Genomic DNA, 58,196 nt, shown 5'->3' on the forward strand with positions numbered 1-58,196 from the left:
CTATGCCTATCATTGTTGCTCCCACTAACCCTTCTTGTAGTACTTCCACTTCTACCTTGTCTAGTAGTGATGGTCTCACTTGTGATACCTCACTAGTGGTTGAGAATGATAACCTCAAGAAGGAGGTCACTAAGCTCACTCACACCTTAGCTAAGGCTTATGGTGGTGAGAACCGCTTGCTTATGTGTTTGGGTAGCCAAAGAGCTTCTCTCTACAAAGAGGGATTAGGCTATACCCCCAAGAAAAGTAAGGCGGCCTTTGCTCCTCACAAGACTAGTTTTATGAAGAACAATGATCGATTTTGTACTAGTTGTAAGCAAGTGGGTCACAAAGAGCAAGAATGCAAAAACAAGAGTAAAAATGCTAATGTATCTTCCATTAAGCTTGATTCATGCTATATGCTTACTAATGGTACAAATGGTGTGAAGGCTAAGTTCATTGGTAAATCATGGATGGGCTCAAAGAAGAAAGCCATTTGGGTTCCAAAGAGCTTAGTAACTAACCATCAAGGACCCAAGCAAGTTTGGAAAGCCATTTGGGTTCCAAAGAGCTTAGTAACTAACCGTCAAGGACCCAAGCAAGTTTGGGTACCTAAAAAGAATTTATCTTCTTTTGTAGGTCAATTACAAAGTCAGAGGAAGGCATTGGGTTCTTGATAGTGGGTGCACTCAACACATGACTGGTGATGCAAGAATGTTCAACTCAATCAACATCAATGGCAATGATGGTTATGATAGTATCACATTTGGTGACAATGGCAAAGGCAAGGTCAAAGGGCTTAGTAAGATTACAATATCCAATGACATGAGCATATCCAATATGTTGCTAGTAGAGAGCTTGAACTTCAATTTGCTATCCGTGGCTCAATTATGTGATCTTGGATTCAAATGCATATTTGGGGTAGATGATGTAGAGATCATAAGTGTAGATGGCTCTAATTTAATCTTCAAAGGTTTTAGATATGAGAATCTATACTTGGTTGATTTCAATGCTAGTGAAGCTAGATTATCTACATGCTTGTTCACTAAGTCTAGCATGGGTTGGTTATGGCATAGAAGGCTTGGTCATGTTGGAATGAAACAATTGAATAGATTGATTAAGCATGACTTAGTTAAAGGCTTGAAAGATGTGTTTGAAAAGGATAAGCTTTGTAGCTCTTGTCAAGCCAACAAACAAGTTGGAAACACCAATCCTAAGAAAAGCATGATGAGCACTAGTAAAGCATTTGAGTTATTGCACATGGATTTATTTGAGCCAACATAATACACTAGCATCGGTGGTAATAAATATGGCTTTGTGATAGTGGATGACTACACTAGATACACATGGGTATTCTTTCTAGTGGACAAAAGTGATGTGTTTGCAACATTCAAACCATTTGTCAAGGGCATTCACAATGAGTTTGAAACAACCATTAAGAAAGTTAGAAGTGACAATGGTAGTAAGTTCAAGAATACTAGAATTGATGAGTTATGTGATGAATTTGGAATTAGACATCAATTCTTGGCCAAGTACACTCCACAATCAAATGGCCTTGTTGAGAGAAAGAATAGAACACTCATTGATATGGCAAGGTCTATGCTTAGTGAGTACAATGTGAGTCAATTCTTTTGGGCCGAAGCTATCAACACGGCTTGCTATTGTAGCAACCGCCTCTATTGTCACCGATTAAAAGAAAAGACACCATATGAGCTCTTAAATAGTAGAAAGCCCAATATTGCATATTTTCGGATCTTTGGTTGCAAATGCTATATCTTGAAGAAAGGCACTAGATTGGGCAAATTTGACAAGAAATGTGATGAAGAATTCCTACTTGGTTACTCCACTACAAGCAAAGCATATAGAGTATGGAATTTGGATAGTGGTACTCTTGAGGAAGTTCATGATGTTGAATTTGATGAAACCAAGGGTTCACAAGTAGAGAATGAAAACTTGGAAGATGTTAGAGGCATTCAACTTTCAAATGCCATAAAGAACATGGATGTTGGTGAATTGAGGTCTAGGCAAGTGAGTGATGATGAAGATGATCAAGTGCAAGTGCTCTCCAACTCAAATGTGCAAGATGATATAAATCAAGTTAGTGCAAGTGGCTCTCATGACAATGAACAAGATCAAGTGGCTAGTACATCATCTCAACCAAATGATCAAGCAAGTGCAAGCAATCAAGTTCCAATCCTCCAACCAACCAATGTTGTAAGGGATTATCCATTGGACACTATCATTGGTGATATTTCAAGAGGTGTGCAAACTAGATCAAGATTGGTATCATTTTGTGAACACTTCTTATTTATGTCATCTATTGAATCAAAGAAGATAGATGAAGCATTGAAGGATGTTGATTGGGTGAATGCTATGCATGAAGAATTGAATAACTTCACAAGAAATCAAGTATGGGAATTAGTAGAAAGACCAAAGGGACACAATGTGACTGGAACCAAATGGGTCTTTAGAAACAAGCAAGATCAAGATGGGATAGTAGTAAGGAATAAAGCAAGATTGGTAGCACAAGGATATACACAAGTTGAAGGTCTTGACTTTAGAGAAACATATGCCCCAGTTGCTAGATTGGAAGCAATTAGAATCTTGCTAGCCTATGCTTGTGCCCACAACATCAAGCTCTATCAAATGGATGTCAAGAGTGCATTTCTCATTGGTTACATCAATGAAGAAGTATATGTTGAGCAACCTCCCGGTTTTGAAGATGCTAAGAAACCCAACCATGTATACAAAATGAAGAAGGCATTGTATGGCTTGAAGCAAGAACCTAGAGTATGGTATAAGAGATTGAGGGATTTCCTACTCTCTAAAGGGTTCACAATGGGCAAGGTTGACACCACTCTTTTCATCAAGAAGATTGGAAAAGATCTATTTGTATTGCAAATCTATATAGATGACATCATATTTGGATCAACAAATCAAGAATTTTGTGATGAGTTTGGAAAGATGATGGCTAATGAGTTTGAGATGTCCATGATTGGAGAATTGAGTTACTTCCTTGGTCTTCAAATCAAGCAATTAAAGAATGGTACATTTGTGAGTCAAGGTATGTACATCAAGGACATGATCAAGAAGTTTGGCATGATTGATAGCAAAGTCATTAGCACACCAATGGGAACAAATGGCAACTTGGATAGTGATGCCAGTGGAAACATGGTGGATTAAAAGTTGTATCAGTCTATGATTGGAAGCCTACTCTATGTGACCGCATCAAGGCCGGATGTCATGTTCAGTGTATGCATGTGTGCAAGATTTCAAGCCTCACCAAGAGAAAGTCATTTGAAGGCTACAAAGATGATATTAAGGTATTTGAAGCATACACCAAATGTTGGTTTGTGGTATCCCAAAGGAGCAAAGTTTGAGCTAGTTGGTTACTCCGACTCGGATTATGCGGGATGCAAGGTTGAAAGAAAGAGCACATCAGACACATGTCAATTATTGGGAAGATCACTTGTTTCATGGTCATTAAAGAAGCAAAATAGTGTTGTATTATCAACCGCTGAAGCCAAATACATATCTACCGGTAGTTGTTGTGCACAAATACTTTGGATGAAGGCCACTTTGTGTGACTTTGGAATCAAGTTCAAGAAAGTGCCATTGCTATGTGACAATGAGAGTGCAATCAAGCTAACCAATAATCTGGTTCAACATGCAAGAACAAAGCACATTGATGTCCGCCATCATTTCATAAGAGATCACCAACAAAAAGGGGACATTTGCATTGAGAGTGTAGGCATCAAAGATCAACTTGCCGATATATTCACCAAACCATTGGATGAGAAAAGGTTTTGCAAGTTAAGGAATGAGTTGAACATATTGGATTTCTCAAATATGTGTTGATGCACGCCCACTCATATGACATGCCTCTCCTTCGAGTAATCCAAGGTAAAAGTTGATTGGCATGACATACATCTTTGCTAAGGACATGATTAGTGCATCTAGTCACATTTTCAATTTTATTAGGATCTTTCAAGTGGTTCTATTTTATTAGGCTCATTCATGAAAATTAAATGAATTTGATGTTTATATGGTATCACTATTGCTTCTATGCTTGACATGATCTAGTGATAGCATATGACATGTTTGTGGGCTTGTAAACCTAGTGTTTAATCTAGAAAATGAACTATAAGTGTTTAACTCAACATGGTACAAGATAACCCTCATTTGGAGATGTGAAGAAGCTTGTCCTTGGATCAAACCGAGTTAAATATCTTTGGCATATATTCTAGTTTGAACCAAATTCAGAACCTTGATCCTCACCCCATTGATTGACATTGATAATCTCGACCCTACAAGTAATACTATCTATATTTTGAACCTTTGTGGTCATCAATGACAAAGGGGGAGAGAAACAAAGATATAGTGAAAAAGGGGGAGAAATATCATAAAGGGAGAGAAACATAAAGATATACTTGATATATGACATAGGGGGAGAGAAGTGAAAAAGGAAAGGGATAAATTAAAATTTTGAGCACACAAGTAGGGGGAGCAAGCTCATGAACTTGTATGGTGCATTTGAATGTGTATTTCATATGTTTGCTTGCATGGCACAAGTTTTAAAATTCAATATCCATGCTTGTGTGGTGTATGCTAGTTGTCGGTTTGAATGATGAAATGAAAACTAGCATGCATAGGATATCTAGTGCTTTCACTTCCAAATATTTCTAAAGTGGTATTAAGCTAACCATGGTGCTAAGGATGGTATATTGGTGCACTCCTATTGGTATCACGCTTCAAAGGTCCATCTTTTATACCTTAGCATCATGTGGTAGACATTGACTCCTACATTTCCTATCTAAGCATATGTGCAAGCTATAATCCAAACTCTTAGCACATATGTAAGGGGAGCAATTGCTACCATTTAGGGTTCATGAGACTTGTCCATATCCTTTTACACATAGTAAATATGCTTGGGCAAGCAACATGGATTCAATTGAATTTTAATTCATATCTTTGTATAAGGGTTGTCATCAATTACCAAAAAGAGGGAGATTGAAAGCTCTAGTTTGATTTTGGTGAATTGATGAAACCCTAAGTGCTAACCTAGTTTATCAAATGATCATGAGATAGGTAGCATACTCCAAGTTGTGAAGCAAACAAAGATCATAGCATGATGATGATGACACCATGATGATGATCAAGTGCTTGGACTTGGAAAGAAGAAAGAGAAAAACAAAAAGCTCAAGGCAAAGGTATAAACCATAGGAGCTATTTTGTTTTGGTGATCAAGACACTTAAAGAGTGTGATCACATTTAGGTTTGATAGTTGTACTATTAAGAGGGGTGAAATTCGTATCGGAATGTGGTTATCAAAGTGCCACTAGATGCTCTAACTCATTGCATATGCATTTAGGATCTAGTGGAGTGCTAACACCCTTGAAAATGTTTGTGAAAAATATGCTAACATATGTGCACAAGGTGATACACTTGGTGGTTGGCACATTTGAGCAAGGGTGAAGAAGATAGAGTCGAAGAGGAGCTAGTCACACTGGTTACAGAGTGACCGGACATGTCCGGTATGGTGACCGGACACGTCCGGTATTTTGGCGACAGACTCAGCGACCGGACGCGTCTAGTCGCCACACCGGACGCGTCTGGTGTGAATCAGAAACAGCAGTATATGGAGGACAGCCGATCGGACGCTGGCAGCGTCCGGTCTGGTATCACCGGACGCGTCCGGTCGAGTAAGGATGCTTACTGTACTCCACCGGACGCTGCGGCTCAGCGTCCGGTGTGAGCGTCCGGTCATCAGCAGAAGGGGCAGCAACGGCTAAGTTCGTTTGAACTAGACACGTGCCAGTCTGGGGGCTACCGAACACGTCCGGTATACCGACCAGACGCGTCCGGTATTCACGACCGGAGCGATCGGTGCTGCGTCCGGTCAGTTGGACTGCAGCGTCCGGTCAGCCCGTGTTATGCCCAGTGAAGGGGTATAACGGCTCTATTTCGTGGGAGCTTCTATTTAAGCCCCATGGCCAGCTGTAGCTCACAACCTTTGGCCATTTTCATTGACATAGCAACCTTGTGAGCTTAGCCAAAGCCCTCCCACTCATCTCCATCATTGATTCATCATCATAGTGAGATTGGGAGTGAATCCAAGTACATTGCTTAAGTGTTTGCATCTAGAGGCACTTGGTATTCGTGTTTCGCTGTGGATTTTGCTTGTTACTCTTGGTGGTTGCCGCCACCTAGACGGCTTGGAGCAGCGAGGATCGTTGAGCGGAGGGTGGTGATTGTCTCCGGCTCCGATCGTGGTAATTATGAGGGGTTCTTGACCTTTCCTCGGCGGAGAGCCAAAAGGTACTCTAGTGGATTGCTCGTGGCTTGTGTGATCCTCATCTTGTGTTGGTTGTGCGGCACCCTATTGAGGGTTTGGCGTGTGAAGCCAATTAGCGCGTGAACCTCCAAGTGAGTGAATCGCCACAATGAGGACTAGCTTGCCGGTAAGCAAGTGAACCTCGGTAAAAAATCATTGTGTTCATCATTGATTCCGAGGTGATTGGTCTTCCTTGTTATTTATCCTTGTGATTGATTGGTTCCTTCATCTACACGGCGGTATAACCTTCTTGATCACTCTCTTTACTTTACCGCAAACTAGTTGACAAGCTCTTTAGTGTAGCTAGTTGTGAGAGCTTGCTTGCTTGGTTGGTGTGGCTCTTTAGTTAGCCTTTGAGAGCACACTAACATAGGGTAGTGTCATAGCTCTTGTGTGATTCGACACTACCTAAACTAGAATTGTGGTAGGTGGCTTGTATTTTGAGTAGGCTAGCGCAACACTTGCTTCGTCTTATAATTGTCTAACTATTTTGTTAAGTGTTGTTGTAGAAATTTTATTAGGCTATTCACCCCCCTCTAGCCATTAGGACCTTTCACGTAGCCAGGACCCGGCGTTGGGCGCGGGTGCAGGGCGAGCACCCACTCCCCCGGCGCGTCGTCGCAGCGGCGCGGATGGATGTCACTCTGGTGAATCCCCGTCCTTGGGCGGGTCCGTCTGCTGGGTGGCCGGATCTGTCGCCTGGTTGGCCAGATCCGTCGCCTTCTGGGCCCGTCCGTCCGCCTCGGTCGTGGACAGCGACACGCGTGGGAGTGCTAGGGTTACCGCTTCCACGCCATCTCCGGTACCCACCGCCGGTGTTTCCAGTCTCTTTGTTCCATTCTGTTTCTACATTGATTCTGAAATGCTATATAAATTCTAATGATTTATTTATACATTGATGCTACATAAATCAACAACCTAGAAAAATATAATAGGCGTTACTGGCGAATTGTGCGTTAGTGATTAGTTAATTGTGTTGATGCACACTGCATTCCATTTCTTTGTTGAAAATCAGCTTTGTTACATTCTCAGAGCATAAGCTTTGTTTGGAACTTTGGATTCAACTCGATACACGAGGATTTCATGAAATGGCAGCGATGGACTTCCCTATTTTCCTGGTTTGTTTACCCTCCAGCATGAATGCTACGCATCACCTCTTATCTATTTTCCTTTTCTTTATCCTTACAGGTTCAGCAGTTATGGATATTGGCTCTTCATTTACATTGGTGTTACCCTTTTCAGCGAAAAAAAAGAATTGTTTGATGCACCTTTTATGCAACTCGCATAGCCCTCCAAAAGGTTACCCATACATAATTCCAATGAATTATTCTCAGATTAGTTAAATTCATGTTGCGTGATATTATGTGTGTGCATAGAATACCGCCGTTCCAGGATCCTCAACTCCACACTGCGCTATTGATTGGCAAACCACATCAACCCTTGCTTACAAGAAAAATAGAGCTGGCCTGTGCACTGCTGCACCCATCAGCGAATCTTCATCGGGTAACATTTCTTGGTTCCAAATATGCACGTTACAGCTCTAAATTAATTCTACGTATCCATTGACATGAAAATCATCTCAAACGCCGACTATGTTACCTATTATTATATGGATATTTCCTTCCTCATCTATCAAAATAATTGATGAACTGTGCGTTCTTTCCTTCTTCACCCCTTCTTTTTTCTTAATATTCAAACAGGAATCTAGGTCAGATTGTGGTGACTTAACTGTGATCCTTAGTGTTTGATATAGTAAATTGTCCTCTGACATTTTTCTGTCAATGTGTTTTCCAATCTAAACAGAGCAACTTTTTCTGTAACTTAGATACATGTATAGCGCCATGGAGCCAACATAGCTTATTGTTGTCTTCCTACATGCAGATTCCCAATTTCGGCTTACACTGACTATTTTCAGTGCAAGATAAAAATGAAAGGTATCTTCCTACTGCTCCGGCCTTCTGAAGGTAGGCTCAATGATGTTATGCAAGAGTTTTTTTTTTTCAGTTTACCTTTTCCCCTCCATATGTCTCATGTGTTACGGTTGCCAAATTCGAAAGCTTTTATTTGTGCATGACATATTTATATTAAACTCCTAATATTGTTTCCATGCAAAGATTAAATATATTTTTTTATATACGCCTTAACCAGATGATTTGCCGGCACGCGCGAGGACGAGCCTAATGGACTAATATCATATTCATTCGGTTGGCGCCGCTGCAAGGGTATCGTCTTCATGCGAAACGGTCCACTGCCAGTGGGAAAAAATAGCAGGCAATTGATCCATAGAATTAGCATGATCAGTTGAGCCGAGAAACCAAACTTGAAGGGAGATCATCACAATTTTCTTATGCAAACTAAGGGCATGCTATACAATAAAAAACATGCTAGAAACTCAGAAACTAAAACATTTCCGAGTATGGAAACAGAAACGACTCATGCTTTGAGGATTCTAGGGTTCTCCTACTAAGTTCAGTTGATTGTGTGGAGTACACAGCCACAAAATGGTGTGGCGCTGACAACGGTCTGAAAGCTACAGCACAAGAGCTGATTACATCTCCCTTTGCTCAGGGAGGTCACAAGCACCAAAAACGTCCAAAAAATGGCAACGATATATAATAGTAGCCGAAAGGGACGGAGAAAAAAAAATTTCATACACACGTCCTTTAAAGCCAAGGCATTTCAGCACTCGAAAGACAGGAGTAAAACTCCATAGGAAATAAGCTTGTGTGGCTTCTGAACATAAAACACCATGGCGCCCAGATATGGCCTCAATCAAATGTTGGTGATAAGCACTCTTCAACCATGTCCAGCAGGTTTGGGTTTTCCAATGCAGCCGCAACTCGTTCTTTGTCGTTCAGTTGCTTATTCACTGCAACAAAGAAATAATTTCTATGATGAGATATTCAGCCAAGCAATTGATGTGGTAACAACTATTGCAGAAGTTGTAGAACATATACCGGCAGCTTCAGTTGCGTGTGATCCAGGGGCAACCCTTATGTCCACCTATAAGATTCAGATGGCTATCTAAATTTTCTCACGGTATAACAAACGATAGAGAGAACGCACACACACAACAGATGAAGAAACATATCCCTAACATGTTGATGATTACAAAAAAAGGGGGGGAGGGAAGCTTCCAGATCTGTCTTATTAGATTGCAATTCCTGCCAGTAAAATCAAATATTTTCTTATGAAATGTAAAGCAGCTTACCAATTTTCTAACCATTTCAGTGACTAGGTTTTATGCGCAACAAAGGTGTAATCATTTTATAATTCAATCTAAAAGAGAAATTCCAGGCCCATGTACCACCTCTGAAAAAGTAGTTGGCAACAAAACTATCCCTTATGACAGCAGTATGCTAACATAAAAGAGGCTTTTACATGTGTGCCAATAAAAAGTTTGTAATTACACACAGGCCATTAAAAAAGTTGACCGCACACATATGCCACCGTTCTGAACTTCTTTGCTCTCCGAGCCATTCCATCCGCATTCCGTTCGTTTTTCACCGTTTGGGAGTCCTGACAAGTGGGTCAGGTCGGTCAAAACGTCCATAATACCCCTCTCATCCCTATCCTCTCTCTCTCTCTCTCTCAAACTCGACCTCATCTCTCTTCTCCGCGGCTGGCCGGGGCGGAGCTCGCCCGCGCCCGCGGCTGGCCGGGGCAGAGCTCCACCGCGCCTGCGCCCGCGGCGGCTGGCCGGGGCGGAACTCGCCCGCGCGCGCCCGCGGCGGCCGGAGCTCACCTCCTCGCGGCACCTCCAAGCGCGCTGCGGCAGATCCACGGCGAGGACCGGCTGCCGCAGCTCCACGCGGGCCGCCTCCTGGCTCTCGCCGCCGCCGTTGGGGACGAGGCCGCCTCCCTGCACACCGGGGCCCTCGCCGTCGCCGTCGGGGCTCGTGTCGGTGTGCGTGGGGGAGCTCCGCCCTCGGCTGCTGCAGCTCCCCTTTGCTCACCCTGTCCATCCCCGCCATCTCCTTCTTCTTGGCCGTGGCGGCGCGGGAGGCGCGCCTGCACCTCGCCTGAGCACAGAACGGAGGCGCAAGAGAAAGAGAGAGAAAAAAAGAGTTTGGGTGGCTGACAAACGGACCCCACCCTAGGGTAAAATGGTCATTTCACCTGTCTGTTTGACACCGTTAAGTAGAAAAGCAGACGGAATGGCTTAGAGAGCAAAGAAGTTCAGAACGGTGGCATATGTGTGCGGTCAACTTTTTTAATGGCCTGTGTGTAATTTCAAACTTTTTTATTGGGACACATGTAAAAGCCTCAACATAAAAACCATGCTTATCATGCTATCACAGATTTCTTGAACTTGCTAAAATGGGCATGATGGTAACATATCAAACCCTGATTGCTGTGGCAAAATAATATTGATAGTGTAAATCGTAACATAAGTACTTTGTCTCAAGCTCTACAATGACAACAAACCTTGTAACGAGGAGGGAGACTCCGTACAAGTTTCACACGTATGCAAAGGCCAATAATAGTTGCCATACTGCAGTGCTCCACTGTTGGGGTGAAAGTAACCCTGATGCAAAGCAAATATGAATCTCAAGAGATAGCTTCAGTAACAATCCTGAATTGTACATCCAAACCAAGGAACCTAGATATATGAGAACTTACCTGACATGATTACTTTCATCATTGAGTTCAACTGAATCTTCAGTTACCACATTCAGCTGTTCCAGTGAGTATGGGTGCTCTGGATCCTTTATATCTCTAATGTGATGTAAGAACATTAAGGACCACAACCAAATAGCTAGGATAGAGAGCTCACAGATAAATGGAAAAACAAGCTTCACTACATTTATATAAGGGAAATCATTAATAAGGATATCAAATATTTCCAGCTGGTCTATGGGCTCTGCCGCATTTTCATCTGTGGTCTCTGGTGCCGGTCGGACGCGCCTTTCTTTTTTCTCATGGATTATAGGATTAGCATTAATCAACCCCATAGCCATTTCTATGAAATGCAATGCAGCAGCTTTAGATGAGGAAGACAAATTCCTGAAAATCGAAACAAATGAAAATTTGTTGGCAACAGTGTTTTGTTCAAATTGCACAACTAAATTATACCATAAAATGCTTTTCAAAGAATATTTATTTTGCGGGCTGCACTATGAACTCAACCATTTGTGGCAGTTATGCAAACCAATCGCTTGCTTGCTAAGACGCTGGAGTGCAAACTAGGTCCTTGGAGGTTATTTACAATCAAATGTCCCCTTGCTTATTGAAAAAAAGAAAATTCATGTTGAGTCGACCAAACATAAAAAAGCCTAAAAAAGAAGAACAACAGAATTCATCCTAAATTTCAGTTGAATCCCAGCACCACCAAGCGCACAAGTCAATAACTTGGGAAAACACCACCCAACATCCGCAAATGGAACAAGGGGCTTGAAAACATTCACAATATTCCACAGTTGCTTTGCTTCACCCCATCCACTTCTGATTATCCTCATTCAAACAACTCAATAAATGCCAATTCCCAAGACAAAGTACCCTAAGTGGACAGTGGTGTCACCCAACGAAATTGCAGGTAGAAGAGCAACCAAAGAACCATCCCTCAAACTTGTGGAGCCAGGCAAAAGGGTCCAGCTGAGATAGAAGCTATTGTTTCTGCTCTGTACATCAAGAAAATCTCAATTCATGACATGCTACTCCAAGAAAATTCAGAAGATGCTAGAAGGTACTCATACTTGTTTCCAGTGGCAGACCTAGCCAGAAAATATAGGTAGGGCGAACAAGGCACATATGTCATATAACTATTATAGTCTAAAACAGTAAATGGACGGTATAGACAAAGATTCATTCAAGTGTTGTCTCTCACATGAAAAGCACACAGGAATTTTGTTCTATCATCCATATAACTCACCTTACATTGAATGATCAAAACACCAGAAGATAGACAACCTGTATTTATTAGTCAGAGAAATAAATCTTCGTTTGAAGGTGTTCATTTCACGAAATATTTTATTCCCTAAGTAGATAATTAGGGCCCTGTTTGGCAGGATTTCTTGAGGGGCTTCAAGTGTGGCTTCTCTAACTTCTTGGGTTAAGTTCTTCAAACACTAACTTAAGAAACAGCTTCACTAGAGGAACTCCAGAAGGGAGAAGGTTCTTTTTTTTTCTTACAAGGTTGAAGCCACATAAGCGTGGCTTCTCTGGCTTCTTGATGAGTCTGGATAAAGAAACCTTACCAAATAGGACCTAAGTGAATACTCCCTCCGTTCCAAATTGTAAGTCGCATTGACTTTTTTGGTACATCCACATAGCAAAATGGATGTACCAAAAAAGTCAAAGCGACTTATAATTTGGAATGGAGGGAGTATGTAACAAAAAATATTTGAACATGGGGCTTAACAAGAGAATATTCCCCTTCCACTTCTCCCTCAAAAACAACAGCATCAGCATTAAACTTTGTTAGGTACTTGGGTCCGAGCAACTCTACGAATTGGTACTAAAGATGCTCTTTAAATCTATAAAATTATGCAACTGGCTGATGAGCAATCTAATTTTGTACCCACTTTTTCCAAGAACCCAACATAATTTGAGTATTCAACAAATTGAAGTTCCAACTAGCAAGTAGCAACTACGGAATGTAGGGATCAGACGTGTTTTCTATACTGTTTCTTTGTAAAGCATGAGACAGCCATACGTGCTGTTGTGCCAGCTCTAGCTGTCGCTGATGCTGGCACCTCTCGGTCCTCACCTCCTAGGCCATGCTCATGCCCGGCTCCAGTACGCCCACGCAGCCCGCGCCTGGTGCATGCCCTCAATGAGCCAGCTCAACACCCTCTATGCTTTCCCTTTCCCACCCCCAATGGCTGAAGCCGGCGGCCAGAATTCATGTTCACCAATCGCTGTGGTGGCACTTGAACGGTAAGAAGTGATCGGTGGGAGGTGCTCACACTGGATAACACAAACCGAAAGGGCTGAAGAGAACCGATCTCTCTCCAGCTTGGGCTATTTCGCAGTTCGGCCATTGCCATCAGCCAAGTCAAGTTAAATTGGGCTGACTTAATACAGCAATACACCTAGTTTGGCCTCGCGTGTTCATCTTCCCACAGCGCTCACGCCAGGATTCGGGAGAAAAATTGAAGGGAAATCTGTAGCTGTTTCTACTCTGGAGAATTGTACATCAACTAGCCATCTGTTCCTACAGCTACTGAGGGGACTGGAGACAGGAGACAGAGAGGACACTCACGGCCACGGCTCACCTATGCGGTTCGGCGGACGGCGATTGGCGGGGCGGCTCGGCCTGGAGCTGAAGCCTTGGATGGAGGAGCACACCGGCGAAGGTCTGGCCGGCCCGTGCGCGTGCGGGGTCGCCGTCCCGGCGTCGCCCAGTCGGTGGAGAACGGGTGAGGGCTGGCCGCCGACTCGATTTCACGCCCTCCTAGCGCCCCGATGACCTGGCTCCAAACCTAAGACGGCAGCGAGCGAGCGGAGAAGGCGGACGCGTCGGGGAAGACGACTTGGCTGTGTCTCTCTCTCTGGAGGCTTTTACAGGTATGCCATTAAAAGAATGTGTAATTGCATATAAGTCATTCAAAAAATTAACCGCACACGAGTGTCCTCATTCTAAACTTTTTTTTTTACTTTCCGAGCCATTCCGTCGGTGTTCTGTTCGTTTTTCACCGTTTGAGAGTCCTGACAAGTGGGTTCGGTCAGTCAAAACGTCCATAATACCCCTCTCATCCCTATCCTCTCTCTCAGACTCGACCTCATCTCTCTTCTCCGCGTGTGCCCCCGGCAGAGCTCGCCCGCGCCCGCGCCCGCGGCGGGGCGACGGCGGGGCATCGTTTTGTGGGAGGGGCAGGGACGCGTGTCCTCGTTCCTCACATCCGTGGCGGCGGCAGCGAGTGGGAGGGTGAGGGAGCAGGCGAGGAGGAGAGGCGGGCACCGGAGCGTCCTCGCTCCTCACGTCCGCGGCGGCGGTGAGGGCGAACGGGATGACGAGGGGGCAGGCGAGGAGACGGAGGGGCACTAGCGCGTCCGTGGCTTTGGGGCGAGGGCTAGGTCGTACCTCGTGCGTCCTCGATGGCATTTGGCATGGAGTCGGCATCTTCGAATTTCCCCCGTCGTTCGCGTACCAGCAAAGGAGAGAGAGAGAGAGAGAGAGAGAGCGCAGAGGGCGTTGGGGAGCAACAGCGAGACGGCGGGTGGCGGTGGCACGTGGCAGCCTCGGCGCCGGCGGGGAGCTGACCGAGCTGCAGGGCGGAGCAGAGCAGGATGCGCCATTCGGGGATGGAAAGAGCGAGAGCGCGTGGAACTGGGCGGCTTCGGCGACTCAAGTGTTCTAATGCGGATGCGGGCGGCTGGCCAGAGGCGGTTGTCCGGGGCGGAGCTCGCCCGCGGCGGCCGGGGCGGAGCTCACCCGCACCCGTGGCGGCTGTCCGAGGCCGAGCTCGCCCGCGCGCGCCCGAGGACCGGCTGTCCGAGGCCGAGATGGCCGGAGCGGACCTCCTCGCGTCACCTCCACGCGCGCTGCGTCAGATCCACGATGAGGACCGGCTGCGGCAGCTCCACGCGCGTCGCCTCGTGGCTCTCGCCGCCGCCGTTGGGGACGAGGCCGCCTCCCTGCACGCTGGGGCCCTCGACGTCGTTGTTGGGGCTCGTGCCGCTGCTACAGCTCCCCGCCATCTCCTTCTTCTTGGTCGCGGCGGCGCGGGAGGCGTGCCTGCACCTCGCCCGAGCGCGTGGCTGACAAACGGAGCCCGCAGTAGGGTAAAACGGCCATTTCACCTGTCTGTTTGACACCGTTAAGTAGAAAAGCGGACGAAATGGCTTGGAGAGCAAAGAAGTTCAGAACGATGACACTCGTGTACGGTCAATTTTTTTAATAACTTATGTGCATTTATAAATTTTTTTAATGGCATACGTGTAAAAGCCTCCCCTTTCTAGTGCTACTAGTGATCCATTCCAACTTCGCTACAGCCTCTTGCGGGCCTTATGGGCCATGTTGGGCCTCCTCACATACAAGTATATGTATACAGGCTCGGTGACGAGCTGCGAGCCCGACCGCGACCGAGCAGATCGATCCATCGTTCTTCGGTTCTTCCAGCTCCTGCAGTGCTCGTCTCTTCTTGGCCGGGAAGAAAGAAAAGGGGGGCTTCGCTGGCGATGGCTGCGGCGATGGAGTTCCTGGAGGCGCAGGGCGCGACCCGGCCCGAGCTCGCGGAGTGGTACGCGGCGCTCGCCGACCTGTACCAGCGAAAGCTATGGCACCAGCTCACCCTCAAGCTGGATCAGTTCCTCGCGGTGGCCGTCGTCCAGGTCCGCATGATTCCATCATTAATGATGTCTCGTTTTGTTTACCTACCCTAGTCGGTTGTCTTCTGGCGTGCAGCGTGCGGCTTGATCTGTTTAGGGTTAAACTTTAAAGGGGGCGCATTTTTACTTGTGGCCGTTAGCTTTTAAGTTCAATGCTGTGCGCTGCAGCGCGCGGAGTAGATGGTAATCTCACATGGGTGAGGTGTTTGTGTGGGTTAATTATGTTAAGAGAACACCATCATGCAATAGTGTCTATCAGTATAGGTTCGAGTTTGATCATAGGAGCGTGCATACCTAAGTTTGGATTCTGTGTAACTAGAAAGCGACGCGAGGCCTTGCCGCGCGGTCCCGTGGGATGCTTGCATCATAGAGCTAGTTGTATAGAACTGGCAGTCAAAGAGTTATATTGCAGTAGTACAAGATAATTAATATAAAAAAACAAATACGAACAGTGCTACTAATGTTTTTGCCTGAATATGCTGATTTTGTTTTTGAATGGACCTGAATTCACCGCTTGGGCTCTTAGGTACTTTATACAAGATGAGATAACGTTTTTAAGGCGCTAATGGAAAGCATTTCTGCAAATCAATAGAAGTGCACGCAATTCCGGAAAATGTAGGAGTTGAGAAGGATATGATGAAGCATGTCGAAATAAATCCATTTATTATTTAGTACTAAGTTGTTTTGTGCAGTGCCACTATAGTTGCAAAATTTGAATAAGGTAGATATATAACACGGCTGCTTACCTCCAAAGTTGAATAGGTAGTTACCTAATAATATATATAATGTATTAGTATGCGTTTTTTTTCCTTTGCATATCTCTCAAACTTTCTTGCCATTATTGGAAAATGTCTTGAGTACTGATGTCTATCCTTTCTAAATGTCCCTACAAGAAATACATGTTTTTTTTAGAATTAGTTTATGGAAGAATAGCGAGGATACATTCATAATATAATATATCATACTTGAACCAATACATAATATATCATTATACATTTTGTTTGATGGCAAAAAAAAAAACTATTTTGTGAGTTGAAAACCGGAATGCAAATCCATGGTCAGACTTGAACCAATACATAATATATCATTATACATTTTGTTTCATGGCATAAATTTTTTTTGTTAGTTGAAAACTGGAATGCAAATCCATGGTTAAACAAACTTCTTCGAATAAATTGACTAATATAGTAAGGAAACCTGTTGTATCGGTTTCCTCTTGATTTGCCCTTGTAGATGCGGGAAGCCCCTGTGAGCTACTTGGGCTAGCAACTGATGTTTGAGTACCTAGTCTTGCTGATTCCATATGTTTCTGAAACTCGATTTCCTCTATCGATAGTGAGTGAGCATTGATATCTATTATAAACATCTTTGCTGAAATGAGGTTTGTCTGATAATATTCGACTTCCCAAATTTGTTAGTCGCTGAATTCTCACTCTTGGAAGTAGCAGAATTCTTACTCTCATCGAGAGAGGATGACACTAGGAATTGGGACAATTTTCTGGTTTATTTCTCAATGCCATACCAACCCGAGGGGTTGGGGATACATATTTATAGGCTGCTAGCCAGCCAAGCATATGCCAAGATGCGAGTCTAAGATGTTGTCCTAGATGCTAAGATGCTGTCCTCTAGATGCTAGCTAAGATGTTGTCCTAGATGTTGTCCTCTAGTCTAAGATGTTGTCCTAAAAAACATAAAGACCACAGTAGCCCAACAAAGACCACAACAACCCCACAAAGACCACAGCAGCCAGACTTATCCATCGTTCTCTCCCTAAGTCTTGTGCGTCGTCTTGTGGGAAAGTTGAACCATCCCGGTCCTGGAGCAGAGCTCAAGGAACTTGATCCTCCCAAGGGGCTTGGTGAGCAGGTCCGCAAGCTGGTCCTTGGTGTTTATGTAGCTCGCCTTGATGCTCCCTTCCTCAAGATAGCCTCGGATGAAGTGGTACCTCACCCGAATGTGCTTGCTGCGTTCATGGAAGACGGGGTTCTTTGCCAGGGCCAGAGCGGACTTGCTGTCCACCCTGAGCTCCACCGCTCTAGTGTCTCTGCCGAGGAGATCACCAAGCAGTCGAGCGAGCCAGAGCGCCTGAGTCGAAGCGGTGGAGGCCGCTATGTACTCGGCTTCGCAGCTGGACAGGGCCACCACCTGCTGCTTGACCGACTGCCAGCTAACGAGGCACTTGCCGAGGAAGAAGAGGATCCTGCTCGTGCTCTTGCTGGTGTCGATATCGTCGGCGTGGTCGCTGTCGCTGTACCCGACGAAGTGTGCCGCCCCAGGGCACCTAGGGTAGTAGAGGCCGTGGTCGAGAGTCCCCGCAACGTAGCGGACGATCCTCTTCATAGCCTGCTGGTGCTCCATTGTCGGTCGCTGCATGAACCGACTAAAATAGCCGACGGAGAATGCTAGGTCCGTCCGTGTGTGGGCGAGGTAGCGAAGGCTCTCCACAAGACGTCGGTACTGCGTAGCGTCCACCTCCTCCGTCGTGCTGTCGCGGCTCAGCTTCAGCCTCTCCTCCATCGGAGTGAGCTGGGTTGCAGTCGGTGAGCCCAGCTAGCTCAACGACGCGCTTGGCGTAGGCGGTCTGTCGAAGCGTGATCCCGGAGTCATCCTGGTGCACCTCGATTCCCAGGTAGAAGGAGAGAGGCCCCGTCACTCATCTGGAAGGTGGCCTTCATCTCTTCCTTGAATGCCGCCACCTCCGCATCCTTGGTGCCGGTGATCACCAAGTCGTCGACGTAGACACCCACCAGTAGAGCATTACCTCCACTGCCCCGTCGATAGATGGCCGCCTCGTGCAGGCTTTGCTCGAAGCCCATCCCCTTTAGCGTGGAGTCCAACTTAGCATTCCACGCCCTCGGTGCCTGCCGCAAGCCATAGAGGGCCTTGCGCAGGCGGAGCACCTTGCCCTCCTTGCCGGGGATCGCAAATCCCGGCGGCTGGTGCACGTAGACCTCCTTCTTCAAGTCGCCGTTAAGGAACGCCAACTTGACGTCCATGTGATGAACACGCCAGCCCTCCTGGGCAGGTAGCGCAAGGAGGAGTCGCACGGACTCCATCCATGCCACGGGAGCAAAGGCGTCGTCGAAGTCGACCCCCTCCTGCTACACGAAACCTCGTGCCACCAAGCGAGCCTTGTGCTTGACGATGGCACCGGTTTCATCCCTCTTCAGCTTGTACACCCACTTAAGGGTGATCGCGCAGTGACCACGAGGAAGGTCAGCAAGCTCCCAGGTGCGGTTCTTCTCAACCGCATCCATCTCCAACTGCATCGTGGCGCGCCATGCCGCGTGTCTCTCGGCCTCTGCAAACGACCGAGGCTCGCCGTCGTCACACGCAAGGTGCAACTGCGCCTCTAGGTCGTGAGGCACCGGTCCTGGCACCGGCTGGTCGCCGAGAAGGTTCTCCATCGTACGGTACCGCAACGGCTCGCCGTCGTGGTACGCGTCGTGAGAGAGCGGAGTAGCGAGCTCAACCGGACTGTGCTCGACACGAGCTGGTGGTGGAGTAGACGTGCCCGGAGTGGTGCCTGTCGATGCTGGAGTGCGTGGCGTTGCCGGCTGTGGTGGAGCCGGCGAAGAACTCATCGTAGCCGAGGTCCTGGCTGGAGAGCGTGGTGCTGTCGGAGTAGCAGGCGCCGGGGTCGGTGGAGGCAAGGGGACTGGGGTAGACGCGCTCGCCGAAGAAGACCCGCCTACTCCCCAGCTCCCTCGAAGTGGACGTACTCGACAGTGAAGTCGTCGTACGTCGGAGCCGAGCCGTCGTCCACCGCCTTGTCCCACGCCCATCATCGCCCTTCGTTGAAAACAACGTCGCGCGCCGTGCGCACACGCTGTGTCTTCAGGTCGAGGATGCGGTAGGCCTTCGAGCCCTCCGCGTAGCCGATGAATACTCCCGGAGTGCTCCTGTCGTCGAGCTTGCTGGTGTGACCAAGCTCCTTGGCGAACGCGAGGCAACCGAAGACCCACAAGTGGGAGACCGCCGGCTTGCGCCCATGCCAAGCCTCGTACGGCGTCCTGCCGTCGAGCGCCTTGGTAGGCGAGCGGTTGAGGATGTAGACGGCCGTCACCACCGCCTCTCCCCAGAAGACAGCCGGCATCCCCCTCTGCTTGAGGAGGGCCCGAGCCATCCCCACAACCGTCTGGTTGCGCCGCTTGACGACGCCGTTCTGCTGTGGGCTGTACGGCGCGGAGTAGTGGCGCTGAATGCCCTCGTCAGCGCAGTACGACGCGAATTCAGCCGCCGTGAATTCGCCGCCGTTGTCGGTGCGCAGCACGCGCAGCTTGTGGCCGCACTCCGCCTCCGCAGCAGCCTGCGCGCGCCTGATGGCGTCCGCAGCCTCTCCCTTGCTGCCGAGGACCATCACCCACATGTAGCGGGAGAGGTCATCAGCGAGCAACAGGAAGTAGCGTCGTCCTCCCGGTGTGGCCGGTGTCACCGGGCCACACAAGTCCCCGTGCACAAGCTCGAGCCTCTCCTTGGCTCGAAAGCTAGCCCGCTGTGGAAAGGGGAGTCGCCTCTGCTTCGTCAACACGCAGACGTCGCAGAGCTGCTCCACATGGTTGAGGCACGGCAGGCCTCGCACCATCTCCGTGGCACTGAGCCGCTTCAGGGCCTCAAAGTGAAGGTGCCCGAAACGCTCGTGCCACTGCCACGCCTCGTCGTCCCAACGAGTAGCGAGACAGAGTGGTTGTGCCACCTACACGTTAAGGACGTAGAGTCGATTTGCGCTTCTGGATACCTTGGCAAGAAGGCGACGACGACGATCCCAAATCCTCATGACTCCGTCCTCAACCACCACGCGCGAACCGTTCTCATCCAGCTGTCCCAAGCTGATGATGGAGTTCCTCAACGCGGGGATGTAGTAGACTCCGGTGAGCAGCCTGTGCTCACCAGACACGGTGGTGAAGATGACGGAGCCGACGCCCTTGATCTCCACGCCGGAGGCATCCCCAAACTTGACGGAGCCTCGGACGCTAGTGTCAAGCTCGGTGAAGAACTCCCGTCGACCGGTCATGTGATGGGTGGCGCCGGTGTCGAGGCACCACCCGTCAGTCTTGTCGTTGCCGGAGCTGTCGCCGAGGAGGGCGTGTGCTTTTGGCTCGTCGAGGTGGAGGAGAACCGCTGCGGCCGGTGCCGCTGGAGGTAGCTCAATGCTTGCATGTGCCATGAACAGAGCCGGCTCCTCCTCCACCTGTGCGACGTGGGCCTGGCCGTGTCGTGGCTGTCGGTAGTCCTTGGCCCAATGGCCGAGCTGGCCGCAGTTGCGGCAGGCATCGTCTCGTGCCGGCTTGTGCCTGCCGGCGGCGCCGCCCTGGGCGCCTCTGCGGGCATCACCCTCGGCACGTCCTCGCGCCCCGGCCTGGGCGTCTCTGCGCGCCTTGCGTGGCTTGCCACGCTTGCGGCCGCCTGTCGCGGAAGAAGGCTCCCCCTTCTTCCGGTCACCTTGGCTGGCAAGCCACTGCTCCCGAGTGAGAAGGAGCTTCCCGCCAGTGGTGATGGGCCCCGAGAGAGACTGTAGCTCATCGCTGTCGACGACCTTGAGGCGACCTATCGCCTCCTCGATCGACATCTTGGAGAGATCCAGCAAGAACTCGATCGAGCGAGCCATCTGCTTGTACTTCTCGGGGACGCAGCGAAAGAGCTTTTCGACAGCTCTCTCCTCGCCGTAGGTGTCATCGCCGAACTGCACCATCTTCTACAACAGAGTGTTGAGACGGAGAGCAAAGTCATCAACGTCCTCACCTGGCTTGAAGGCCAGGTTCTCCCACTCCTTGCGAAGTGCCTGCAGTGTGGACTTGCGGGCGCGGTCGCTGCCGATGCGTGCCGCAGCGATGGCGTCCCAAGCCTCCTTGGCGTCCGCTTGTTGGTAAGCGAGAACTGCATCTCGGGCAAGACTGCAGCGATGAGGGCATCCAGCGCCCGTCGATCTAGGTCGTAGTCGACGTCGCCGTATCGGACTCCCTCCCACATGTGCCGCACCTGGAGCTTTACCCTCATCACCGCAGCCCACTCGACGTAGTTGGTCTTGGTGAGGGTAGGCCACCCACCGCCGGGACCGACGTCCCTGACAACAGCCTGGAGCCCGTGGTAACCACGGTACCAATCCGGGGAGAGAGAGCCACGCTGCCTGTGAAGGCCGCGCTCTCCATCGACCCGTCGGTACCGATCCCGGGAGAGAGAGCCACGCTGCCTGTGAAGGCCGCGCTCTCCATCGACCCGTCGGTACCGATCCCGGGAGAGAGAGCCACGCTGCCTGTGAAGGCCGCGCTCTCCATCGACCCGTCCGCCACCGTTGCCATGCGCGCCTCCTCCAGGAGCGCCACCGGCGCGTCCGCGCCTGTCTGGGTTGCCGCCGCGCTCGTGGGCGTGCGCGGCTGCCCCAGGAGCGCCACCGCCGGCGCGCCTCCTCCAGGAGCGCCGCTAGCGCGTCCGCGCCTGTCTGGGCTGCCGCCACGCTCGTGGGCGTGCGCGGCTGCCCACTGCGCCGCCCGCGCTCGCGCTGCCTCCCTCTCCAGCAGCTCGAGGTCCGCGTCAGCGGTGTCGTCAGTGAAATGGAGCTGCCGATGCTGCCGCGCAGAGCCTTGACCTCCGCTGCCGCCGCACGCGCTGCATTCGCCGCCGCCGCTGCTTCCGCCGCCGCAGCGGTCTCTGCCTCCGCTCGCTCGCGTTCCTCTGCCGCGGCAAGTTCGGCCTCCTGCCGACGCCGCGTGCTCGAGGCGACCAAGCGCTGAGACTGCCCTGCGGACATGACACGCTACCGGAGGGCTGCTGCGTGGGGAGAGGGCTGCTTCAGACGAGCCGGAGCTGCTGCTCGCAGCTGGGGCTGTTGTGTGGCTGGGAGAGGAGATGAGTAGGAGATGCTTAGGCTACAGGATAGTACAGCTCTGATACCACTTGTTAGTCGCTGAATTCTCACTCTTAGAAGTAGCAGAATTCTTACTCTCATCGAGAGAGAATGACACTAGGAGTTGGGACAATTTTCTGGTTTATTTCTCAATGCCATACCAACCCGAGGGGTTGGGGATACATATTTATAGGCTGCTAGCCAGCCAAGCATATGCCAAGATGCTAGTCTAAGATGTTGTCCTAGATGCTAAGATGCTGTCCTCTAGATGCTAGTCTAAGATGTTGTCCTAGATGCTGTCCTCTAGTCTAAAATGTTGTCCTATGCTGTCCTAAAAAACATAAAGACCACAACAGCTACACAAAGACCACAACAGCCCCACAAAGACCACAGCAGCCAGACTTATCCATCAAAATTAACTTTGTTTCTCTTCTAAAGAGCTGAACAAACTTCAGATTTGAGTGCAGCTGAGGATTGACCATGTCTTGATAATAATATAGATAATGTTCGATCATTTGACATTAATATGTTCAGAAGCAAGTTATTGATGATTTCAAATTTGGATATTACATGATTAAAACCAGCAACTCTTGAATATACGACAGTACAATGACAACATAATTGATAACAGAAAAAAAAAAACCTCATCAGGGCGTCTGAAACATAAACGTGTGAATGAAGACGAAAAACAATGATCAGTGTGGCAGGGCTTCAACTTGAGCGCGTGGTCGATCTCCTGATGGTCCCTGATGGCGCTCTCCATCTCCGCGAGGAAGGCCTAGACCTTGCTGCTGTCCTCCTTGGCGTTGGGCTCGTGGAAGGAGAAGAGCCATCTAGATTAGATTGACCAATTGATTCAAGGCCGAAGCACAGGGCGGGTTGCTGACTTGCTGGTGACTGACATCTTTATGGAACGGTCTTTATGGAGCGGAAGAGGTCGGCGGCGGCGGGCTCCCCAACGCGACGCGGTGGCCATGTCAGGACGAGGCGCCCTCGGCCACCGGCGCGGCGGCGAGGTGCCAACGGCGCGGGCGTGGCCGGCTCCAGGCGCACATGACTCCCCCACAGCTCGTCCAGGGTGGCACGGCCCCCGCTCCCTCTCAACGGTTAAGGGCGGCCGAGGTTGGGAACAGGCGTTTATCGGCCGAGGTTGGGGACAGGTGTTTATCCGGCGCCGGTGTGGGGCTGCGGGTAGAGGGTCGGAGGCTATAGCGCGGCATAGCAGGGCAGGCAAAGAAGCGGAGGGGGCCGGTGGCCCGCGCGGTTACCCGTGCTGCCGCCTTACTCATCAAGCCGAGCGAGCGGACGCGTCGAGAAGATTCCCGAGGTTCTCGGCTTCTCGCACTGCGATGAAACGGGCCGCGTTTGGGCGCAGACACGTGGCAAGATAGTAAGCTGGGTTGGTTGGTGCAGATTTCGTCTTTTAAAGATATGTTTCTACTACACTCCTAGAGTTAAATGCTTGAGTTTTTGTTGCTTTTAGTTTACTACTACTACTTAACAGATGCTCTTGCCTAACTTGCTATGGTTTTGATTGTCTACACACCTATTACATTTCCTATCCTAGGTGTAAACATGTCATAGCTGTTGTAATGTGATGTATCTTTAATTTATCTCCTGGGCTTAAGAAATAATTACCCATTGTGAATACATACTGGTTGTTTGTGCTCAGAATTTTGATTGTTAACTCTATTAATCTGTGGAAATTGTGACCCTTTGGAAATTGTTTCTTATGTAAACTAGCTCACTTGTGTCGGTACAGAATCATAGTTCATTGGACTTAATTGTTATTAATATATAATATATATTATGCAATATGGAATGACTTCCCTTCAAGCACCAATTACGTATGGTATTATTAATCAACATTGTGCAAATAGGTAGTTTTCTTCCTGAAAGCAATACAACAACAACAACAACAAAGCCTTTAAGTCCCAAACAAGTTGGGGTAGGCTAGAGTTGAAACCCAGCAGAAGCAATCAAGGTTCAGGCACGTGAATAGCTGTTTTCCAAGCACACCTATCTAAGGCTAAGTCTTTGGGTATATTCCATCCTTTCAAGTCTCCTTTTATTGCCTCTACCCAAGTCAACTTCGGTCTTCCTCTATCTCTCTTCACGTTACTATCCTGGCTTAGGATTCCACTACACACCGGTGCCTCTGGAGGTCTCCGTTGGACATGTCCAAACCATCTTCAATTGGTGCTACCCCTAATCTATCATGTATATCATCGTTCCGAACTCGATCCCTTCTTGTATGACCGCAAATCCAACGCAACATACGCATTTCCGCGACACTTATCTGTTGAACATGTCGTATTTTCGTAGGCCAACATTCTGCACCATACAACATAGCAGGTCTAATCGCCGTCCTATAAAACTTGCCTTTTAACTTCTGTGGTACCCTTTTGTCACATAGGACACCAGATGCTTGGCGCCACTTCATCCACTCTGCTTTGATTCTATGGCTAACATCTTCATCAATATCCCCGTCTCTCTGTAATTGCATCATGGCTACCACATCTATGTTGTGAAATTATAAAGTACTCTTATCACATTCACATGTAGATTCATTCTTCCACAGATACTTCGAGACCTTTTTATCAACAGTTTGATTGCCCTTTTACCGTCTTTACCACTGCGCTGATCGCTTTGTGTGTGTGTTTTTCTTTTCATTCAGGCGGGCGATGCTCTGATTCAGCTTTATAATCATTTCATCTCTGATTTTGAGACAAAGATCAATCTTCTTAAATTTGCTCACTTCACAGTTGTAGTTTCACTCCAGTATTTGGACAAGGATGCTGGTATAAACTATCTTGAAGGCGTAATTTCAAAACTGCGTGATACCCGGGAATCGCTGGTTGAAGAGCCCATTCTGTATGTAAAGATGCAGATTGCAACATTTCTTCTTGAGAAAGGGAATCAAAAGGATTGTAAGAAGCTGCTAGAAGAGGGCAAAACCACTTTGGACAGCATGGTTGATGTTGATCCTTCTGTGCATGCTACCTATTACTGGGTGTGTTCTCAGTATCATAAGTCCCGTCAAGACTACTCAGAATTCTACAAAAGTGCTCTTCTTTATCTTGCATACACAACAGTCGAGTCACTTTCAGAACCATTCAAACAGGTTTTACATATTACTCCCTGCTTATATTTTGATCAATAGATTGGGCTTATTCTTACAGTTTCTGATAGGGTTTATATATGAGTTTCAGAACCTGGCATTTGACCTCACACTTGCTGCTTTATTGGGTGAAAACATTTACAACTTCGGGGAGCTACTTGCCCATCCAATCGTAAGTACAAGTTTTGCACTCGATTGTTCGTGATGTCTTCTTTAGAACTGAGTCCTTGATTTTGAACTGTCTTGTCTAGGACTTTAATTTTGTCCATACGGAAGATTTTAGAATGCCATTGCTATAATCAAATGCAAATTTGCTAAGTTGGATCAATGTGTTTTTCTTATATATGGCATATGAATCATTGACTTCACTTGACATGAAAATACAGCCTGATAAATAAACTTTGCTGTATTCATGAACCAAACTCGTGGCATAGTCAAATTTATCTTCACTATAGTGCAATTGTTTTGAGAATTCGAACTGATTTCCATTGTTGACATCATGTAGATCCATAGCCTCTTGGGAACTCAGGCTGAGTGGATATTTCATATGTTGCAAGCTTTCAACTCTGGGAATCTAGCCTTGTACCAAGAAATCTGCAAAGTTCATAACACCGCTTTGAGTGCACAGCTTGCATTGGTGCAAAACGAGAGGAATCTACTTGAAAAGATCAACATTCTTTGCTTGATGGAAATCATTTTCAGGTAATTCTCGTGGGCATCTGGTGCTATCATGAGCGAAGCTTAGTTCAGTAACAGCTTTGTCTACTTGCAGTCGATCGTCTGAAAACCGCATGATCCCAATGCGGGATATAGCAGAACAGACCAAGCTCTCTGTTGAAGATGTGGAGTATTTACTAATGAAGTGCCTCTCTGTAAGACCTACCCTCCAAAAACCGTGCTTGGCCCTTTTTGTTCTTGTGGCAGTATCATCATGGTCTTTTGACATTACTATGTTTTTTTTCTTCAGGCTCGTCTTATAGAAGGCATAATTGATCAGGTTGATGGAGTTGTCCATGTTTCATGGGTTCAACCAAGGGTGTTGGGCATAGACCAAGTGAAATCCTTGCGTGACCGCTTGGATACATGGATTGGGAAGGTCAATACGACCTTGCTTTCTGTTGAAGCCGAGACACCAGATTTGGTATCTTCGTGATGTTCTACTCCTCTCGAACGATCACTGTGATATAATCTGATGTGAACGAAGTCATTAGATATTTATTGTGTTGTCCCCCTGTAACGATTGCTCTAACAGTGTAACCTCGTTGCTTCAGTTTTACGGTGTACATTCTTAAGGAACCGTTGCTTCGCAGAATGCTTCAGCTGACTCAGCTCAAGGTGTGATCTTATTTTTTAAACAATAAGACACCGAACCTAAACAAGCATTCAGCCATTCACCTACGTCTACACTCGACGAATAAGTGGTCTCAAATCACAAGGAGTCAGCACATATGACTTAAGATTTCGAGGGAATTCCATAGCACTTTTCCAAAAGCCAAGGATTAGAAATCAAAACTTAACTGTAACCATCTTACATGCATCTCAATACAATGAGAATGGCGATATGCAAATGCTAAACAAAATTTGCCAACATCGTGTTGCTAGTGTCCACTACTATATATATATCCATATGAACCATAACGAATCAGTGGTCACAAATCACACTAGTCAGCATATATGACTTCCAGCATTTTCAAGGAATCCATAGCATTTTTGCAAAAGCCGGGGGGTAGAACACGACTCAGCTGTGACTACTATCTTACACCTATATCTCAATACAATGGAATGGCGATAAGCAACTGCTAAACAAAATTTGCCAGCATCATGTTGCTAGGGCCTAGTACATAGAGTATAACCGTAAGAACGACAAGAATTTGGTTCAGATTCGAGAAGTGTGGGTCTTCTAGTTCTGATCTTGGACAATTATCTGATTAATCACGCCAACAGCAATCGTGCGCCCAGATGACCTCAAGTATGCCCTCCCAAGAGCTCGGCTCTTAGAGAATTCCTGAACACAGACAGCTCCATCTAGTGTGACCTGAAAATTGCAAGAAAAACAGTACACTGGTATGTGAATAATGTATGATCGTTGGGTAGTCTAAAAGAAAGCCATTCACAATGATCCATTTCATTTATTACCTGTATAAGAGCATTCTGCTTGGATTTAAGAAATCGAGGTGCCGATTTACTTGGTTTGCCAGTCTTGTCAAGTAATGCAATGATTTTTGTTACTCTTGCGGCCTCCTTCACATGATGTATGTGAAATTCCACCTAGGTCCAGTCGTCCAGAACATTGTTATGATATGCTGGTAAAAGCTAATCAAGCAGAATTTGTCATAATTTTACCTGAGAGCCGACAAGAATAGGAGTAGTGATGTCCAGGACTAGAACCTTCAGCTCCAAGTGGTTAGCTACAGCCACAGGGAAACCAGGGTGGCAAAGAACCCCGCCAGGTATTAGTTGACTTCCATCAATACCCTGTAAACAAATCGCCACATTATCACCAGCTCTCGCTATGGTGCATGAATTGGAGTCCCTCTCAATGGTTTTCACAGTCGCCTCTTGCCCAGAAGGTAGAACTAACACCTGCAACAGGAAATAAAGGATGTCACAGAAAAATATAAGCATCGTCATATAATACACGACCATTCAACTGAACAGTAAAGAAAGAATGGGAAAGGAAAAAATTTCCCCAGGACATACTATTAAACAACTTAGATGCAGCTAAATTCCCGTATCTTGATACTGAAAGGTCAAGGATTAGCAGCACGTGGCCAAGATCATGGTTTTAAACTTTTAATAAATATACTGGAACCTTATCCACTTCATATCAAATTCTCAATGCAATAGTGGATCATTTAACGCATCTGCAAGGATGAGAAGCTGCATAGGAACATACCTTAGAACCATTTTGAATGGCTCCAGTTTCCAATTTTCCATAAGCTGCCCACTGTCCTGTTGACTGAGACTTTATAACATCACAGATTGGAAGAATCAAGGGCTTCGAAACATCCCGAGAAGGAAGCTGCAGGGAATCTATAGCATCCAAGAGGCAAAACCCGTGATACCTAACAGGATATCTCCATTTTAGATACACAAAAGAAACAGCATACTCCTAGTCACATAGAAACCCCCTCATCCCCACCCCACCCCTCGTGACCAACAAAAAAAAAATTATAACGTTCTTCCATGCATGTTCAAGGTCCACACTCTCAAATTTTACCAAATAGGCGCTGTGAAAATATATGATTGAAAAAGGCTACTGAGTAGTAGAAACCAATTTTTCTATTAAAAAACAACATTGAACATTTAACTGCAGGCATAGTTCATTTAAGAGTAGTGAGAAGCTGTTCTCCAAAACATTGAAAGGTTTTAGTATGAAATTAACCAAACAACATTGACACGAAAATCCATAGCAGCATAGCTGTTAACAACCATTTGCTCCAAATATGGATAAGCAAATTGCCAGCTAACTACAGTCTCTTTTACTTGTAGTTAAAGAGATGGACAATCTCCAAACAATTCCACCTTTTTCCTGATTACATGTAGAAAAAATATATAAACAGCGTTCAATTCTCTCCAGACAACATCAGTCGTCATTTGATATTTGTAGTTCAACTTCTTAAATTTAATTACTTAGATCAAACTGATGAAAGTGACATGTAGATATGTCTTGAAAAACAAATGACAATATTACATATTTACATATATAACCAATATATTACAATGGAATTCAGCATCACAGTTCACATTTTAGAGATTGTATTGATGCTCAAAACGACATTGACCGAAGCGAGTATAACTACTGTTAGTGATAATCACCTAAGATAGTTTCATGCAAGACAGCAAGAGGAACTATTATACATTGCTATACAGTCCATACAATGTCTATTTTGGACTGTGGTAGTATTAGAGATATGAGCACCACAAAACATGTATACTCTGAAGCAATTTTTACAACACTATTCAATCCATGAGATGATATAGATTTAAGGTCCATTTGCAACAATAGGTTTGAACTTTGAAGCGCCTTCTAAACAGAAAGGAATGAAAACTTCAAGTCATAAATTTCAGACTACTCGTAAGAGGTCATAAGCTAGATAACCTCATCATTGTATGTAATTATCCACATGGGACAAAAGTTCACCTGATATCGAACTTACCAGGAGGTTAAACGAGCATCTGAAGGAGCATTGATCAAATTTTGGTTTTCTACAGCACTAAGAGGAATCCAGGTAATAGCTGAGTCCTTGAAGTTGCATGACCGCAGGAAACTACCAAGTTGTAGTTTGATGAAATCAAACCTTTCTTTTGCGTACGCAACAGCATCCATCTTGTTGACTGCAACAACAAGCTGTTCGACACCAAAGCTTCTAACAAGCTGAGCATGCTCTTTAGTCTGGCCAACACCTTTTCCTCCTTCACCGTCCATGCCAGCTTCAAAAGAACCAGTGGAAGCATCGACGACAAGAATAGCTGCATCAGCTTGTGTTGCACCAGATATCATATTTGGCACAAAATCTTTGTGGCCAGGTGAGTCAAGTAAAACTACACGGAATTTCTTAGTCTCCAAATAAGCCACAGCCACAGTCATTGTCACACCCCGTTCCCTTTCTTCACTGCTCTCATCCATGGCCCATGCAAAAGCAAATGACCCCTTCCCCTAAAAAAATGCAATATAAAACACAGACAGTTATTACACACATTAAGAAATAGAGTGGCTTATATGAAAGAGGGACCAACATACTTTCTCTTTCGACTCCTTTTCATTCTTGTGCATATCTTTTCTTGATATCCTTCCTAAGAGATGCAGTAATCTCCCAGATAGTGTCGACTTGCCGGAATCAACATGACCAACCTGTCCACATTGTTCAAAGTCACTTCCCTTCAGACATCGTACATGTAGAAGAACAACAATGCCAAATAATAGATACTGTATTTACAACAGAAGTTGGGTGATGACCTACTATTGCAAGGTTTAGTTGGCTCAGCACCCCTGACTCCGGATCAGCTAACATCCACTTCTCAGGCTTATACTCTTCAGACAAACAAGGTTTTGTAACATTCACATTGTTCTTGTCTACATTTAGCTGGCCTAGGTCAGAAGAGAGTTTCTGGATCACATTGTCATTCTGTGAAGAACTGCTAGCCCCGCCACTCTGGTTACCCTTCGGCTGAAAACCATCGGAAGCCAACAGAGCTATCCTCTCCACAGGTACTTCAGAAAGTACAGGTGTTTTCTTCTTTTTTTCAGCACCTAGTGAGCTTCCAGCAGATGTTAACTGCATGGAATTGGCTGTTGAGATGCATAAAACAATTAGAATTGAGGAAACAGGAAAAACGATAACTACCTGTTAATAGAATATGCAGCATATCAACTTTTGTTTGGCACATCAATCAATCTTAACACAAGAACAACTCAATTCAGAAAGCGTGCCAAGCAAGATATTGACTGCAAAGCCATTGAACAAGCAAACCATTTCTTTAGTGTATATAGACACTAGCAATTAGCATCCAAAAATACTTATGGATAGCCCAATGCTATGGACCGCAATAGCAACAAAGGTCTTCAACTAGATTGGGATTGACAGGAAAAAAAAAAGTCCACAAAGCCATGGGAACATCAAACGTCGGTCCGTAGTGGGAAAAAAGAAAGCCAAGATCCTTTTCGGCACATACGAGAAGCAAATGTGCATGGTTATACTGCTAGCCATTATTTTTCCCTTCCATTTTTCCCATTTATTTGGATGATTAGGAAGAAGAAACCAACTCGATAGTACATACCAACTGAGTCCTTAGTTAGACATATGAACAATCTATACAAATGGTGCAAATTTATATCAATAATACCTTTATCATAAGACATACTAGCATGCTTTCTCGCAGAATCTAGAGCACGAATCTTCACTGGCGTCTTGGCAGAATCGGTTTTTGACGCATCAGATGTCCTTGGCTCAGTTGACACTGCAACGGCTGCATCTGACAGAACAATGATAACATGTAAGGAAACATTACGATTCCTTGTATACTTATAAACAGAATCGGAATTGTTGAAGCATGTGTGACTCTGATACCTTTTAACAGACCATCCTTCGCAGATTTGACAAAGGTCTCGCGGAAAACCCCACACATCTCACAGTACACCATGCTTTCATGATTACTGAACGTGCACATGGAACACGTCCAATGAACCGGCACTGTACTTGAGGACTTCTTCAATGATTCTATGAAAGATATTGGCAACAAATATTAGAGATCAATGAGCCATATACTCATATTACAGTCAATTGGGTTGTACTAGCAGAGAAACTCCTCGAAACTAAACCATGCAATAAGGACATAAAGTGCAACACATGTAAAGCATAGACGTTTGCAGACCCAAAGGATACCAATCAAATCAATTAGCTGGATGACGCCAAAAAATCATTTCTGTAGCTCAGGATGTTAAAACAATACTATGCATGTTCACCACATGCCCACAATCCCGCAAACAATCAGCAGCAATACCTGCTAGATGAGTGGTAACCTGCTAAGCCCCATACATTTTCATACTGCACAAGGTTTTTGTTTAAATTTTGATTGCTGACTCGATGTGTGAAAATTGACCTCAGAATGCAAATATGCATGATGCCTTCAGGCAATGAATATGCAACACAACATCTCCATAGCACAGCATAAGAGGATGAAAATTTTGCATGTAATAAATCACTGTTTCACTTTCACATACAGAATGCTACATCTACAATAAAACTGGGCACAATTACATGCAACCCACATCAAGCAGTTGAGTCTATCAGCAGTTGGTGACCAAAATAGGCAGTACAAATTAATGCAAGACAACGGAATAAACACTAATCAGCTGGGCAGCCATTGATTTGAGCAATAGAACAGCTGTTGTGAAAAAAATAGGCACATTTCCGATTGTCTGAATCAGACAATAAAGTAGCTCTAGTAACCATTGCCACCTCTTTAGAGATGATATGGATAAAGCCAGAAGATTCAGAAGTATACCTTTCCCCATGTTAACAGGATGGTTGTTGCCGTATTCGGTTTCATCATAGTCATCATCATCATACTCATCATAGTCATCGTACTCATCATCGTAGTCGGGTCCAGATACAATCTTGCGAGGCATTTTCCTGGCATAAGGAGATTCCAACAAGGAAAGCACTGTGATCCATGCACATAGCTAGTAAAGTCAAATCAGGAATGTCTCAACTCAATAAGAATTCCTAGAATCCCATTCACAACAGCCAGTTGCCAGTGGCATATGAAGTACCAAATGCAGCACCAGAACAGAGGGGTTCCTAGGGAAATACTACGTAAGACTAACATAAGCATCGGCTCCAACCAATTGTCATCCCTGACCCAGGCACACATCCATACTTAATAGATGCAACCGAAATTCATAGTTTGAAAAAGCCTAATAGTCTGATGCCAACTAAGTAACTAACTCAATTGCCTAATATAACCTCTCTCATCTCACCCGCAATCTAGCAAATATTTCATGCTAATAGTTGACAAGACTTTCTTTCCCCAAACAAACTGAGTTATCATCAAGTTCATGTCTCTTTCTCCAGAAAATCCACAATTCTACTGACAAATTACAGCACATCAAACAGAGCAAGCTATAGAGATTCCAGAGAACGAGAGACAGATGATAACTCACCGCGTATCTAATCTACTTACTTCGCACCCACAAAACTTCAGTCCTCTCTGCAGCCGTATCTACAGCTGCTGCACTACACCCACTCCCTCCTCTCCCCAAGTCCCTAAACCCTAATACCGCTTTCGCATCGAACGCCGTCGCTGTCCTCTCCGGACTGTACTAGTACCACCCGCCCAGCCCGCTACTGCCGCGTACAATCACTGCGGTTCCGGAGTCGACTGCAACTGGCAACCGCGCGCGCCCACGAATGTGGGAACAGACAGGTTGGGGCACCCTCACAACTGAAGCGGAAGCGGAAGCGCAGCAGCGCCAGACCCAAAAGCGCAGCGGAAAATGCCAGAAAACCACTGGTTGAGACGCGGAGAGAGCCGGTGTACCTCGACGCCGGCTAGATGTGATCGGGGGCTTAGGCTTGAACTCTCTCGCCGCTCTCCGGAGCTCGCTTCTCTGGACTGGAGTCGCGAGGAGGTTGAGGATCGTGTCGGGGAACGGCCGGTCGGGGCAAGTCGAGCAGGCGCGGCCGCGGCTCGGTGCGGTATGGGAGAAGAAGGGGAGAAGCGAAGGAAACGGGAGGCGACGGGACTTCTTCGGCCCCGCTGGGCTGCGTGGGCCAACTTGTTGGCGGTTCTTACATGGGCCTTGGGCCGACCGACCTTATTTAATCTTGTGTCGCGTGTCGCGTGTCTCCACCGCCGCCGAGGGAGAAGGAAAGAGATGGAGCGCGAATGCGCGATGCAGAGCAGATGCGGAAGAGAGAGCGGAGGAGTATCGCCGTCGGGGCAGATCCGTCCGACGCTTCCTCACCTGCCGACTGTCGATCGGCTCATCCCCTGTCAACCGGGTGCATCAGCAGACCGGGAGTCCACCGCCGATTCGTCGCATCTGCTCGTTACCCCGGCACGAGTGAAGTTTGAGGTCAAATTGGCTGAAGGGCTTGTACTGAACAAGAAGTGGGACGAGCTTGAAGAGTATTTGTTCAGGTTCCTGACCGATGTTGAGGGTGACAGAAAGCACTCCCATCCTGGGCTTTTCTATCCATTGTATGAAGCTTATGTTTCAGATTTAATTGTGAAAGGTGAGGTAGAGAAAGCAAAGCAGGTTTTCAAAGACAAGGCTGAGCCCCAGTCTCGCGCTGAGGATTATCTGTATAAGCCAACCGATATAGAACTCCGTGTTCAGAAGCTAAAGGACATTGTCAGCAGTGGTCTCTTAACTCCTGATTTTGTTCGAGGAAGTGTCAGAACGGCTGTTGTTGATAATAGAGAAAATTCCTTCATTGCCATCGAAAACTATAACATTCTCTTCATTGCCATTCAAAATTATATGTTCTCTTCGTTGCCATCAGTTTTAGATTTTCCGTTCCTTCGTTGCCACTGCTGTTACAGAGGAGAGTTACGGCGTGACTTGCTCCCATACCCGACGTCTCAGACACCATCGCAGGGCTGGCTTGGGGTCATGGGCTCGACGTCGCAGGGTTGGAGCAGGGTGGCGTGGCGAGGTCGGTGGAGGCTCGACATCATGGCACGGCGTCGAGGTGGTCGGGGATGTCGAGCGCGTCTGCGTGGTTGGCTCCGAGGCGGACGCGACGAGTGCGGTGGCGTTGCGATGCCGGGGTGGATTGCAGTGCCGACGGGGCTCCCGTGACGCGACGGCTCCGGGTCAGGCGGCTCGAGGCGAGGAAGATGTGACGGTGGTGCTGGAGCTCGGAGCTGCTCGGCGTACAGACATCGACGGCAGCTCGGTGCAAGGGACGCCGGTGCTCGTCGACGTGGAAGATGATGAGGCCGACGGTGGTGGCGTCTTCCACGAAGAGCAGCAGGGCGGCGGCTGGAGGTGATGGCGTGCCCGGCGGAGAGCAGCAGGGTGGCGGGGTGGAGCTCAGCGTCACGGAGAAGGCTCGGACGCTGCTCGAGGATGGTTGCGCTCGCGTCAGCGTGGCCCACGACGTCGCGGCGGCATCGAGGCAGAGGCACGACGAGGCTCGACGGCGTCACGGGCTCAGGATAACGGACAGAGCACCGGGTGGCGGGGTTCCTGGCCGTCGCGCTGGCGAGCGGCTCCAGGAGGTGCCTGCCCGCCGGCGTTCTCTTCCTCCTTCCTCGGCCGCGGCAACTCCAGCTTGCAGCCCCACCCTAGACCCGCATCCTGCTTGCCCCGCGCAGGCCAGGCCAGCGCAGCCCCGCTAAGCGCACAGCACGCAGCTCCACCGGCCACCTGCCCCCGTTCGGCTAGCCGGAGCTCCTTCGCCCGGCCGAGCACCGCGCCTAGCTCCCCCCTTCGTAGACCGCCCACGCGCTCGCCAGCGGCGGCGTGGCTGGCTCGTCGTGGACGCCTGCCCACGCGCTCGGCCGGCGGCGGCGTGTCGCGGAACGCCCGCCCGCGTGCTCAGCCAGCGGCGGCGTGGCTGCTTGTCGCGGACGCCCGCCTGCGCGCTCGGCCGGCGGCAGAACGGCTCGCTCGACGCTGTCGCTCTCCCGCGTGCTCGCCCGGCGGCAGCACGGCTAGCTCGACGCGGTCGCCCGCCCGCGTGCTCGGCCAGCGGCGGCGCGGCTCGCTCGACGCGGTCGCCCGCCCACGTGCACGGCCGGCGGCGCACGGCCAGGCCGCCCCACCCGCGTTCTTGTCTAGCGTCGGAGCGGCTGGCTCAGCGCGCGCGGCTGCCCTCCCGTGCTCGAACTTGCTCGCTCGGCGCTAGAGATGGAGAAGAGAGAGAGGAAGAGGATGGGGGCAATCTTGCGGCTCCTGGTATGGACGCCGAGGCATGGATGGGACAGCAGCTAACAGGCGGCGGCGACTGCATCGGGAGCAGGGCGACGGGGGCGGCGACGCCTGTACGCGCTCGCCATGGTGCAGTTCAACGGCAGCGGCGGCGACAAGGCGGACAAGGACCCGTGCGTGGGGGTGGCGCTGTGCGCGCGCGCCGCATGGCTCGGCCACGTCCTGGCGCTCCGCGAGCTCGGCCACTGCCTCCAGGACGGCTACGGCGCGCGCCGCGACGCCGCGGCCGGACGCCACTTCCTGCTCCACGCCGTCGCGCGCGAGCTCGTCTCATCCTCACTGCACCACCTTCCTCCCTTCCACCACCATGAGTCCACCACCTCCTTCCTCACCTCGACCTCGACCTCCTCGGCAAGCGCCGGCCTGGGCTGCGGCGCGGGCACGGCGGCCGTGAGCGTGCGGAGGCGGGGCCACGGCGTCGACGGTGGCCGCGAGCGCACGGAGGCGGAGCCGCAGCGCCGCGACCTCCGCGAGCAGGGCCTCGCGCTCGGCGCGCCACCGGGACCCCTCCCGCTGCCATCGCTGCTCCACGTGGAGCCACTGCGCCTCCTCACGCTCCTCCCAGGATGACGACGACGACGAGCCGGTGCCGTGGGCAAGGAGGACGGAGGCGCGCGCGGCGCGGCGCGGGCATGGAGGACGGAGGCGGCTCGGAGCGGGAAGGGACGGACGGAGGTGGCGCGGGCAGGGACTGGAGGACGGAGGTGGCGCGGGCAGGGACGCAGGAGACGGACAGGATCACGGGAAGGTGTGGGAGGTCGCGGCCGATTTGTGGAAGAAAGGAAGATGGTATAAAGATAACGGCGTCACATACGGTCCGTGAGATAAAGATGACGGGAATGGCAAGTAGGAGATGAAGTTAAATTTCTAGTGGCTATGAGGGGGATGGACTAATTTTTTATGGCACGTAAGGGATGAGTTAAATTTGGCATACAGGGAATTTGCTCGTGATAATATTGGGTGTTACTTTCCCGAATCTTTAACGATGAAGTTTGATGTGCAGACTTTTGAAGAGCTTGTACTCGGTCTAAGGATGGCAACGGATCGGGTTTGGTGTGGATATCCGCGGATTTCGGGTTCTGCGGGTTTGGGTTTGGAGATGGTTTTTCACCCACGGTTTTCGGGTTCGGGGCCCCGAAACCAATCGGGTTCGGTTTTGGGTTCGGTTTTCCACCCGTGGATATCCAATGGATATCTGAAATAAATCATTTGGAATTAAAACTCATATTTTATAATATACTAATAATAATTTGTTTACTTAGATTATTAAATTTATTTAAAGTTGACTCATGAAAATATTTATTATTTGTTGCCTCTTGTTTATACATGTGAATATGTGTATATATATCCGCGGGTTTCGGGTATCCATTCGGGTTTCGGGTATCCGTTCGGGTTTCGGGTATCCGCGGGTTTGGTTTTGGTGATGGATTTCCACCCGAATCGGTTTTCGGGGCGGATTCGGGTTTCGATTTCGGGTTTCGGTTTTGGGTGCACGGAGACTCCACCCGATCCGAACCCGACCCGTTGCCATCCTTAACTCGGTCAGAAGTGGGAAGGGATTGAAGATTACATGTTAGAGTTCCTGGTCAATGTTCAGGGTGATAATGTGCATTCTCATCCAGGACTCTTTTATTCTCTCCATGAAGCTCGTATCTCAGATTTAATTGGGAAAGGTGAATTTGAGCAAGCAAAACAAATTTTCAGAGATAAGGTTGAGCCCGTGTCTTGCGATGAGGATTGTCTGTACAGACCAATCGATCTTGAGCTCCGTGTTGATAAGCTTGAGGTCATCCTGAACAATGGCATTATACCTCCTGATTTTGTTAAGGAAGATGTCAGAGGGGCTGTTCTCGACAATCTCCAACTTTACTTTGCTGAATCCTTAGGTGGAAAAGATCTGGACACAAGCATATCTGCGAAATGTTTTCTAAAGTCTTCCATGGTTGGGACGGTGAGGCGATATAGCTGCTTAGCTTGTGGATGGGTTCTGTCAGTTGGCCGGGTCGCTGCAGCTGCAGATATATCGGTCACATCAAGCATTCTTCTGCTTCATGTAGACGTTGTCCGAGAGTCACAGAGCAGATGCTAAAACGTCTTGCATACTTCCTCGATCTCATTGAAAGCGTCGTTTTTTATTTTCGACTTCTTGTTTGACTGTTTATCTTATTTAATTTTTTTATATAAATAATAAAATAAATAAATTATTATTAAAGTATCTCTAATGATAAAATAAGTTATAATAAAATAAATAATATTTATAAAAAAAATTGAATAAGACAAACGGTTAAACAAGAAGTTTAAAAATAAAAAACGACATTTTCAGTGGGACAAAGGGAGTACATTGAGGGGGTCAAGAGCTCTGACATAAAGGTGATTGCAGAAGTCTACTTGAAGAGCTCATCAAAGAAGAAAATGGCAGCATCTCAGGCCCCCTTTGGTGCAGCTCCGGACGGCTCCGGCTCCTCCTCTCATTTCCTGTAGCATCACTGTTTGCACTGTAGCAAGGAGACATTTCGTTTTCCGAGAAGAAAAATGAACTACAAAGAGGAGGAGCCGGAGAAACCACGATTTACAGCTTCATCGGCTCCATGCTACAGTGTCGCTGCAGTGTTGTACAGTGGAGGAGCCGAATCTATAAGGAGTTGTGCCAAACAGCCCCTCAGTCTGCATCGGCATCAAACAAGAGGAAGGCACCTGATGATATTTCTTGCCATCAATCTCTTGTGCCTGTTGATCCGGTACTTGCCATAACTATTTGGCATTGAAATTTGAAACTTTCTTATCTAGCATCAACTTAAAAAAATTTTCGTATATGACATTTTCGTCCATTTTAGACATCCATCCGTTTATTTATTAACTTCCTTACCGTGTCACTTTTTCTTGATAAGTACCAAGATACCCCTCGGTCGCTCACACCTGCTCGGCAGTCGCTACGGCCGAAACTCGCACGCTCGCTCCCCTTCTTCCCCGTCAATCTTCTCTTCCTATGAAAAAAAACAAAACCCTAGATGGAAGCCGGAGGAGATGAGGATGGGGCAGGGAGCCGTCGGCCGCCGGCGCCCAGGAAATCACGGCGCCCTTCCTTCAGCTAGAGGCGCCGGTTCCTCAGCCGAGGTCTCCCATGGTGGCAGATCGACGCGCGGGTCCAGCAGGTCAAGAAGCGGCTCCAATCAAGAAGCACAAATTTAGTCACCGTGCACGTCGTTCGTTCCCCCACTGAATCTAGCCTGGTCGTGTCCTCTCGTAGCGTCTGGCCGGATCGAGCTGCACGCCGACGGATATTTAGGCAGCGTATATTTAGGCAGCGTATGGATAATGAAATATCGTATTGCAATTTGTTGGCCACTGAAGAGTTACTTTTCAGTTCATTTTACTTTTGTCGTGAGTGAATTTGATGTGTAACGGTCTCCCAAAGCAGCAACCTGTGATACGTTAGATTTGCTTAAGAGAATCAGGTTTGTCGCGCAGCCTGACAAATGCAGCGAGGTAGCTGGACTTCTCCATTTCATCATGCATTTGGTACCACATTTCTTGGTCTTGCCTTTAACGACAATTTTGTGCGCAAGGAAGGTGGATAGCTTTCCGCTTTGTCTATTTGTACTAAATTTGTGCTGCCTCAAGAAGCGGTTCGAATCAACCCGAGCCAATTTTCATCGAGTTTCGTTCTCCAACAAAAGAGAAGGTTAAAAGGACCGAGAAACAGCTTGCTTCAAACCTGAAAAAAAATCCTATGTTGCCACTTGACAGCCCTGCAATGACCACCAGAAACAAAATAGCTAAGCTTGCTAGTCTTGCAAATAGCACAAGAAGTAAGAGAAGGTTGAGCTTGTGATTCTCTATGTAGATGTGCTTGGCAATGTGTAAGGTATATGCTCTATGAACTATAATGTAGTGCAACTGATGTGTGTATGATAAACCTGTCATTCTGTAATGTGAACTTAGACCTCTATGTATGAACCTTCGTGTGTTTATGTTTATAAATTTGGTAATGTATGCATATTTATCAATCTGGACATGTGAACTTAGACTCCTATTGTATGGATTTGTTGAGCTAATGTGAGGTGTGCAAGGTGTTTATTTTTTTTATTTTTTAAGTATGCTGACAATGTGGTTAGATTTGCGAAGCTTATGCATCAAATTTATTGATTATTATTGCCACTCTTCAATTATCAAAATGCTATGTTTTATTCACAAGTATATTTGTGATGTCTGTGCTTTTCTTATTTAATATTATGTTCATTTATTCTTTTCTTATCTAGCACTACATGTTGTTGGTACATAGAAGGACATATATGTCATTTTAGGTGGCACTTGACACCGTTACTGCATCAAATGGATGGAAGTGCCATATACGGAAGGAATTTTAAAGTTAATGCTAGATAAGGAAGTTCAAAAATTCCAGTGCCAAATACGGAAGAGTGATTTGTTTCGATGCCAAATACAAAATTCTCTCTTCTAATTTTGCGTGGAATTAAATGGTTCGCTTTTTGTTCTTTTACATGACAGTTCCCTGTCTTCGTTTCCGCGCACACCGGGTGCTAAGCCTTGCTTTTGGCCGAAAACAACTTGAGAGGCGAGCCGCGAGCGCCAAGCCCTGTATTAATATATACAGTAGCATTGCAATCCCCCGTGGGCATTTGTTTTAGATCAGAAAAAATATGAAACTAGTACTCTTTCTAAAAAAAGTTCTCTACTTGTTTATGGTCTATATATAGGTATTTGAAATTGGTTTGTTTATGTTTCTATTGCTTTATTGCTCGTTGTCACGCTTGTTTTATTTAAAATAAGTAAGATCTAAACAATTTTAGATATAGCATCAACGTATATATAACATTTTTAGAAGAAGACATAAACTAGTTTCATATTTTTATAAATTAAAATAGATTAATTATGAACTTTTCGAGATCGGATCAGTTTTTTATTGTTATTAGAAAATAAAAAACTGTTTTTGAAACCAATCGAGGATTAAATTTGTCCGGTCTTAATAGTTGAAGGGTGTATGTTACTCGGTTTCATAGTTGAAGGTTGAAAATCGAACTTCGATGCGAGTTGGAGGTTGAAAAATGTACTTTACCTTTATTTTATTGACCTGTGAAAGAACAAGAAACTGTGCCCTTAACTGCACTGAAAATCTGATTAAGGTCACATGATGCATTACAGGCTGGTTGAAATTCAGTTGTATATTTTGCAGAGCATTCAGTTCAGTAATGGAATATTTGTCCTGACATCCATTTAATTGCTCTTTATTGGCTTCACATCTAATATCATGGATATGACCATAAAAATTTCAGATCAAGTAAGATCGAAAGTTTGTATTCAGTACAAGACACTGTATTGGTTTGCCAAAGTATCAAGTGGAGCTACTGAAACACATTTGTGGGACTACGGAAGGCAGAGAACCGCACCTCTTGTATCTGTACTTTTATCATTTTGTTTAATTTAATTTGCAGTAGGGGTGCGCCCCTCCTGTTTTACTCAAAAAAGGTTCTACCATATTACTGTATTTAATAATAAGCAAAAGGTAATAATATTTTATATTGTTAATACTATGTTTCTGATCTATAATCACAAAAGCCAACAAATTGGTGTGCGAATGACACACAAAGCTGACCACATGGAGGATGGAGACAAATGGAACTTCAAAGTCAATAAAATGAGGAATTTAAATGTGCAGGTGCTATTCCCATCTTCTCACCAGTACTAAAAGAAAGGAAAAGTGCAGGCAGCAGTTTCAATTGTCATGTAAGTAAAAGAAATGCAGCTAGAATAGATGAATGCTAAAATGAACCTTTTCCATAAATATTCGGTGAGTCCAGAAAATGAAATCAGCATAGGTATTTCTCCCGAAGTAGTCCAAGTGCGCGAGTCATTGATATACAGTAGCTAGCTTTGCAGATAATATAGGAGATGCTAACACTTTAATTTACAAAGAGAAGAATTTGAAAAAACTATTTTAATAGAGTCAGAGCATAATATACACTAAATTGAAGAATTCTTTCTAAACACGTTGACAAGAGACGCGAAAGTGAAATTCCATCTCGTGTGGACATGCAGATAGGGTGTTTGGTTCTGACCCTGCTGAAGGCGCCTGGGCCAGGCAGCTTCCCAGGCCGTCGATTTTGAGCGCTTGGCGGCCGGATCGAGCTGCCTGGGCGAGCACCCCCAAGCCACGCTGTGAACCAAACAGGCCATAAAGCACCGCTCACGACACTGTCCCTGCAGCATCTCCTATGTATTATCTACAAAACTAGCTACTGTGTACTAGTAGTGCAAGGCAACCATCAGCCATACTGTTTCAACGAAATAAAAGTATTTTTCTCTCACAACAAATCAGCGTTAGCATCAGCATCAACCATTTTTCTAGCCAGCCGAACAGGCCGCTTCATGGATAGCGTTGGCCGTCATGGCGGCCCTCTGATCAGCGACGTGCGACGATCTGCTCGTAGAGGTCCCTGATCTTGAGCCCGACGATGGTCTGGAAGAGCCCCGTGCCGTTGTTGCTGCCCGGGAAGTCGGCGTGCTTGAGCATCTGCTGCGCCACCTCCCCGTAGAACTTGGTTGACAGATTGCTCAGGTGGGTCTCCACGTAGATGAGCTCGTCAAGCTTGTCGAACTGCCCGTCCATCTCCACCACCGACACCTTCAGTTCAGGCAGGAATTAATACCATCATCCAAAGGTTTATGAGAGTGCATGAAACGCTGTTAGTGAGCTGAAACGGAGATCGAGACAGTGATGAGTGAGTGATTATATTGTCAGTTTATCACCTCGTACCCGAAGTAGGTGCCGAAGCCGTAGGCGAACCTAATGCCAGGGTAGGAGCAGGAGAGCTTCCGGCCGAAGGGGATCCAGTTGACGGTGGATCCTTCGTCGAAGAGGTACACCGGGGCGAAGTGCTCCACGCCTTCCTTCATGATCAGCTTCACGCGCAGCACCTTGCCCTCGTCCTCGCCCGGGCCCGGGATCAGCTGCGTCGGCAGGACCTCGATCACGGCGTCCGCGTACTGCTTCTGCGGCTCTGCAGCAGCAGCAGGAAGAAGAAGAGGAGGGATATGAATGAATTACTCTCAGCTCTGCACTGTGACTTGTGAATTTTTCGCGTGCAAGCGCAATGCAAGGTTGCCGGCAGGCTTCACCAATGTAAGCATCGAAGTCGGGCTTCCTTGCCACGATGCTGGCCCTGATGCTCTCAAGGCTGTGCCCACGCTCTGCCATGTCTCTCTGCAGAACGGATCGGAAGCTCAAAATAAATGGTCGTGAAATCGAGGCAGACAACGTCCTGAACTCCTGATGATGAGCAGTATCGATACACAACGGACCTGAACTTTCCATGCAAACTTCACCTCGTTGCTGATGTCCAGGTAGACGCTCAAGTCTAGCAGGTCCCTCACGCGCTCATCGTACCTGACACAGGCAACAACAGATGGTAGATTATTGAGCAGCGCATCGCATTGCATTAATGAAAAAAAATGACGAAACAAAATGAGGCAAGCTAGGGATGCCTCAGTAGTCTCACATTGGGTGCAGCCCCTTGATGACGAGGATCTCGGGCGGGGTGATGAGCTCAGGCGGGTCGAGGAGGCCGGTGACGTGGTTATAAACGGGCTTCTCGACGGCGCGGCCCTCCTTGATGGCCCTCACCTGGTCGTACATGAGGTCGAAGTCGTGGGCCCTCGGGTCCAGCGCCGTGACGCCCTTCGCCTTCCGCCCGGCCCGGTCCAGCGAGTGGTAGTCGTCCAGGCAGATCACCGTGGTGGTGTCGCTCACCAGCGTGTTGGAGTTCGGGTTCCCGCCCCTCGGCGGCTCCGCCCCGCCGCCCAATACGCTCGTCAGCCGCCGCATGAACCTGCTCTTCCCGCACCCGGAGTCCGCCGCCACCGATCACCACCGTCTTCGAGCAAGACACGCGGATGGTGGTGGTGGGGTAGTAGGCTCGACTCCGGCTTCGGAGAAGGATGGCCGTGCCCGCCGGCGAGTAGAGCGAGGTGGCGGCGCTCGTGTGCACCGTGAAGGCCGCCATGGATCAACCGTGCGTCCTTGTCTTGCCCAGTTGCCTTGGCACCGTAGATATATCATATATGGTCAGCAGCAGACGAAAGCGGAAAGCGGAAAGCGACGACCATGAAAAAGCTTGGCGGTGGTTTTGTGGACAACGATATGGTGGGCCCCGCGTGGCTTACGTGGTACCATGTGGGTAACCTGCTGCGGATGGGAGAACCAGCACTGGAAACGGATCGGGTGGAAACGGATCGGGGCCCGGGGGCGGTCATTTCGGTTGGCTGGTTCGTTTCATTGGTTTGTGAAGAAGTACCGTATTGGCTGGTTTGTGTGAGAGAAAAATACTGTTCCGGCTGGAAATTTATCATCACTTACGACAAGCCACAGCCAAACAAACAGGCCGCATGTCCCTACAGGCGCTAGGGACAATTCCAATACTGGAGTATTCTCTCCGTCTAAAAAAAATAATGTAATTCTCACTTCCAAAAAAATTAAATAATTTTTATATTTAACCAAATATATATGAAAAATTACTAACATTTATGATACTATAAATAAACATTATTAAATTATAGTTAAAAATATATTTTCATAATGAACCTATTTAGAAATATAGATGTTGATATAACTTTCTAAACTTGGTCGAACTTAAAAATGTTTGACATTTTTGGGCAGAGGAAGTACCATATATGTCATATGTGAGTTGTTGGCCATAGACGTAAAACCCGATAATATTTACGTTTTGCTTCAGCTACTTCCTCTGTTCCAAAATAAATAGTTGCACATCTTTCGAGTAAATTTAACTAAATTTATATAAAATAGACTAATATTTATAATGTGTAATAAATATTATTACATTAATAGTGGAACATGTTTTTTCTAATAAACACATTAGGAGATGCAAATGTTGATAATATTTTCTATATCTAGTTATAATTTTAAAAATAAGCTCTAAAAATCATATGAGCAGCTAGAGACGAAAGGAGTATATATATAAAGAAAAGTGCTTAGTTACTCCCCACAGCTACATATGACAAAAATGCCACTGCTTGAATGGGTAATGATCAATTCTTAGGGCCACAGGGCCACAGGTCGACAAATTTGTCTTTCCAGTTTCAACTATAGCTGGTTGAAATGGACTTGAAATTTATACGCCTTGTACCAGCAGCACAACTGCATGTGCAACGAGAGAGCCCAAGGTATTCGACCGGCCGCAAGGGACCAAACCAAACCACATGGACGCGAGGCTAATGTTTCAACAGCCATAGCGCCAGGCGCAAAAAAAAAAAAACAGCCATAGCGCCGCGAGTGCAATGAAAGCTGGGAAAAGACGAACGGTTCTCATACCAAACTTTCGACTAATATCGCCTTGTACTCCATAAATTGACCGTTACGCAAATGTTTCAGAAGAGCTACCCTCCTACTTCCATACCATCTTAAAAAGCAATTCCCAGGGCCACTGACATAAGAAAAGATAGACTCAAGGTGTACTGACAGGTATGCACAAAACCATCGAGTGAACATGTGCTACGTAGCCACAAGTAACTCCCCATTTTCTCAAAAAATATAATTTCCATCATGACTGGTTTCACTTGTTCCCTCTGAAGTACATGTACACTTTCTGCAAACATTAAGACACAGATAGCAAATGTTATGCTTTAGAATTCTGTATTATTATTAAGAAATACTTCAAGAAAGGTCATCTGAAACATGGAGCAATGTAGAAACAAAAAAAGTAGACAAACATCACACCATACATAATGGTGTTATATCGGATGCAACAAAATTGTAAGACCAATTCTTATGCTGAGTCCCTACAGATTAAGAAAACTGTATTTGTTCATCCAAATGACAAACTAAATAAAATAGCAAGACAACCAAATATATCATTTGGTAAATCAGACATTAAGAAATTGGTAACAGTTATGTTTCTCAATAAAGTACCCCCACCGTATTCTTCTAAGGTAAACATATTTTACTCAATTGTACATTAAGGAAAAAGTCTACATAATCCCCTGACGAAACAGGTATCTTACACACTAGACTATTTTACTCAACGGGTGTCATCAATTCCTGGGAGAGGTCAGCCTCCTTGACCCCTGAACGTGGGCCAAGTCCAGAACATCCTGGAAGTTTGGTAGCAGGGACTGCCGCTATTACATCCCTCTCTGCCCAATCGACGCCACCTCTAAGGCAAACCCCCCCCCCCCCCCCCCCCCCCCCCCCACCCCCCCACTCAACAATGTTGTGGCCCACCTCCTTCCGCGGGGTCAAGGCCCATCGCTGGTCCGAGGCTGTTCGTGCAGGTCCACCATGTGGACGGCACAGAGAAGTGGAACGGGATAGGGTGAGTAGCTCTATCGGTGTAGGGGCATCATGTGGTGGCCAAAAAATCACTACAGCGACTGGCACGGAGCAGAGCGAGGGAGGGATGAGCGGCAGCAACATACGTGGAGAGCTGGTAAGGGTTGATGCAGGGACAACTAAAGCACGTCAGTTGCACCCTGACAAGTGGCCCAGGCATCACGGCATGCCACTGGCAAAACCACCTCAGGTGGTCATTTAAATGGTATTGCATAGTTTAGTGTGTGGAATACCACGTTTTATAGGTTGAGGGGGTGAAGTAAGCACCCTAGGATACCTCAGGGTGTATGTAGACTTTTTCCTAACATTAACGTCCATAAAATCTTTATATCAACGCGAACTTCAGACTTCAGTACCAAAAAAGGACTGCTCATCTAGTATGTTGTTACACAATGGAACATCCACTACTTTGCAGAAACATTGAAATGTCAAGGTAGCAGAGTGATGACTGCTGAGGGGAAAAAACTTTCATACCTGAAGAACCCCAATGCTCAGCAGTGTCTCCAGACAAAACAGTGCAAACCCCACAAAGTAAAAGATCTGCAACAGGGAAGTATTGATTCTTATTATCGCCCCAAGATTTGGGAGATATCACGTATCTGACGCATTGAAAAAGGCACGAAAAGTGTGTCCACCACTTAGCTTACCCCAATTATCACATGCTCAGAGAAGGTGTCAATCGCAGCCAGAATACCACTGACAAGAATTAAAAAAAAAAGTTCTGCATCAGACTAAGCATAATACATTGATGTTAAAAAATAGGTCAGCTATGAATAACATTTTCACACCATCCACTCAAGCCAATACGTTTAAGAGCAAATTTACAGACCCAATAAAGCATATAGCAATGAACAGTTCAGCTGCTAAATTTGAGACATTGAACTGGCACATGGCCAGCCATATTCTTTTAAAAGAGCATAAAATTAATCAAATTTTTGACATATTTCAGATTCAGACCTTACAGAGGAAATTTGAGAGGTTTAACTGGCACATGACCGACCATATCTTTTAAAAGAGCATAAAATTAATCAGCTTACTGAGTTATTTCAGATTCGGACCTTGCATAGGAATATGGAAGAACTTATTTCTGACCTTTCACAGAAAATTCTCAACTATAAGCACCAAGTAATTGAAACTAACTGTACTCATAATATGGCCATGGGCAGCCATCCAACAAGGCGGCACACACACGTCCAATTATCATTAATTGTTGTTTGTTTGGAACCCTATATTTGAAAATTTAGGGAATTATCTCTTGCAATACATAGTGACATTGTTTATTATGACGGTAGAAATCCATATAAAAGGGTTAGCCATCTATGGGTTATGATCAAGCAAGAATCAACCTAGTTTCTCCTCCGATATCTGTGATCCCAATCTATGATTTATTGATTTCTCCTTTCCCAGCAGCCAACATCACTGGCTATCTACGCAATGGTGCTTAACCACATTACCCAAGCCCATAACAACTGATGGCTTTGATTACTTTAGATAAAAGGAGTGGCAAACTTACGTTAATGATTTCCCATGAAATAAAATTGGTGGAGCAATGGCAGCAATTATGCAAAAACCAATGTGGATCTGCACCAGACATAATTGCAAAAAATGACCTCATCTGTGCTAAATGAAAAGTGACAACTACTAAAGTAGTTGAACTGAAATGTTAATCATGCAAAATAAACTTGCAAATTAGATCTTACCAGGTAACACAGGAAAAACCATCCAAAACTGAAAGCACTGTTAGTCCTGTTTAACAAGTTAATGAGAGTGTCAAATACAAAGCATCATGCAGCGCAAAGACTTATAAATATAAGCATCTTGGTTCCAGAAATGTATATCATAACTATAGTAGAGTTCCACTTAACAATCTTATACTAGAATTCGAGCCACATCAATGATTGGTGCCTAAATATAATAGGGACAAATATACCGTGCCTCACTAATTGGTACATGAAATTAGTCACTACACTTCCCAAGTTCGCATATACTATATTTACACAAGAACTTGCGTTGCAATACTCACTGATGGAACACTTCCCAAGTCTGCATATACTATATTTACACAAGGACTTGCTTTGCAATATGCACTGATGCAAAAGGCTCTAGGATGGGCACATATTAATTTACACAAGAACTTGCTTTACAATATGCACTGATGGAAAACGCTCTAGGATGGGCTCATATAAAATGTACTACAACGTGAAATTTATCCATAGTAAGGAGTTCCAAAAATGATCACGCATACCTCATTGCACGGTAGAGTGGCCTATACCATATCAAATATGACAGAGGAATTCCAAGCAAAGCATAGATTGTTGCAAGGAAAAACAACTTTGAATCTGCAAGCATAAGATATGCCAACTATTTAATGCAAGTGCAATGTATAGAGTACACCAGCATTTACAGACAACCATGAAACCCACCTCCCTCCTTGATCCAGCAGACTATGACAGCAATGAAGTTCCAGGACAGGCAAAGCACAATTCCTGCAATTTAATATTAACACAAATCAAAAGCATGAACAATCACTGCTAGCCACCTTTCAAATACACCATATCTAGTAGACTTGTACCCCTAATAGCCTGCATCTGCAACCCCACTTAGATAAGAAAATGACTTGCTACTACTAATCACAGTGCAACAAAATGGTCCATGCCAACATACCAAGCCAGCTTGCAAATGCGAGATACTGCAACTTCTGCACATTGGCTGGTATCTCATTGGCAATGTCATGGTGGATGATGGGGAAGAATGGTGGCCAGTTCTTCTCCTCCATCGGCACGCCAGCTGCACCAAGCAAAATGGGGGGAAATGCCAACGATCATATTTAAGTTGAAACAAGTGACAACTCAAACACCACTGACTGTCTGAAACTAGAAAGAAAAAAAATAGTGACGCACCATTCTTCAGCGCCTCCTCCCTCCTCTTGATATCCTACAGCCACAAAACAGAAGCCATGAGAACACCACCGATCAAACAGCCAACTAAAAGTTCGAAAGTGGAAATGGAGGGCAAATAAACCCCACCGCCTCTCGCCGCTTCAGATCTGATTCCCACGACGAGAGCTCCCTCGCCTTGCTCTTAGAGTCCTGCATTGCGTGCCGACACCGACCCCAAAACACTGGGATTAGCACGCGAATAGCAACCGAGGAAAAAGGGGGAGCAACGTGTGGATGAAGCGCCTTATTTACCCCCATGGTCTCGAGCGGGACGTCGACGACGGCGTCGCCCCTGCCGGCGCCGCCGAACCCGACGGGCTCAGTCGGCCGGAACCCGTACTGCTGCTTGCCGCCTCCACCTCCTCCATTCTAGGACGCAACAGCGACGGTTGATCAGATATTCGACCAAAATCTCCAGATCTATCGAACCACCTAGGTAGGCAGCAAAATTTTCGAACGAGGGGGAAAGGGTTTTGGGCTCACGGAGAAGGGGTTGTCGTCGGCGCTGCCCTCGTCGAAGGGGTTGGGGTCGTGATGCATGCTCGCCTTCGCTTCGGGCTCAACACCGGCGCGAGAGGAGCGCGAGGAGCGGAGGTGGCGCGGCGCGGCGGGGGTCGGTGCGGTGGTTTTGGACTAGGGTCGCTTCCAGTTCAAGCAGTTTCTCCGCCCTTTTTCCGCCTCGCGTTGCGCTTGCGCCTGCGCTGCTTTTCACGTGAAGCTGCGGAGCGGCGGATGGCGACACGACTGGGAGCGGGGGTGGTGAGGGTTCGGTCCGTCTCAACACCAACACGCGTCGTGGCGGCGCCCACCGCGAGGAAGATACCACACGGCCCAGGGCCCGCCTTCATGCCCGTTTACCTGCGAGAAAACAACGGCCACCTAGTGGCCCATTCAGATAGAGCCCGCAAGAGAATTCGTTCGGCCCTATTTAACTTTGGTGCTTTTCTGACAACTTGGGCCTTACATAGGCCCCCGAGAGAATTTCCTCTAGAAAATCGGCCGTGTCCGCGCGGAGTCAAAGAAAGAGATTTGGGAGGTGACGAACGCGTAGGATTGCTCACTCCAAGGAGCAGAAATCCGGGAGGGGATCCATGGAATGGAACCGAATGAATGCCTCTCAACCGAAGCAAAGGTTCGTCGTCCCTATCTTCTTCCTCTGGCTAACCCCCGTCATCAGTCTCATTTAATTTGAGCCATGTGCGAGCTCCACATGCGTCTCACGCGTCCCCAAGCTTATCTATCATCTATCCCGGACGCGATCGGCAGGAGCTCAAATCTTAGCCATGAGCACTTGTGTTTAGTGTTGTTTACGCTAACCGCAGGCGCTCAGTATGCAACTTGAAAGGATAGAGTACAGAGAAAATGTTGCATATGGGCTTTAAAAACGGCTGGTTCCACGCACGACAGCATAGGTGGTTGTTTCTTCCTTTCTTCAGTTTTTGTGTTTTGGCTTAATATATTTGGCATTTAACCGTTTATGAAGTATGGACCATTTGTGGACATGAGGTGTGCGAGTGAGTGAGGTTTGTGGTTTGTAGGAGCTCGATATCTGTGGTGGTGAACGTTGATCTATACTGGTAGACACATGCTTTACTGCCTCTTGGTAGAGAGCCCCCTTGTGTGGAGCGAGATCCAAATAAAGCTATCTACTAGTCTCGAAACAACAAGGCCAGAGATCGAATTGCCAAGTGGCCCCAAACGTGTTTTGGCAGTGGCGTAGGGACCTAAATAACATAGTGTCACTAGCAGAGAAAACGACCTTTGATCCCACCTCGAAATTTAGCTTTAGTCCCGGTATTTTTCACGCCCGGAACTAGAGATACTTTTAGTCTCGGTTTGTAGCTCCAACCGGGACTAAAGGACCCTGTCCAACGGCTACTGCGGCAGGTTTTTGCTACAGGGGACCATTAGTCCCGGTTGAAGCTACCAACCGGGACTAAAGGTTAACTTTTACTCCCGGTTGGTCCCTCCAACCGGGAGTAAAAGTCTACTCCCGACTGGAGGCTCTGTCCGGGACTAGGAAGGGACCTTTAGTCCCGGTTTCTGTCTCCAACCGGGACTAAAGGTCCCCTCCTATATAGCCCTTGTTCCTCTCCGAGCCCGAGCCACTTCGAGCTCAGTGTTCTTGCTTCATCGCCGTTCTCTCTTCTTCCTCATCACTGGTGTATCACAAGATTTCTTCCATTCCTCCATCGATTTTTCGGTTCTGAAGGTTACCAACTTTATACTCTTATGTTTTATCAGTAGCTTATTTCATTTTGTGGACTAGATATATGTGGTTTTTTTATATTAGATTTTTTTATTTGTAAGCCAATTAAGCTCAAAATCACTTTAAAGTTTGCGTATTTGGACGAAGGAAGGTTAAAGTAGTTATTCAAAATTAGTATTGAGTTTTCAATTCTAGCATGCATAGCACACTTCATGGTTTGGAGATATAGAGAATTTTAGAGTTTTTTTAATTTTATTTGTTTATAAAATGAGAATTTTATATTATATTAAAAATGAGTATAGAGAGTAGATGGCAACTGCTTCTGGGTTCTCGGCCTCTCATCGGGTTCCAAAGCGACTGAGGCCGGACCTTCCTCTCATTGCATGCGGCAAGTGTGAGGAGAAGATTATGATTGAGTACCGGGTGAGGAAGGAGTGTCCCAACAAGGGCCGTATCTTCTACAAGTGTCTGGATCGCAATGTGAGTTATTTTGTCGCATTTGATGATTATGGTTAATTTATACTTATTTTCATGATGATTATGATTAAAGTTCTAATTTTTTGTTTTAATTTCAGTGGGATGGCACTGGATGTTCAGGCTGGTACTGGGAGGAAGAGTATGTTGAACACGTGCAAAACTCTCTTGCACAGGCGGCTACGGCGGCTGATGAGGCAGTGATCCTGCGGAAGAAGCCCATAGATGTTGAACAAACGCATGATCTGTCTGCTTTAGTTGGGATTGGTCGCGAAATCCTTATGCTGCTGAAGTGCATTTTAGTTTTAGTTTTTTTAGTGGTAGTTGGGATTGTCTACATTGTAGCGAGACTTTCATAAATTAATACCTTGTGTGGTGGCATGCATGTCGTATAATTAACTGATTATGTTCTAGGTTTTAATATGGTATGTATGTCATGTAATGCAGATGAGCCGGCATTGGATGTACAATGCTGATCGCCGCTCCCAAGAGTTCATTGAAGGCGTGCATTCTTTCTTACGTGTGGCCGAGGCAAACAAACGCGATGGTTTCATGTGCTACTCATGTGTCATATGTAAGAATTTGAAGGAATATGCTAGCTCAAGGAGTCTTCATTCACACTTGTTGAAGTCGAGTTTCATGCCAAACTATATTTGTTGGACGAAGCACGGAGAAACCGGGATTGTAATGGAAGAAGGTGAAGAAGAACAATGGGACAACTATGACATTATTGCTGAATATGGTGCCTTCAATGATACTGCAATGGGGGAAGCTGAAGAAGAGGTAGTGGCAGAAGATGAGCCCGCTGATGATCTTGGTCAAGCCATTCGTGACGCACAAAGAGAATGCAAAAGTGAAAAGGAGAAGATCAAGTTCGAGCGCATGCTAGAGAATCACAAGAAATTGCTATACCCAACTTATGATGCGGGACAGAAAAAGTTGGGTACCACATTGAAATTGCTACAATGGAAGGCAAAGAATGGTGTATCTGACAAGGGATTTGAGGAGTTACTGAAAATCCAAAAGAAGATGCTTCCAAAGGATAATAAATTGCCCGTCACTACGTACGAAGCAAAACAGGTAGTCTACCCTTTGGGATTAGAAATCTAGAAGATACATGCATGTCCTAATGACTGCATCCTCTACTGTGGCGAGGAGTACAAGAAGTTAGATGCATGCCCGGTATGTCATGCATCGCAGTATAAGATCAGGCGAGATGACCCTGGTGATGTTGAGGGCGAACGTCCCACGAAGAAAATCCCTGCCAAGATTATGTGGTATGCTCCTATAATACCACGCTTGAAACGTCTGTTCAGAAATAAAGACCATGCAAAGTTATTGCGATGGCACAAAGAAGACCGTAAGGTAGACAATATGTTGAGACACCCTGCTGATGGGTCCCAGTGGAGAACAATCGATAGAGAATTCCAGGAGTTTGCAAATGACGCAAGAAACTTAAGGTTTGCTTTAAGTACGGATGGTATGAATCCTTTCGGAGAGCAGAGCAGTAGTCATAGCACTTGGCCTGTTACTCTATGTATCTACAACCTACCTCCCTGGTCATGCATGAAGCGTAAGTTTATTATGATGCTAGTGCTCATCCAAGGTCTAAGGCAACCTGGCAACGACATCCAAGGAGGTCTCCAACGCCTCCAAGGAGGTCTCCAATGCCTCCAACGGCTGCCTCACCTCCCTTGATGACTAAGAGGAAGTCAGCTCCTAAGAGGTCCGCCCCGCAAACAAAGTTGTTGTCCCACCAGCCGGCAAAGAAGAAAGCCTCATCTAATCTAGTTATTTCCCAAAAACTATCTTTCGAGAAAAGTGAAAAGGAATTAAAAGCTGTAGTAAAAAAAGATGTGGACAGTTTCTTCGAAAAAGTAAAAAAGCAATGAGAAGAGAGGGAGAACCCGGAGAAATCATACTTCTACCTACCTCCAGATCTTCTAAGAAAGAAGGTGGACCAAAAAAAGCGGGAATCTCAAAAGACCCGGCCAAAATCGGACTACGACTGCTCTCTCACCAAGTCATTTGAGGCGGCACAGAAAAAGACTAGACCAGGGAAAGGTGTTGCACAACTCGGACAACAATCGCAACAATCAGTCCCCCCTCTTGTCGTTCATAATCAATATGGTTCGAACTTAGACTTAGACGTCGATTTTAAGGAGCTGGCTCGGTTTTACGAGAAAACTGGTTTGGACTTTGCCTAAGTGCTCGCTGAAGGACCATCTGCTCCGAAAGTGGATCATTGGAAGAAATTTGAATGTGGAAAGAGTCTATACAACCCTGAGGCCTTAGGTGAACTGGATACGCAAATGTACCTGCTAAACAAGTGGTACATGACGGCGTGTGAACAGGGAGAGGCCTTTGTTACTGTCAGAGTTAGAAACCAACATTACTTCCGTGGCGATGACGTGATATATGTCGAGTTTGAAGAATTACACCAACTATGCCACCTGGACTCTCTCGACAAAAGTCTCATTAGCTGCTATTGTCTGTAAGTGTGATTATTTTCTACTATTAAAGTGTGTATATATAAAGCTACATGTATATATACATTATATATCCTCACACTATATTTTTATATATGTAGATATGAGATGACAGAACTCAAAAAGAGAAAGGATAATGATATTGGTTTCGTTGATCCAAATGTTGTATTCAAATGCCCTAATCCCCCGCCTCAATGGAAAGCTGAACTTGAGAAAAATCTCATGAGGTTCTTAGTGAACCAACAAAACAAGGACATACTCTTCCCCTACAACTTCAAGTGAGTGTTAAATAATTAATGTCGATCATATGGACATTTGTTCAATTATTTGCTTACTAGCTAAGCTATCTCCCATATATATACATATATGTTGACTCTAGTTAATGTCGATCATATTTGTGTATAAAACATATGCAGCAATCACTGGATATTGATGGTCATCGATATGGCCAATAGTCGGTTGAGAATCTTAGACTCGTTAAGAAAAGAGCAAACAGAGTACCAAGACATGATAGATATTATCCAAGGGTAATATGGTCTCTCTAGCAACTATATATACCCCGATCTTTTAACTACAACAATTATTAAAGACCAAATTAATGTTTTATTTTATTGGGCGCAGTGTTTGGAAAAGTTTCATTAAGAATCACCACATGAAACATTGCAAAGCGCCACTAGATGTAATCGCACACAAAGTAAGTACTATCTACATTTATATATATATATATATATATATATATATATATATATATATATATATATATATATATATATATAATTCAATTAACACCATGCATGATTACAATTCACCGGATCTTTTTTCTCGTAAAAGTGGGTTCTGAGGCAAGAACAGGGGAACAACTACTACGGATACTATGTTTGCGAGTTTATCGAAGCGTACACAAAAAGAACTCCTGAAGAGATCCTCAAAGTATGTTATATAAATATATTCATATATTCACAATTTCTTTTGTTGCTCATATATATAAGTAATCAAGTGACCAACACACACATATATATATTAATACTTTTCCTTTAACTTTTATTGAAGACTCTATGGTTGAAGAAAAAAGTCATACGACGTGACCAACTGAAAGCAATTCAAGAGACCATAGCAGGATTTCTTAATGACCAGATCCTCAACCCCGCCGACGAGTTCTACAATGACGTCAACGAAACATGGAAGTCAAACTAGATAGAGTGATTTTGTTATCCCAAGGATATGATAGAATATACAATGCAACCTTTATTTGTAATATATATATATATACACACACACACATACATATTATATGTACATAAAATAACGTACAATATATGTATATGCATGTAATATATACGTTAGTTTCATACTTTAGTTTGTACAAAATGTTTGAACATTATAAACGTGTAGAATACGTATATTATTAGCAGCGTAGAATGCGTATTCGAAAACATATTCGAAAACCAAAACGAATCATCAATTGAAAATAGAAACAAAAAAAAAGAAACCTTTAGTCCCGGTTGGTAATACCAACCGGGACTAAAGGGCCGCCCCACGTGGCTAGGCCGGGAGGCCCTTTAGTCCCGGGCGCGAAACCGAGACTAAAGAAGAGGACCTTTAGTCCCGATTTTGTACTCCTGATTTTAAAACCGGGACCGAAGACGGTTGAGAACCGAGAGTACAGCCCGTTTCTCCACTAGTGTGTTGAATTGATAGAGTGGCGTCACTAAAAACATTGGATCCCACTGCACAGCTAGGTGTACACGGTGTACTTATGCTTCCTCTAGGCTGTAGCAGCGTGTGTAGAGGTAGAGTGTGTACGGAGTAGAAGCTAGCTAGTTGCAGTTGTAGGTCGATCGATCAATCGATCTGTAGCTATGATCGATACGCATAAAAGCTGAGCCTAGTAGATAGTAAACTAAACCGGTCGAGCACGTAACTTGACTGGAAGTTGTTCTAGCTAAGCAATATAATGCCATGCTAGTCACATCAGCTCGATCGGCTTAGTTTTATGGAAAGGTCGTTATTACTAGCATATTCGGAGTACGTATTTGTTCAAAGATCCATCCCCTGAGTTTGACCTCATTGTGCCAACGGCCCAGCCATAGCACTAGGGACGATCAAGATGAGATGAAAGGCAAAGATCTCTGGTGCTCCGTACAACATACCTCATTGTGCCAACGGCCCAGCCATAGCACTAGAGTATTCAATGTTTTCGTAGTGGATTTATGGAGTTGTACGTGGCTCTCTTTTTTTTGGGACCTGAACCCGTGGGCAAATCAAAGATAGTTTTTTTTTTGCGGGAGGGATTTTTTTTTGTGGGCATGTATATGCATGTGTGGATGCACGCTATAGCTCAATTTGTCGACAAAACGGCACCAATGCAACTTTGTCAAACTCAGAGATCATGTTAATTGTAACTCTCGATGCGTACGTTCATATCTAGGCCCGTGCGGGTGCACGGAAAGCTCTGCAATTATGGTCTTATTATTGAGCACGGCACGCACGCATCCCGTACATGCCACGCAGTCCTACACACAGTACACACACTGCATGTAAGGGACCCCATATGTCAGTCATCAGATCGACGGATTAGCTAGTTAAACATGTGCAAGTGCAGGAAGTGTCACTGCACTCTCTTCTCGATCGGATCATATTGTTTTTCTGGCACTGCTGCCTTGGTTAGTTCTAAAATTTTTTTCCAAAAAGTGCTACAGTAGTCACCACATCGAATCATGCAATATGTGTATGGAGTATTAAATGTAGACGAAAAAAATTAATTGCACAGTTTGGTTGGAAATCGCGAGACGAACGTTTTGAATCTAATTAGTCCATGATTGAATACTAATTGCTAAATAAAAACAAAAGTACTATGGTAGTTAAATTTTCAAATTTCACCCAACTAAACACAGCCTGCATGCATGGAACTCTCCAAAAACGGCAAGCAGAAAGGGTACTACTAGACCCATATATATTGCCCTATCCTCGTCCTGGTCAGTCGCAGGAGTATTTTAATAAGCACGTGAACTTAAAACACACAAAGGGTACTCGTACTCCTCGTCCTTCTTTGTGTAATGTAGCAGTATAGTTACTCCAGTCGTTAGCCCTCCTGGTTATTATGTCACAGATTTTGTACTTGTACACAACTTGTATGAGGTACTTCTCGTTCATGGCTTATTAGTAGTATTTATAGGTTCATGGCTTCGCATCGATCTTATTATGGTTATTAGAGTAATTCCACCAGATCTCTTTTCCTCTTTTCCATCAAATCTACGGTGGTATAGGAGATTGAGAAAACCAAATTACGGAGTGTACGGGATATCTACTCCAGCAGATTGAGAAAATCACATCCCCTTTATATGTGGGACCCACGTGTCAATCACAAAAATGTCTTTCTTCCCCCTCTTTTCTTTTCTCTCGCTCCCATTTGTGCGTGCGGCGACTCACCGGCCCGGGCACGGACACGGCGGTGGCGGCTCGTAGCCCTAGCACGGACGCGCGAAGGCACTACTTGCTGCCCGGGGCATGGATGCGCGGTGCGGTGCAATGCAACGTGGGGCCCATATGCCATTGAGAGAGAAGGTAAAAAAGGGGATTGAGAAAAAAATGCTATCAGACCCCCTCCATTTGAGAGAGAGAGAGAGAGGAGATTTTGAGGGAGTGAAAAAACTTTTAGGAAAGGGTTAATTGGATCTGTGCCATTATAACTTTGTCGTTTCTGAAGAACACCATTACTATTGCCCTATTT

At 46.4% G+C, this 58,196-nt stretch overlaps 4 protein-coding genes and 1 pseudogene across 8 annotated transcripts; 1 reads left to right on the top strand and 4 right to left on the bottom strand.

Annotated features, from left to right (window-relative positions):
• Positions 1-8,633: 8,633 nt before the first annotated feature.
• On the bottom strand, positions 8,634-13,814 carry LOC136497783 (protein AE7-like). Of its 3 annotated transcripts, XM_066493643.1 has the most exons (6): positions 13,531-13,813; positions 11,149-11,320; positions 10,937-11,040; positions 10,742-10,841; positions 9,271-9,316; positions 8,634-9,182 (listed from the first exon to the last, which is right to left on the bottom strand). In XM_066493643.1, the coding sequence occupies exons 2-6, from the start codon at positions 11,272-11,274 to the stop codon at positions 9,082-9,084; spliced, it is 477 nt and encodes a 158-aa protein (XP_066349740.1). In that variant the 5' UTR covers positions 11,275-11,320; positions 13,531-13,813; the 3' UTR covers positions 8,634-9,081. The 3 variants fall into 3 exon arrangements, with proteins under 3 accessions (XP_066349740.1, XP_066349738.1, XP_066349739.1); XM_066493641.1 differs by having other exon boundaries at positions 10,937-11,320; positions 13,531-13,814; XM_066493642.1 differs by having other exon boundaries at positions 10,937-11,320; positions 13,518-13,814.
• Positions 13,815-15,330: 1,516 nt separating this feature from the next.
• LOC136497267 (26S proteasome non-ATPase regulatory subunit 13 homolog B-like) lies at positions 15,331-26,848 on the top strand. 2 transcript variants are annotated; one of them, XM_066493066.1, is made up of 6 exons: positions 15,331-15,589; positions 25,108-25,554; positions 25,643-25,723; positions 26,057-26,253; positions 26,324-26,423; positions 26,519-26,848. In XM_066493066.1, the coding sequence occupies exons 1-6, from the start codon at positions 15,437-15,439 to the stop codon at positions 26,702-26,704; spliced, it is 1,164 nt and encodes a 387-aa protein (XP_066349163.1). In that variant the 5' UTR covers positions 15,331-15,436; the 3' UTR covers positions 26,705-26,848. The 2 variants fall into 2 exon arrangements, with proteins under 2 accessions (XP_066349163.1, XP_066349164.1); XM_066493067.1 differs by having other exon boundaries at positions 15,400-15,589; positions 25,196-25,554.
• A 152-nt stretch (positions 26,849-27,000) lies between these two features.
• On the bottom strand, positions 27,001-33,770 carry LOC136497266 (uncharacterized). Of its 2 annotated transcripts, none has more exons than XM_066493065.1 (11): positions 33,595-33,770; positions 32,560-32,687; positions 31,623-31,772; positions 31,399-31,521; positions 30,516-30,844; positions 30,296-30,406; positions 29,712-30,211; positions 28,448-28,616; positions 27,895-28,134; positions 27,688-27,819; positions 27,001-27,586 (listed from the first exon to the last, which is right to left on the bottom strand). In XM_066493065.1, exons 2-11 carry the CDS (start codon positions 32,681-32,683, stop codon positions 27,452-27,454), a joined length of 2,013 nt encoding a protein of 670 aa, XP_066349162.1. In that variant the 5' UTR covers positions 32,684-32,687; positions 33,595-33,770; the 3' UTR covers positions 27,001-27,451. The 2 variants fall into 2 exon arrangements, with proteins under 2 accessions (XP_066349162.1, XP_066349161.1); XM_066493064.1 differs by having other exon boundaries at positions 31,399-31,527; positions 33,595-33,769.
• Positions 33,771-41,933: 8,163 nt separating this feature from the next.
• On the bottom strand, positions 41,934-44,338 carry LOC136497803 (phosphoribulokinase, chloroplastic-like; annotated as a pseudogene).
• A 997-nt stretch (positions 44,339-45,335) lies between these two features.
• On the bottom strand, positions 45,336-50,031 carry LOC136496521 (secretory carrier-associated membrane protein 6). The gene is made up of 12 exons (XM_066492218.1): positions 49,778-50,031; positions 49,547-49,663; positions 49,382-49,444; positions 49,256-49,289; positions 49,020-49,142; positions 48,779-48,841; positions 48,601-48,694; positions 48,056-48,101; positions 47,869-47,936; positions 47,003-47,051; positions 46,830-46,895; positions 45,336-45,612 (listed from the first exon to the last, which is right to left on the bottom strand). The coding sequence occupies exons 1-12, from the start codon at positions 49,832-49,834 to the stop codon at positions 45,580-45,582; spliced, it is 813 nt and encodes a 270-aa protein (XP_066348315.1). The 5' UTR covers positions 49,835-50,031; the 3' UTR covers positions 45,336-45,579.
• Positions 50,032-58,196: the final 8,165 nt, after the last annotated feature.

Source organism: Miscanthus floridulus, chromosome 12, assembly GCF_019320115.1.
Source record: "Miscanthus floridulus cultivar M001 chromosome 12, ASM1932011v1, whole genome shotgun sequence".
NCBI lineage: Eukaryota > Viridiplantae > Streptophyta > Magnoliopsida > Poales > Poaceae > Miscanthus > Miscanthus floridulus.

Coding starts and splice junctions, on each gene's coding strand:
- LOC136496521 (XM_066492218.1), bottom strand. CDS start 49,834: ATGCATCACGACCCCAACCCCTTCGACGAGGGCAGCGCCGACGACAAC. Junction 49,664..49,777: donor CCGACGACAACCCCTTCTCC/GTGAGCCCAAAA, acceptor GTTGCGTCCTAG/AATGGAGGAGGTGGAGGCGG. Junction 48,102..48,600: donor CCACTCTACCGTGCAATGAG/GTATGCGTGATC, acceptor CTTGTTAAACAG/GACTAACAGTGCTTTCAGTT.
- LOC136497783 (XM_066493641.1), bottom strand. CDS start 11,274: ATGGCTATGGGGTTGATTAATGCTAATCCTATAATCCATGAGAAAAAA. Junction 9,317..10,741: donor GTCTCCCTCCTCGTTACAAG/GTTTGTTGTCAT, acceptor TGAATCTTATAG/GTGGACATAAGGGTTGCCCC. Junction 9,183..9,270: donor ACACGCAACTGAAGCTGCCG/GTATATGTTCTA, acceptor TCTTTGTTGCAG/TGAATAAGCAACTGAACGAC.
- LOC136497266 (XM_066493064.1), bottom strand. CDS start 32,683: ATGCCTCGCAAGATTGTATCTGGACCCGACTACGATGATGAGTACGAT. Junction 30,407..30,515: donor GCCAACTAAACCTTGCAATA/GTAGGTCATCAC, acceptor CAATGTGGACAG/GTTGGTCATGTTGATTCCGG. Junction 28,135..28,447: donor CCATTCAAAATGGTTCTAAG/GTATGTTCCTAT, acceptor TTCCTGTTGCAG/GTGTTAGTTCTACCTTCTGG.
- LOC136497267 (XM_066493066.1), top strand. CDS start 15,437: ATGGCTGCGGCGATGGAGTTCCTGGAGGCGCAGGGCGCGACCCGGCCC. Junction 25,555..25,642: donor TTTCAGAACCATTCAAACAG/GTTTTACATATT, acceptor TATGAGTTTCAG/AACCTGGCATTTGACCTCAC. Junction 25,724..26,056: donor AGCTACTTGCCCATCCAATC/GTAAGTACAAGT, acceptor GACATCATGTAG/ATCCATAGCCTCTTGGGAAC.